This window comes from Arachis stenosperma, unplaced genomic scaffold (genome assembly GCF_014773155.1).
Source record: "Arachis stenosperma cultivar V10309 unplaced genomic scaffold, arast.V10309.gnm1.PFL2 arast.V10309.gnm1.Scaffold_100025, whole genome shotgun sequence".
Taxonomy (NCBI): Eukaryota; Viridiplantae; Streptophyta; class Magnoliopsida; order Fabales; family Fabaceae; genus Arachis; species Arachis stenosperma.
This window is the reverse complement of record NW_026651369.1, coordinates 2,304,944-2,377,032: the sequence shown is the minus strand read 5'-3', so window position 1 is coordinate 2,377,032 and position 72,089 is coordinate 2,304,944. Positions and strand designations below refer to the sequence as shown.

Sequence of the window (72,089 nt, the reverse complement as noted above, 5' to 3'; positions counted from 1 at the left end):
GTTTGGATACAACCTTTGAAGTTGCAGCCCTTTGATTCTTCCTTCTGTTGTGTTTTCTTTGAGTTAGGATGCACAATATCTTCAATTGTTGACTTATGTCCTGCATATGTCTCAAAGTTGCTTGCTTCTCAAGCCCTTAAGTGTATGGTTAGTATGCATAAATAAAGTGTGACTCTTGGATTTGTTTTGGTGTATGAACACCAAACTTAATTGTTTGCCACTGTCTCAGATGCAACAAGTTAACCATATTTGAAACCCCTATGTCCTTGCTAAAGGTTATGGAATCTAAGCTAGAAAGCAGTTAAATAGTTGAATAATTTGTCTGATTGCTTGGAGCTAGCATTATGCAAAAAATGAGAATGTGCTTTTAAGTGAGATTTTTGGTGGAACACCAAACTTAGAATCCTTCATTCTCCCTTAAATTGTTTTGGTGTGCAACACCAAACTTAGCTCCTTGCAATGCATACCAATTATTCAACATTTTTATTGAAAGAGCTATGAAAAGAAAACTACCTCAGGTTGGGTTGCCTCCCAACAAGCGCTCTTTTATTGTCACTAGCTTGACATCTTCTGTTCGTACTTCAAGAAGGATTTAGGTTCTGAACCTCTTTTTCCTTGTTCCATTGTCCTCCTAGGTATGGTTTTGCTCTGTGGCCATTTGCTGTGAACCGACTTTTTGTTGCTTCATCTAGCAATTCAATACTCCCATAAGGAAAGACCTTAGTTACCAAATATGGACCAGTCCATTTAGACTTAAGCTTGCCAGGGAATATCTTGAGTCGTGAGTTGTACAAGAGTACTTGTTGTCCGGGTTTGAATTCTTTCTTCAGAATCTTCCTGTCATGCCATCTCTTTGCTTTGTCCTTGTATATCTTGGTATTTTCATAGGCTTTTAGCCTAAACTCATCCAGCTCATTCAGCTGTAACAACCTTTTCTCTCCTGCTGCTTCAGAATCAAGGTTTAGAAGTTTAGTAGCCCAAAAGGCTTTGTGTTCAAGCTCTACAGGGAGATGACAAGATTTGCCATATAACAGCTGAAAGGGGGACTTCCCAATGGGAGTTTTGAAAGCTGTCCTGTATGCCCAAAGTGCATCTTCCAACTTCCTAGCCCAATCCTTTCTTGTGCTACCTACTGTTTTCTCTAGGATTTTCTTCAATTCTCTGTTTGCTAATTCAGCCTGCCCATTAGTCTGAGGGTGATATGGTGTGGCCACCTTATGGATAACTCCATATTTGTGAAGAAGTTTCTCCATTTGTTTGTTACAAAAATGCCCACCACCATCACTGATGAGACCCTTGGATACTCCATATCTAGTAAAGATGTGCTTCTTTAGGAATTGAAGGACAATTTGTGCATCACAGGTAGTTGTGGCTATGGCTTCCACCCACTTTGAAACATATTCTACTGCTACCAAGATATATCTGAAAGAATGAGAAGGGGGAAAGGGTCCCATGAAATCAATGCCCCATAGATCAAACAATTCTACTTCCAAAATAAAGTTCTGTGGCATTTCATTCCTTCTTGTCAATCCTCCTGCTCTTTGACATTTATTACATTGGTGGACAAATTCTCTGGCATCTTTGAAGATAGTTGGCCAATAGAAACCACTTTGCAATATCTTTGAAGCTGTTCTTTCTGGACCAAAGTGTCCACCATACGCCGAGCCATGGCAATGCCATAATATATCTCGTATTTCACTCTCAGGGACACATCTTCTAATTATTCCATCAGAACATCTTTTGAACAGATAAGGTTCATCCCACAAGAACTTCCTTGCTTCATTGATTAGCTTCTTCACTTGTTGCTTAGTGAATTCTTGAGGTATCTTCCTCCCCACTTTGTAGTTGGCTATATCAGCGAACCATGGTGTTTGTTGGATCAGCAAAAGGTGTTCATCTGGGAAGCTTTCATTCACAGGTTGCGATGCTTCTTGAATTGTTTCTTGTGGCAACCTTGACAAATGGTCAGCAACTCGATTCTCTGTGCCTTTCCTGTCCCTTACCTCAATGTCAAACTCCTGTAGAAGTAGTATCCACCTGATAAGTCTTGGTTTAGCATCCTGCTTTGTCATCAAATACTTGAGGGCAGCATGATCAGTATAAACCACAATTTTAGATCCTATCAAGTATGATCTAAACTTATCAAATGCATAGACTACAGCTAACAATTCCTTCTCTGTTGTGGTGTAATTTTTTTGAGCCTCATTCAATACTTTACTTGCATAATATATGACATGATGCAAGTTTCCCTTCTTTTGTCCAAGTACAGCACCAATTGCAATATCACTTGCATCACACATGAGTTCAAAGGGTAAGTTCCAATCCGGGGGTGTGATAATTGGTGCTGTTGTGAGTTTATGTTTTAAAGTTTCAAAGGCATGCTGGCAATTTTCATCAAAATCAAAAGGTTTATCAATCATTAACAGATTACTTAAAGGTTTGGCTATTTTAGAAAAATCCTTGATAAACCTTCTATAAAATCCTGCATGCCCCCAAGAAACTCCTAACAGATTTCACATTAGTTGGTGGAGGGAGCTTTTCTATTATTTCCACTTTTGCCTTGTCAACCTCTATCCCTTTTCTTGAAACTTTATGACCAAGAACAATCCCCTCAGGCACCATGAAATGGCACTTCTCCCAGTTTAAAACCAAATTAGTTTCTTGGCATCGTTTCAAAATAAGAGTTAGATGGTTCAGGCAAGTATTGAAATTATCACCAAAAACAGAGAAGTCATCCATAAAAACCTCTAAAAATTTTTCAACCATATCTGAGAAAATGGAGAGCATACACCTTTGAAAGGTGGCTGGGGCATTGCATAGTCCGAATGGCATTCTTCTATAAGCAAAAACTCCAACTGGGCATGTGAATGAAGTCTTTTCTTGGTCCTTTGGATCTACCACTATCTGATTGTACCCAGAATAGCCATCCAGGAAGCAATAATAAGCATGGCCAGCCAACCTTTCAAGCATCTGATCAATGAAAGGAGGTGGGAAGTGATCTTTGCGTGTGGCATCATTCAGCCTCCTATAGTCAATACACATCCTCCACCCCGTCACAGTCCATGTGGGAATGAGTTCACTTTTCTCATTAATAATGACTGTCATTCCACCCTTCTTTGGTACCACTTGGACTGGGCTTATCCATGAGCTATCGGAAATAGGATATATTATTCCTGCATTCCACAATTTCATTACTTCCTTCTGGACGACTTCCTTCATTGCAGGATTTAGTCTTCTCTGAGGTTGAATTACTGCTTTGGAATTGTCCTCCAAGAGAATCTTATGCATACACACTGCAGGGCTAATGCCTTTCAGATCATCAATGGTCCATCCTAAAGCATCCTTGTGAGCTCTGAGAACATCAAGAAGCTCTCCTTCTTCTTTCTTTGTCAAGGATGAATTAATTATCACTGGGAAGTTTTCTGAAGTGCCAAGAAATGCATATTTGAGATGAGAAGGTAATGGCTTTAGTTCTTGCTTTTGCGCTTCTTCCTTCTTGCTTGGTTCCACCTCTTTGTCAATGGAGATCTCAGCTGCGTGTTCCTCTGTTTCTTGATTTTCTTTTTCTTGCTCATGCTGATTAGTGTCTAATATTTCCTCCACCAGGCTCTCTATCATATCCACTCTCAAATGATCTTCCTACTCAGGAGGATGTTGCATTGACTTAAAAACATTTATGATCATTTGCTCATTGTGTACTCTGAAAATCATTTCTCCTTTTTCCACATCTATAATAGCTCTTGCAGTTGCTAGAAATGGTCTTCCCAAGATGATTGAATTGTTCCCTTCCTCGTCAGTGTCTAGGATTACAAAGTCCGCAGGGAAGATAAACTCTCCAACCTTCACTAACAAATTTTCCACAATTCCATTGGGTATCTTGATTGATCTGTCGGCCATGACTAGTGACATCCTGGTGGGTTTGAGATCTTCTATAGCAAGCTTCTTCATCATGGACAAAGGCATTAAGTTTATACTAGCTCCAAGATCACAGAGAGCTTTGTCCAAGGCTAGTTTGCCTATGGTGCAAGATACGACAAAACTCCCTGGATCCTTAAGCTTTGGTGGAATTCCTTTTTGGAGCACGGCGCTACATTCCTCACTGAGCATTACCGTTTCCTTCTCATTCCAGTCTCTCTTCTTGTTGATGAGCTCCTTTAAGAACTTGGCATACAGAGGCATTTGCTCCAATGCCTCAGCCAAAGGTATGTTGATTTCCAACTTCTTGAAAGTCTCAAGAAATTTGTGGAAATGCTGATCCTTTGTCTCTTTGTGGAATCTTTGTGGATAAGGTAGTGGTGATGTTAAGCTCTTCTCCCCTTGAAGTTGTCTTGGAATTGGCTCTTCCATGATCTGCTTTCCCTTCTTCAGATTCTGTGGTTGGTTATTTTCCTCTGTGAGTTTTTCTGAGACATCCTTGGTTGTCATGTCCTTGTTGATGGCTTCAGTATTCTTTGTTGGCTCATTGTCATTCTCCATAAGTTTCTTGGTTGCTCCTTGGTTACCATCCATTAACATCTTTCCACTTCTTAGTTGCACGACCTTGCATTCTTCCTTTGGGTTGGGAATGGTGTCACTTGGTAGTGAGCTTGATGGTTTTTCAACAGAAATTTGTTTGGAGATTTGCCCAATCTGCCTCTCTAGGTTCTTCATGGAAGCTTCTTAGTTCTTTGTTGTCAAATCTTGGTTCTTCATTATTTTCTCCATGAGTAGCTCTAGATTAGTGATCCTCTGAGAGTCTTGTGAGATTGGTTGGTTTTGGGGTGTTGATGGATGATGATAGGTGTTTTAGTTAGTTGGGTGGTTATTTGGTAGGTGATGGTTAGAGTTGGGGTAATTATTTTGTGGTTTTCTGTATGTATTTTGGTTAGTGTTTGGCTGGGGGTTGTGGTTTGTGTTTTTCCAATTGTTCTGACTTGAGTTTCTTTGCCATGGTTGTTGGCTTTGATTGTGGTTGTCTCCCCATCTGAGGTTGGGATGGTTCTTCCAAGATGGATTGTAAGTATCACCATAGACTTCATTTGTTCTAGGATTTTGGTTGTGCATGTATTGGACTTGCTCTTGCTGTTGCTCCTCTTGGGTTTCTTCACTTTGCACCCATGTGGTTGATGGTTGACTTGTGGTGCTCACTGCTGCTACTTGCAGGCCATCAATTCTTTTGGCCATTTGCTCAAACTGTTGTTGAATCTGCTGCTGCATCATCTTGTTCTGAGCTAGAATTGAATCAACTCCTTCCAACTCCATTACTCCTCTTCTCTGTGATGGTTGGCGTTGTCTTTGATGAGCAAAGAAATATTGGTTGTTGGCCACCATATCAATGAGGTTTTGAGCTTCCTCTGTAGTTTTCATGAGTTGTAATGAGCCTCCAGCTGAGTGATCAAGTGCTTCTTGAGCCTTTAGAGTAAGTCCTTCATAGAAGTTCTGCAACTTATCCCATTCAGTAAACATCTCTGGTGGACATTTTCTCAATAGAGCTTTATATCTTTCCCATGCTTCATATAAATTCTCAGCCTCCATTTGAGTGAATGTCTGCACCTCAGTCTTCAATCTTATGATTCTTTGAGGGGGTAAAATTTGGCAAGGAACTTGCTCACCAAGTCATCCCAAGTGTTGATGCTTTCCTTTGGGAACGTTTCTAACCATTGAGTGGCTTTGTCTCTGAGAGAGAATGGAAAGAGCAACAACTTGTAACTGTCAGGAGGCACACCATTAAGTGTTGATTTGGGTCCTCCAATGGTCCTCCTCCAAAAGAACAGTTGTTTTGAACCAAAGTGATGAGTTGTGGCTTTAGTTCAAAGTTGTTTGCATTGACATTGGGGGGAAGAATGCTACTCCCACAGTGTCTAGCATTTGCAAATGTGTAGGAAGCCAATACTCTTCTTTGTTGTTGGTTATTATTGGCTCCTCCTTCTGGTTGATTGGGATTTGATGGATCTCCTTCCATTTCTTGGAATTCCTCCTCAGATTCTTCCTCTCCAATAACGTTCTTCCCTCTTTCAGCTCTTCTTATTCTTCGAAGAGTTCTTTGGTCAAGTTCAGAGAGGATAGGGGAAGATCTTCCTGTACCTGACATACAAACACAACAATAAACACACAGATCCAGAAAATTAATAAAACTTCAATCTATAGCTAGAATGAAGTTTTAGTTAGTTTAAGCAAAAATACAAACAGTTAGTGTGTTAGAGAAACAGAAAAGAAAAAGTGCTTGATCTAGACCTCCACTTCACTTAATCATTGTCAATCTATTTCAATCCCCGGCAACGGCGCCAAAAACTTGATGTGCGAAAAACGATCCGACACAAAACTCACCGGCAAGTGTACCGGGTCGCATCAAGTAATAATAACTCACATGAGTGAGGTCGATCCCACAGGGATTGAAGGATTGAGCAATTTTAGTTTAGTGGTTGATTTAGTCAAGCGAATCAAGTATTGGTTGAGTGATTTATGTTTAACAGGAAGTAAATAACAGTAAATGTAAAGGGGGAAGGGTAGAATTTGCAGAAATTAAAAGAAACTGAAAGTAAAAGGACTGAATCTTAAAGAACAAGAAATTAAATGACTGAAACTTAAAGTGCAAGAAATGTAAATTGCAGTAACTTAAATTGCAAGGACTATAAATTGCTTGAATGTAAAAGGGATTTGAGGAATGGGATTTCAGAATCTAAGCAAAGAGAAATTGAATTACAACAATTAATAGAGCAGAAGTTGAAGTAGAAGTAATTAGAACTCAAACAGTAAGGAAATTGAATTGCAGTAGGGGTTCACAGAAGAACCAAAAGGAAATTGGGATCTCAGGTCTCAAGAGACTAGAAAGCAAAGTCTAGATCTCAATTGCCTTCCCATATCCAAGTTCACAAAGCAATTGACAAGAAATAGAAGAAGAAGCAGTAAAGGAAATTGAAGTTGAATTCAATTGTGCAGAAAGGAATTAAAGAGATTTTGAATGGAGATTGAGACAGAATTTCCTCAATTCTTCACACCCAAAACTCAAAACAAGAAAAGTAAAAGTGCCCAAGCAAGAACGAAGAAGAAGAGAGATCAATTCTCCTCTCCAATTCTCTGAAATCTCAGTGAAGTCACCAAGAGAAGTTGCAAAATTCAAAACTCCAAAGAAAGTGCCAAATTCAAAAGTCAAGTAAAAGGTGAAAAGTAAAAGTCTAAAAAGTGTTAATTACATCAAACTAACTCCTATTTATATACTTTCTATTATTGGATCTTGGGATTTGGATGGGCTTTTGATTTGGTGAAGAAATGAATTTTATTGGATTTTTAATCCAATTTTAGCCCATGAAGGATTGCTTCCAGGAGGCTGCCCTGCCCTTGTGGAGGGCAGGGCAGGATTTGGTGCGTGCGGCTATGGTGCGGGCGTGGTGCGTTGGTGTGCGCTGCAGGATGCTGCCCTGCCCTCGCGGAGGGCAGGGCAGAAAAGTTTGGTGCGCCAGATTGGTGCCTTGGTGCGCTGTTGGTGCTGCCGAATGATGCCCTTGGTGCGCCAGGTTGGTGCGCCTGTGTGCCACAACAAAATGCTGCCCTGCCCTCGCGGAGGGCAGGGCAGTGTTTCCAAACTGAAGTCTCGCGTTCGAGACATGGCTGGAACGCACGCTACTCATTTTCCTTGGCTTTCTTGGCACCATAATCAAGCCTAGTTCCTTGCTTCTTCCTTATTCCGTGTTCGATTCTTGTGGCATGCAATGGTGAACTTTTTCTTTGAATTTTTCCTTTTGGAGAGCCCGATACTGCCCTTGTGGAGGGTAGGGCAAGGTTTTTCCTTCCTTTAATCCAAGGCACCATTTTGTGCTCTGCCCTTGTCGTGGGCAGGGCAGAGTTGCCTAGCAAGCTTTGTTCCCTTATGTTGCCCTCCTAGAGGGCAGTGTGCCCTTGTGGAGGGCAATGCTTGCCTTCCTCATTTTGTGGGCCACACTTCTTCTCTCTTTGACCACATTTTCTTCTCCTTGGGCCACACTTCCTTAGGCCACGCTTTTCCTTTTTTTCTTTTCTTCACCTACAATAAACCAAAACAACCACTCAAAGTATCACTAAATTCAAGAGGCTTATAAATCACTTAAAATTCAATTAAATTTAGCTTAAACCTCATGAGTTAACATTAATTTCATGGTGGTTGTTTGATTTAAAGAAGTTATGCATTTTCACTCCAAATCAATTACTTAGGATGCAAGAAAGTGCATAAAGACTATCAAAACAAGTAAAATTAGCTTGAAAAATGGGTATATGATGACTTGTCATCACATGCTTTTTAAGCCTTATTTTGATGAATTCTAATTCCTCTTTGATTCCATAAGATGCCTTGATGTGTTTGCTAGTAATTCCAGGATTGAAATAGGCTAGGCATGGATCAAAGGGAGCAAGGAAGGAAGCATACAAGTGGAGAGAAGCATAAAAAGTCAAAGAAGTGGAATTAGCCATGCACGCGCACGCGCACAAGGCGCTTGATGATTGGATTTTTGATGGTTTAGAATTTCACAAATGAATTCTCGTTGAAGTATAGTCTCTAAACCAACAATAATCCTCTCATGCAAAAATTTGTTTGTCACAAGTACAAACCCCTAAAATCTATAAACCGAAGTATTTAAACCTCGGGTCGTTCTCCCTAGGATTTACAATAAAGTGTCTTGTTATTGGTTAGAAATGTGTTTTGAGGTTTTGGATAAGAAGCATGAAAGTAAATGGCAATGAAAATAAACTAACAACTATAAAAGGCTCTTGGCAAGGTATGAAAATTAGAAGTCCTATCCTAGTTATCCTTCTCAATTGTGATGAGAATTGTTCATTGCTACCACTTAGTTAACCCTTACTAAATAAAGGAAAGTCAAGTGGATGAATTGACTTGAGCCACAAGTCCTAGCCAACTCCCAAGCGAAGACTAGCTTTAGTGCACTCCAAACCAATTAGCAATCTCTCCAATTACCAATCAACAAATGAATTAGATAACTCAAGAGTCACTAATTACTCTACCAAGGCCAAGAGGAACAAAATCTACACTAAAATCCAACCAAGCATTTCATCAAACACTTGGAAGGCACAAAAGAAAAGCATAGTAAATTGACAACAAGAATAAAATCTAACAACAATTATTGAAAGGAATTAACAACAACAATTAAAAGAAACACATTTATTATGAATTACCTTGATTGAATTGAAAGAGAGTAGAAGAAACAAAAGTAGATCTACATCAAAACACAAGAACAACATAAAGGAAATTACAACAAAAGAATAGAAGAAGAGTGAATGTAACTACAAGGAATTAAGAGGATAATCCACTTGACTTTCCTTTATTTAGTAAGGGTTAACTAAGTGGTAGCAATGAACAATTCTCATCACAATTGAGAAGGATAACTAGGATAGGACTTCTAATTTTCATAACTTGCCAAGAGCCTTTTATAGTTGTTAGTTTATTTTCATTGCCATTTACTTTCATGCTTCTTATCCAAAACCCCAAAACACATTTCTAACCAATAACAAGACACTTTATTGTAAATCCTAGGGAGAACGACCCGAGGTTTAAATACTTCGGTTTATAGATTTTAGGGGTTTGTACTTGTGACAAACAAATTTTTGCATGAGAGGATTATTGTTGGTTTAGAGACTATACTTCAACGAGAATTCATTTGTGAAATTCTAAACCATCAAAAATCCAATCATCAAAATGGCGCCGTTGTCGGGGATTTGCAATGGTGTTATGTTATTGGTTATTGTACATATGTGAATAGTGTAAATAGTTTGTCTTTTGCTTGTTTTCTAGATTTTGTTAGTTTTATTTTTGCTTTTCCACCATGAATTCTCACTTTGGCTATGAGTTTGGTTCCAACTATGTTGTAGGAAATGAGAGCTACAATGAGGATGTGTATCAAGGATGGGACAATCAAAGGTGGGAAAGTCTATGCTAATCAAAGATTCAAATCCTAGTCCACTTAACCATAAATGATCCTACCTTGACCCTAACCCCATTACAACCTCAATGAAAGACCTCATGATGAATGTATGCATGCATTAAATAAGTGTTGATTGTTAGAAGAAAATCAAATTTTGGAAAGCATGATTAGAAGAGAATTGAGTGAATTAACCCTTAAACACTTGAGCGAATAGAGCGGATACACATCCGGTGAGGGTTCAAAAGTTCAATCACATGTGTTCACCTATATTATCTATATTCTTGCAAGTTTGAACTCTTTTTGATAATTCAATACAATTGTGGTTTGGACTTAATTCCTATTGCCTAGCTCTTGTGCTTACACATGCTTTCTTGGGAATTGACTTGTTTGAACTAAGCATTTCCATTTGCTTATATAATTGCATTTAGATAGGATTCATATAGTTTAGTTGCATTCAATAAATGTCATAACCCTTAGTTCCTTCTTATTTTAGCATGAGGACATGCTAAGGTTTAAGTGTGGGGAGGTTGATAAACCCCATTTTTAGGGTTTATCTTATATTGAATTTAGGGTATTTTGATAACCTTTTCTTGCATTTAACCTATGAATTGGCATGGTTTTGTAATCTCTCCTGTATTTGTGCCTAAGTGTAAAAACATGCTTTTTAAGCCTTATTTTGATGAATTCTAGTTCTTCTTTGGCTTTTTGTGCTTCTCTCCACTTGCATGCTTTCTTCCTTGCTCCCTTGATCCATGCCTAACTTATTTCATCCTGAGATTACTAGCAAACACATCAAGGCCTCTTATGGAATCAAAGAAGAACTAGAATTCATCAAAATAAGCCTTAAAATGCATGTTTTTACACTTAGGCACAAATACGGGAGAGATTACAAAACCATGCCAATTCATAGGTTAAATGCGAGAAAAGGTTATCAAAATACCCTAAATTCAATACAAGATAAACCCTAAAAATGGGGTTTATCAGCGCTCGCGCGCACAAGGCGCTCGCGCGCACATTGCAGAATCGGCCAGGGACGCGCACGCGTACCGTGCGCGCACGCATCGCAGTCCGCACATGACTTCATTAAAGCAACACGTGCCTGGCGATTTGGAAGGTTTTCTGAACCCATTTTGGCGCCAATTACTGATAGAAAGGAATAAAAGGATCAAGGATTGAGGGGAATAGGGGAATCTATCATCTAGTTACCATTAGTTCATTTCCACTCATTAGGATTAGTTTTAGAAGTAGTTTTTAGAGAGAGAAGCTCTCACTTCTCTCTAGAATTAGGATTAAGTTTAGGTTAATCTCTCTTCTTAGATCTAGGTTTAATTCATGCTTTAATTCACTTCTCGTTTATCAAGTCTTAATCTTCTCCTCTTCCTCTTTCTAGTTATGTGCTTTAATAATTGTAATTCTTCACTTGTTTTGGATAGATTGTTGTTCCTTTGTTTTCTTTTAATAATGCAATTTGAGGTAATTCATGATAATTTTGATTTCCTTGATTGTTGTTGTTAATTTCTTTGCAATAATTGTTGTTAGATTTTATTCTTGTTATCAATTTACTATACTTTCCTTATATGCCTTCCAAGTGTTTGATGAAATGCTTGGTTGGATTTTAGTGTAGGTTTTGTTCCTCTTGGCTTAGGTAGAGTAATTAGTGACTCTTGAGTTATCTAATTCCTTTGTTGATTGATAATTAGAAGTTGCTAATTGATTTGAATGCCTCTAAAGCTAGTCTTTCCTTTAGGAGTTGATTAGGACTTAAGGAATCAAATTGATTCATCCACTTGACTTTCCTCCATGGTTAGAGGTTAACTAAGTGGGAGTAATGGACAATTTGTCATCATAATTGAGGAGGATAACTAGGATAGGACTTCTAGTTCTCATATCTTGCCAAGAGCTTTGTTAGTTGTTAGTTTATTTCCTTTGCCATTTATAATTCTTGTCTATAATCTCAAAAACCCCAAAACAACTCACAACCAATAACAAGACACTTCATTACAATTCCTAGGGAGAACGACCTGAGGTCCAATACTTCGGTTTATAAATTTTAGGGGTTTGTACTAGTGACAAACAACTTTTTGCATGAAAGGATTATTGTAGGTTTAGAGACTATACTTCAACGAGATTTCATTTGTGAAATTCTAAACCGTCAAAAATCCAATCATCAAAATGGCGCCGTTGCCGGGGATTTGCAATGGTGTTATGTTATTGGTTATTGTATATATGTGAATAGTGTGAATATGTTTGCTTTTGTTAGCTCTTACCAGTTTTAGGATTTAATTTTCTTGCTTCTTATTTGATTTTGTTTTCATTTTCCTCTTGCTATCATGAATTCTCACCTTGGCTATGAGTTTGGTTCCCAACATGTTGTAGGAAATGAGAGCTTTAATGAGAATGTGTATCAAGGATGGGATAACCAAAGGTGGGAGGAGCCATATGCATATGATCAATCCTCTTGGCAACAACCTCCACGAATGCACTATGAAGAAGAGCCATTCTATGATGCATATCAATCCAATGGCTATGGTGAATCACCTTGTGACTTTCAAGAACCACCACCATATGCCTATGAGTCATATCCTCAACATGAACCTCAACCACACTCACAAGCCTATTTTCAACAAACACCTCCATATGACCCTAATCCATATCCATCCTACAAACAACCATATGAGCCATATGAACCACATATAGAGCTACCACCATTCCAACATTAATATTTTCAAGAGCCACCCCCTCCATATTATTACCAAGATGAACCACCTCCAATATATGAAAATTTTCAACCACAAGACGAATTCTACCTTCCACCACAACCTCCCATGGAAGAATACTCATATCCATTGAACCAAGAGCCCTATGGTCCTACTCATGATATCTAAGAGGAACAAGAGTCAAGGGATCATCTCAAGGAAGCATTGGATTAATTTCAAGCAACCATGGAGTGTGTTGTGCAACAAGTAGAAAGAATGGAAAACATTGAACCACCACAATTCTACCAAGAAGAACCACTTTCCTATTATGAACCCTTTCCCCAAAATGATGAACTGATGAGCGGATAATTTATACGCTTTTTGACATTATTTTTAGGTAGTTTTTAGTAAGTTCAAGCTACTTTTAGGGATGTTTTCATTAGTTTTTATGTTAAATTCACATTTCTGGACTTTACTATGAGTTTGTGTGTTTTTCTGTGATTTCAGGTAAATTCTGACTGAAATTGAGGGATTTGAGCAAAACTCTGAAAAAGGCTGACAAAAGGACTACTGATGCTGTTGGATTCTAACCTCCCTGCACTCGAAATGGATTTTCTGGAGCTACAGAACTTCAATTGGCGCGCTCTCAACGGCGTTGGAAAGTGGACATCCAGGGCTTTCCAGCAATATATAATAGTCCATACTTTATTCGGAAATTGATGACGTAACTTGGCGTTGAACGCCAAGTACATGCTGCTGTCTGAAGTTAAACGCCAGAAAAACGTCATGATCCGGAGTTGAACGCCCAAAACACGTCATAACTCGGAGTTCAACTCCAAGAGAAGCCTCAGCTCGTGGATTGATCAAGCTCAGCCCAAACATACACCAAGTGGGCCCCGGAAGTGGATTTATGCATCAATTACTTACTCATGTAAACCCTAGGAGCTAGTTTATTATAAATAGAACATTTAACTATTGTATTAAGTATCTTTTTGATCACTTGAGATCTAGAGAGCATCTTGGGACGCATAGTTCTCAGATCATGGGGGCTGGCCATTCGGCCATGCCTGAACCTTTTACTTATGTATTTTCAACGGTGGAGTTTCTGCACACCATAGATTAAGGGTGTGGAGCTCTGCTGTACCTCAAGTTTCAATGCCATTAAGATGATATCCTATTCAATTCCATTTATTCCTATTTCAAGATATCACTACAAGAAAAACACCCATTCAGGTACACTTGAAAAGTGTAGCCAAAAGTGAAAAAAAATGATGCCTTAGGCTACGGCTACGCTTTTTGGGCTACGGCTACGTTTTTTGGAGTGATTCCTATTCGGCCGTTGCCTATTCTCAAAGGCTACGCTTTTCTGCAACAAGGGCTACGCTTTTGGCCTTTGAGAATAGGCTACGCTTTTCAAGTGATGCTATCTAGGACCAAAGGCTATGCTTTTCAGCTTTTATTTTTCCAGAATAGGCTACGCTTTTCAACACTACTGCATCACTTGTAAAGCGTAGCCACATTGTATATCATAGCTACTTTTTATAAGCGTAGCCTTAGGTCCCTCTTTTTTTTATATACTATAGCTACTGTATATAAGTGTAGCCTTAGGTCTCGTTTTTTTTTTTTTTGTATACTATTTTTTCTATATATATATATATATATATATATATATATATATATATATATATATATATATATAAAATAATTATTAATACAACATAATAGTTAATATGATTACATATAATAATTTTGTATTTTTATTTAAATGAGTTGAATATTACAAAATAAAAATAATACATAATTATACTAAATAATTTCTTTATATAATAAAAATTATCTCTAACCAAAATATATTTATAATATTGATCCAAAAGTACAAGAATGAAGTTAACTGTAAAAATTTATACATCTCAAACTAAAGTAAGCATAGCCATATCAAAACCATAATATCACTTAGCCAATAAAGTATCTTCTAATAAAAATCATTAGTCAACCATACATGTAAAGATTCTAAATAGCACTCTATCTTAGCCAATAAACCACAATAATAGTCAACTTAATCTTCATTGTTATCCTGCATAATTATATAGAAAAGTAGTTAAAAAATATTCATAATGACATTCGTAATTATAAAAAGACCACCAAAGAAATCACCTTTTTTTAATCTTAATTTTAACTCGATTTATCACCAAAGAAACACAAGGTTCTCAAAAGCTATAGACACTTAAAAGAGTTGGAGCTAACATTTCAAGAATACATAATAATGAGTAATGACTAACAAATATGATATTACATTTTGCACCTAAATTGTTATAGATATATAAGGTGCCAAAATAGGTCAGAGACTACTTCATAACAAACAAAAATCTGCTGACTTTGGAAATAGACCTCTCAAAATCAAAATGAGCAATTAAATAGATGAGACTAAGATTCTTCAATTCAGAAAATAATGCAATATGTTCACAGAATAATCCTGACTCTTGAATAGACCTTTCTGACAAATAAAGACTTAACTATCGAAACAGAAAAATAAAACTGACAAATCCAAACCATAAACCATTGCATTGAAGTGATGAAATATAATTCATTATATTAGGGAATAATTATAATTTTAATTGAAACGCATATTGCATTGAAGTGATGAAATTAACAGTACTTAATTATGACTTGAGAAGCATTACATACCTTCTATCTAGCAAGTGTGTCCCAATTTATATCCTTAAAGAAAACATGTTCTTTCACCTGGATAATTAAGCATCTATCAATGTGACGTTTGAAGTGCAAGTAAAATGAAATATGATCATAAAAATGGGGAACAAGCATCTGTATGCTAATAAGAAATTAAATCACCTCTGATGCACCTCTAGCTCCAAGTCTTTGGTTAGGATCTTCAGTCAATAATCTGTAAATAAACACATCTCAGGTACTAATCCAAGAAAATATTCATTTTTCTATCCTAATCGTGACTTCAACTTAGCACAATAACGCAGGACAAAAAACCATAATTTATAACAGATCGGCATCCAGCAAAGGGAGCATAAAGAAAAAGCTTTAGATAGAATAAAACTTAGATTTTGTACAAACTATAATTATATTTTCATTTTTACACAAAGCCACAGTTAAGAGGGGGGGTAAAAAACGAATCATGGGCTTGTTATGTAGTTGACAATAGTCAAATAATTCAGAACACCAAATACAATGGGATTGCTGTTCTCATGGTTTAAGGATAATGCCATGTGAAAGGTGAGACAGTAGTGGTCACTGTCACAAGATTATTAACATAAAGTTCATATTTAGCAGATGGCACCAGGATTGCTAAACAATATACATTCACAAATGCTATCTTCGGCTTAAGCAGTTAAGCTAAAATATCCAAATTAATGGAAGCATGCTCAGTATTGGAAACATAAACAAAGCATTGATATTCTAAAATGCTGACCAGAATAAACAGTTTGCAATTGCCAGATACATATAACATGAAGATAACATGATTATTACCGATCAATAAGATCTTGAGCTTCAGGACTCATTTCTTCAGGAACTGCAGGCCAAGGTATCTTACGATTAAGAATATTATCAAATATAGTCTACAAACACCCCCAAAAAGAAATATCTGTCAGTAAGAGCTAAACCATACAGCAAACAAGAACAGAAACGCAAAAATCATGGCAAAAGGTATGCTATTAAACCTGAGGATGCTCTGCATTAAAAGGTGGAAGACCAACAAGCACCGTCTCTCCGGCCTCCGCCACTCTCATTCTCTCTCCGTCTCTCCCTAAACTACAATCACATTTAAGAATCAAAATCGAAACCACCGACAAGGAAGCTTAATCCGTAAGCCAAAACAAAAAGGTAAAGAAAAGAAAAAAAGCGAAGCTAAATTGGGAAAGTTGTATTATAAACTGTAAGCTGTAACTAGAGGCAACCATGGCAAGATTCGTCAACTACCGAGTAGGAAAAATAAAAAAATTGAAGAGAAAAAGGGAATGGGCATAAGAAATTAGGCACCTGAACACCAGGGGTATCAAAGTTTATGACTAGGATCTTGGCACCAACGTCACTCGAAATTCGGAGCTCCACTCGGTCGTTGAGCGAGGCGTCACGCATCAAATTAGCGGAGTAAAAGTGAAGCATAACTATAAAAGTGAAGAATTAGAAACTGCAAAAGTGATCTTAAAACTTGTTTAAGAAAGAATAACAAACTACTATTTAAGATGGAAACAATGAGATAATAGATATGCATGTTCTAATGATGAAACATACTACTTCATTAGCATTTCAGTTTAGAGTTGTATATCAAGTTTTCCATGAACATAAAGACTTGAAATATATAGTTTTTGGGTTAAGCCCACAAAATCTGGTACAAACTTGGTACATATTAATGAAAAGCACCTGTTTGCTTTATTCTCTGAGAGAAAGGAGGCCAAGTTGATACCTTCCTTGTTGTGGCAAGGGATCCAGAGGGCATTGCTGCTACAAAAGATACTATGAACCTAATGAGGGACATCACAGAGTAAATAAGGGATAGTAAATAAGGGATAGTACATAAGTACATAGTAAAAATTGGTGAACCTGGTTCATTAGGATTTTCTCTCTTTCGCTACAATTAAATGGAATAGTGTTCTTAGTTCTTAATCAGTAACATAGGCTTTCTTAGCTGGACTATGTGGAAGACTAGAAACCAGTTCATATTTCAAAATAAAGAAATTAATCCAGCAACAACAATTATCTGAGCAATTAAGCATTGTGAATTAGAAACCTTGCCTTTTGCTCGTTTATGCCTTGAATCAGGTGCACAGCCTTGTGTGATAACATGCCAAATCCACTTGAACAGTTTCAATACTGAAAATTGATTAAAAATGTTAAAATAGACTCAGACTTTGTATTTGGTCCTAGCTCAGTATAATAACAACTATAGTAATTCATATATCAAACGCGTAGTTTACTAATTGTATGCGAAAGTAATTACAATTAAAAAATAAAATCGCTAGTTTATGCATACAGGTTTTCTAAATTTCATGAAACAAAAGCAGAAAAATAAATCAATTACTCTATTGTAAGCAACCTGTAAATGATTCGCAAGCAGATCAATGGTGTCTTGCTTAAGAAACTTCTTTGGTGAATTTCTCTTTCTCCTTATCAAATTGATCCGATTCCTTGATTGTTTGATCAACGATTTGCTAAAAAACAAAAGGAGATAAACTGCAAAATTGAAAATCGAAATCTACATAATTACAATCAATGAAAGGTATTAAGAAGGAAGAAAAGAAGCAGAGAAATCGACACTTTCCTACAGAATGATTTCCCTAGTTTAGCATGCACGTATGAAATTTCCAGCACCTATTGCTTCCGTTTATGCCAAACACAGAAAGGAATAATAACAAATTGAGAATCAAAAGGCGAAACCCCCAAAATTAGAAAACCTAAAATTAGAACCCAAAACACCCCCAAAAATTCACAGAACCAATTGAAAATTGATACATACCTTCTGTATCTCAATTAGCCATTGCAGTTCATCATCACTATCAAAATCATACACACCTTTGAACTACAAAGTGAGAGCGAGTTAGAGAATGAGCAAGAAAGAGAAGATGCAGAACAGAGAATGCTTACCTGGTGACAGAGGATACGACGATGGTGTTGAGCAGTGACAGTGAAGAGATGAGCGGCGACGCAACGGCTTGGAGGTGGTGCAGCAGCTCAGCGGCGAGCTCCAGCTGACGGCAGCGCCGCGACAGAGCACAAAGGCGGCGATACATCCATCCTTCCTCCCTTCGAGCTCCTCGGCGGGGGCACAGAAGCCCGACGGTGGCAGAACGGCGACTGAAACAAGCCCTAGCAGTGGTGGTGGAGTTTCAGCGGCGACGGAGCACCTCCTTTTTCTCTCCTCCATTGCGTTTCCTCTCATCCTCGAGCTCTCTCTCTCACTGGCGCTCGACGACAACGGCGACGGCGGCGGAGCCCTAGACGGCGTCGTCCTCTCTTTCTTTCCTTTCCTTCTCCCTCTGATTTCTTCTCTCTTTCGTGTTTGTGTATGTTGAGTGAGGATGAGAGTGTGTGCTGCACTGCTGCGTGAGTGAGGGGGATTTTAGTAAGTGTTTATTGAGGATCATATTAGGAGACATTTTAAAAGCGCACCTGAAACAGAATAAATAAGCTACTCTTTAAAAGCGTTTCCTTAGATGAGAAAAGTGTATTCATAGATATTTAGATAAGGCTACGCTTTATAAGTGATTTCTAAAATACTTAAGGCTACACTTTTTAAATGATGCCACAATTGTGTATCCTTTTCTCATATAAAAAGGCAACACAGAGAAAAGCGTAGCCTATTCTATGAATAGGCTACGCTTTTCAAATGTAGCTTAAAAAAAGTGTGGCTGAATGGGTATTTTCTTGTAGTGTATACGTTACACTTAACTTTGATGAATGTGATGATCCGTGACACTCATCATCATTCTCACCTATGAACGTGCGTGATTGACAACCACTTCCGTTCTACTTTAGGCCGGGCGCATATCTCTTAGATTCCCCAACAGAATCTTCGTGGTATAAGTTAGATAGATGGCGGCATTCATGAGAATCCGGAAAGTCTAAACCTTGTCTATGGTATTCCGAGTAGGATTCTAGGATTGAATGACTGTGACGAGCTTCAACTCCTGAAGGCTGGGCGTGATGACAAGCGCAAAAGAATCAATGGATTCTATTCCAACCTGATTGAGAACCGACAGATGATTAGCCATGCGAGTGACAGCCGCAGAGGACCATTTTCACTGAGAGGATGGGATGTAGCCATTGACAACGGTGATGCCCTACATACAGCTTGCCATGGAAAGGAGTAAGAAGGATTGGATGAAAGCAATAAGAAAGTAGAGATTCAAGAGGAGCACAGCATCTTCATACACTTATCTGAAATTCCCACTATTAATTTACATAAGTATTTCTATCCCTTTTATTTTCTTTTTATTATTAATATTCGAAAATCTATAAACCAATTTAATCTGCCTAACTGAGATTTACAAGGTGACCATAGCTTGCTTCATACCAACAATCTCTGTGGGATCGACCCTTACTCACGTAAGGTTTATTACTTGGACGACCCAGTACACTTGCTGGTTAGTTGAACGGAGTTGTGGATTCAACCAGTGCCATAATAAAAGACTTCATCTCAAAATAGTTAGAACATGGATCACAATTTCGTCCACCAAGTTTTTGGCGCCGTTGCCGGGGATTGTTCGAGTATGGACAACTGACGGTTCATCTTGTTGCTCAGATTAGGTAATTTTTATTTTATTAAAAAAAAAATTTCAAAATCTTCTCCCTATTTTCGAAAATTATTCAAAAAATTTTTTTACTATGCATTCTGGAGCTTCATGAAGCATGTTGAAGCCTGGCTGGCTGTAAAGCCATGTCTAAATTCTTTTGGACTGAGGCTTCCTCTTCACATGCTTGAATTATGTATTCTAAAGCTTGGCTGGCCATTGGTCATGTCTAGTGTTTTGGACTGGAGCTTTCATTGAAAGCTTGGCTGGCTATTAAGCCATGTCTAATTCCTGGACCGGAGCTTTAGACTAACATTGCATGATTCCTGGAATTCATATTAAAAATTTTGAATTTCTTATTTTTCTTTTCTTATATGTTTTTCGAAAAAATCAAATAAAATACAAAAAAAAATTAGAAAATCATAAAAATAAAAAATATTTTGTGTTTCTTGTTTGAGTCTTGTGTCAAGTCATAAGTTTGGTGTCAATTGCATGTTCATCTTTTTCTTGCATTTTTTTTCGAACATTCCATGCATTCATAGTGTTCTTCATGATCTTCAAATTGTTCTTGATAAGTCCTCTTGTTTGATCTTGATGTTTTCTTGTTTTGTGTCTTTTCTTGTTTTTCATATGCATCTTTGCATTCATATTTTCCAAGCATTAAAAATTTCTAAGTTTGGTGTCCTGCATGTTTTCTTTGCATCAAAGATTTTTCAAAATTATGTTCTTGATGTTCATCATGATCTTCAAAGTGTTCTTGGTGTTCATCTTGACATTCATAGCATTCTTGCATGCATCCATTGTTTTGATCTAAAAATTTCATGCATTGAGTATTTTTGTTGTTTTTCTCTCTCATAATTAAAAATTCAAAAATCAAAAAATATCTTTTCCTTATTTTCCTCCAAATTTTCGAAATTTTGGGTTGACTTGGTCAAATAATTTTAAAATTAGTTGTTTCTTACAAGTCAAGTCAAAATTTCAATTTTAAAAATCTTATCTTTTCAAAATGTTTTTCAAAAATCATATCTTTTCCATTTTTTTTCTTATTTTCGAAATTTTTAAAATTATTTTTTTCAAAAATCTTTTTCTTATCTTTTATATCTAATTTTCAAAAATTAGCTAACAATTAATGTGATTGGTTCAAAAAAAAAAATTTGAAGTTTGTTACTTTCTTGTTAAGAAAGGTTCAATCTTTAAGTTCTAGAATCTTATCTTGTAGTTTCTTGTTAGTTAAGTCATTTTAAAAAAAAAAATTTTAAATCTTTTTCAAAATATCTTTTTCTTAAAAATCTTATCTTTTTATCTTATCTTTTTCAAAATTTTATCTTTTTCAAAATTTGATTTCAAATATCTTATCTAACTTCTTTTCTTCTTATCTTTTTAAAATTTGATTTCAAATCTTTTGCAATCAACTAACTAACTTTTTGTTTGTTTCTTATCTTTTTCAAAACCACCTAACTACTTTTCCCTCTCTAATTTTCGAAAATACCTCCCTCTTTTTCAAAAATTCTTTTTAATTAATTAATTGTTTCAAATTTTAGTTTTAATTTTCAAAAATTACTAACCCATTTTTCAAAATTATTTTCGAATTTCTCTCCCCCCTCATCTCTTTCTATTTATTTTATTTATTTACTAACACTTCTCTTCACCTCTCTTCATCTCCAATCACTGCCTCTATCCTCACCATTGTGATTGGATTCTCCACTTTTATTCCTTTCTTCTTCTACTAATAATAAGGAACCTCTTTACTGTGACATAGAGGATTCCTCTTTCTTTTCTTGTTCTCTTCTTCCCTATATGAGCAGGAGCAAGGACAAGAACATTCTTATTGAAGCAGATCATGAACCTGAAAGGACTCTGAAGAGGAAGTCAAGAGAAACTAAAAAATCAACAATTTAGAGAAACCTCAAAAAAAAAAAGGGAGAAAAGGAAAGACAAAAAGCTTCCACCTCCAAGTCTTGGGAGATGGAAAGACTCATATAAAGCCATCATAGCTCAGTGGTAGAACATGTGGCTGCAAATCAAGAGATCCCTGAGATACCTCAGGGGATAAGTTGTCCTCCACACAAATATTGGAAGCAACTAAGGATAAAAACACCAAAATCACTAGGGATCATGCAACAGAAGCAAGGAAGAGACATAAAGGAGCTCAAAAAAGCACCATTGGATCTTCAAGAAGGCGCCACCCTCACTCAGGTGGACTCATTCCTTGTTCTAATTTTTTTTTTCCTACTTTTCGTTTTTTTTATATGTTTATCTATTACATGATCATTAGTATGTAGTAACTATGTCTTAAAGCTATGAATAAATTCTATAAATCCTTCACCTCTCTTAAAAGAAAAATGTTTTAATTCAAAAGAACAAGAAGTACATGAATTTCGAATTTATCCTTGAATTTAGTTTAATTATATTGATGTGGTGACAATACTTTTTGTTTTCTGAATGAATGCTTAAACAGTGCATATTTTTGATCTTGTTGTTTATGAATGTTAAAATTGTTGGCTCTAAAAAGAATGATGAACAAGGAGAAATGTTATTGACAATCTGAAAAATCATGAATTTGATTCTTGAAGCAAGAAAAAGCAGTGAATGGCGAAAAAAATAAATAAATAAAAAAATAATTGGCGAAAAAAAAAATATTTTGAAAAAAAAAAAGAAAAAGCAAGCAGAAAAAGCCAATAGCCCTTAAAACCAAAAGGCAAGGGTAAAAAGGATCCAAGGCTTTGAGCATCAATGGATAGGAGGGCCCAAGGAAATTAAATCCAGGCCTAAGCGGCTAAATCAAGCTGTCCCTAACCATGTGCTTGTGTCATGATGGTCCAAGTAAAAAGCTTGAGACTGAGTGGTTAAAGTTGTGATCCAAAGCAAAAAAGAGTGTGCTTAAGAGCTCTGGACACCACTAACTGGGGACTCTAGCAAAGCTGAGTCACAATCTGAAAAGGTTCACCCAGTTATGTGTTTGTGGCATTTATGTATCCGGTGGTAATACTGGAAAACAAAGTGCTTAGGGCCACAGCCAAGACTCAAAAGTAGCTGTGTTCAAGAATCAACATGCTTAACTAGGAAAGTCAATAACACTATCCGAAATTCTAAGTTCCTAGAGAAGCCAATCATTCTGAACTTCAAAGGAAAAAGTGAGATGCCAAAACTGTTCAGAAGCAAAAAGCTACAAGTCCCGCTCATCTAATTATAATTAATATTCATTGATATTCTGGAATTTGTAGTATATTCTCTTCTTTTTATCCTAATTGATTTTCAGTTGCTTGGGGACAAGCAACAATTTAAGTTTGGTGTTGTGATGAGCGGATAATTTATACGCTTTTTGGCATTGTTTTTAGGTAGTTTTTAGTAAGTTCAAGCTACTTTTAGGGATGTTTTCATTAGTTTTTATGTTAAATTCACATTTCTGGACTTTACTATGAGTTTGTGTGTTTTTCTGTGATTTCAGGTAAATTCTGACTGAAATTGAGGGATTTGAGCAAAACTCTGAAAATGGCTGACAAAAGGACTACTGATGCTGTTGGATTCTAACCTCCCTGCACTCGAAATAGATTTTCTGGAGCTACAGAACTCCAATTGGCGCGCTCTCAACGGCGTTGGAAAGTAGACATCCAGGGCTTTCCAGCAATATATAATAGCCCATACTTTATTCGGAAATTGATGACGTAACTTGGCGTTGAACGCCAAGTACATGCTGCTGTCTGAAGTTAAACGCCAGAAAAACGTCATGATCCGGAGTTGAACGCCCAAAACACGTCATAACTCGGAGTTCAACTCCAAGAGAAGCCTCAGCTCGTGGATTGATCAAGCTCAGCCCAAACATACACCAAGTGGGCCCCGGAAGTGGATTTATGCATCAATTACTTACTCATGTAAACCCTAGGAGCTAGTTTATTATAAATAGAACATTTAACTATTGTATTAAGTATCTTTTTGATCACTTGAGATCTAGAGAGCATCTTGGGACGCATAGTTCTCAGATCATGGGGGCTGGCCATTCGGCCATGCCTGAACCTTTTACTTATGTATTTTCAACGGTGGAGTTTCTGCACACCATAGATTAAGGGTGTGGAGCTCTGCTGTACCTCAAGTTTCAATGCCATTAAGATGATATCCTATTCAATTCCATTTATTCCTATTTCAAGATATACGTTACACTTAACTTTGATGAATGTGATGATCCGTGACACTCATCATCATTCTCACCTATGAACGTGCGTGATTGACAACCACTTCCGTTCTACTTTAGGCCGGGCGCATATCTCTTAGATTCCCCAACAGAATCTTCGTGGTATAAGTTAGATAGATGGCGGCATTCATGAGAATCCGGAAAGTCTAAACCTTGTCTATGGTATTCCGAGTAGGATTCTAGGATTGAATGACTGTGACGAGCTTCAAACTCCTGAAGGCTGGGCGTGATGACAAGCGCAAAAGAATCAATGGATTCTATTCCAACCTGATTGAGAACCGACAGATGATTAGCCATGCGAGTGACAGCCGCAGAGGACCATTTTCACTGAGAGGATGGGATGTAGCCATTGACAACGGTGATGCCCTACATACAGCTTGCCATGGAAAGGAGTAAGAAGGATTGGATGAAAGCAATAAGAAAGTAGAGATTCAAGAGGAGCACAGCATCTTCATACACTTATCTGAAATTCCCACTATTAATTTACATAAGTATTTCTATCCCTTTTATTTTCTTTTTATTATTAATATTCGAAAATCTATAAACCAATTTAATCTGCCTAACTGAGATTTACAAGGTGACCATAGCCTGCTTCATACCAACAATCTTTGTGGGATCGACCCTTACTCACGTAAGGTTTATTACTTGGACGACCCAGTACACTTGCTGGTTAGTTGAACGGAGTTGTGGATTCAACCAGTGCCATAATAAAAGACTTCATCTCAAAATAGTTAGAACATGGATCACAATTTCGTCCACCATGAACCCTTCCATCCACCCCAATCTCTAATGGATGAGACCCTTGGTGTTCTTATTCAAGGGCAAGAAGAGATGAAAAGGGATGTGCAAAATTTCATGGCCGCCTTGGATGCGGTAACAAATCAATTAGCATCCCAATGCTTGAACACTCAAGGAACTCCCATGGCTACATGTGGAGAATCGAATGAAGAACATAGCATGAAGGAGAGATTGGAAACCCCGGTGAGAAATGAGGGAAGTTACTTTGTATTGGAACAATTGGAGGAAGCTTTAATTGTTGAAGACACGGAAGAAGTGGTAGAAGACTTAGCAGATGCGGAGCCTCCGTGGGAACATAGAGTTGAAGAAAACCCCTCCAAGATGATTGAAATTGATGCTAGGGAGGAAAGTGCACACCTTCCAAGGCATATTCCATATGAAGACTTGGATGGGATAGAGAAAGAATTGAGTTCCCTTGGTGATGACGATCAAGCATCAAGTCTTAGTGGTGAAGCATCCTTTGAGCGTGAAGAACCTTCTCCGGCTGAATTTGAAAGCATTGAGGAGGTAAATTTTTCTCGCCCTCCCTATTATGATTTAAGTAAGGGAAAAGGTTTAGATAAAGTTATTGAACAAAGGATTGAGATTAAGAGATCTTGTAAAGAGGTGGAAGTCCTTAGAAATAGAAGGATGGGAGTGGAATACGGTTTGTCAAGATCGTTGGAAGCATCTTTGCCTAGGTTACCATCTACACCTTCATTTGAGTGGGTAAAATTCGTTTCTATTAGCTTTATTGTCCCACTTGAGTATGGCTTGCTTAAAACGGATGGTCAACTTAGGATGCTTTGTGGGATGAAGCGTAAGCGAAAGATGTTTCGTGGTTGGCGTTGCAAATCAAGGCTCATTTTGGTTGATACTTCAAGAGTTGAATACAAAGGTGGGAATAGTGCTCAAATAGATGGGTCTAGGAGGTTTGTTGGGCACTTCATAGAGAATTCATCTTGTTCACCACCCGGATGGACCAATAATGATGATCAACTTCAAGACGGGTGTGAAGATAAAGTGTGGGATCCCGGATCACAAGAAGAGGATCAACTTAGGGAGCCCCAAGCTCGTGAAGAACTCCATCAACACTTAGCTCAATCCATGAGAAATCTTAGGGCACAATGGAGAACCAAGCATTGGTGGGAGTTCCAAGACGAGTACAAGCACAAGCCACCATGACAATGAGTCTCTCAACATGTCCAACTTAAGGACTTAAAATAAAAGTGCTAGATGGGAGACACCCCACCATGGTAAACTCTTTCCATACTCTTTTAATTTTGCTCAATAAGTGATTTGAGTTGCCATTGTAGGTAGATGTTTCATATAAATTGGTTTGTACAACTGAATTGTTAGCATAGTCACATGTATATTGTGTTTAGTAGTAGATGAATAATATCAAATTGCATTTTTTGTGAATTGTATGATGGTTGATTGAATAAAGAGTTGTGAGCAGTATAGGGAGCACCTGAGCACAATTTTTTCTGCTTAAAGGGCAAAAAAAAACGGGGTTAGACGCGCGCGCACGATGTACGCGCACGCGTCCCTGAGTAGCTGCATCATCACCAAAATTCCAGAGAGTTGGGCCTCTCTTGGGCAAACACTATGCCCTGAGCCCAACACAACCCACGCTGATGCGCACTACGTGTGTGCGCGTCCATACAGCTACAAGGAAGTGCACGCAGACGCACACCTGCCGTGTGCGCGCCCATATGCCAAAAGGAGGAAAGGACGCGAGCGCACTCATCGCGCTTGCGCGCTTTATGTTACACCACCGACGAACACAAACGCGCACTTGCCGCGTGTGCGCCTTAGCTGATGCCGCCATTCCAGGCCTTTGTCCAGAAAGTTGGGCGCGCGCTGAGCCCACTCTAAGCCTCCAGCCCAACTCCATGTACACGTTCGCGCGCTGTACGCGCACGCGCTTCTGCATAGTTTCCCCATCCACGCTTGAGCGCGCTGTACGCGCACGCGTAGGTCCCTAATTTTATCAATGTACGCGGACGCGCACAGTGCGCGCTCGCATCGATTTGAAAAAGGGGATAACCCTAGTGCGCGAAGAGCACTGCGCAGTAGTGCACATCTCTTCTCCTTCCTCCTCGCCTCTTTCTCCTCCCCTTTCCCTTCAGCCACCACCAGCGGCCGCATTCGCCGCCACCACACCACTAACCCCATTCACCTTTATCACTCGCTCGCATTCTCCCACCTCTCTCCATCTCTCATCTCACCTTCTTTACTCACTCTGCCCTCTACTCTCCCGAGCACCACCGCCGTCGCTCCGCCATAACCGCCACCATCCACGGCAGTGCGGCTCTCTGATTCTATTGCTCCCGTTCCAATCCTAATTTCCTTTTCCATTTTTAGTTCTTCTCTACTCCCAGGTTCTTGCTCCAACTCTACTTTCTATTAATTTTTTGTTTCTGTTAGCTACTGTTAGTTTTCTGTTAGTTAGTTAGAATTGAAATTTTGCATGTTAGGTTAGTTAGAAATAACTGCGGTTAGGTAGTGATGAGCGGATAATTTGTACGCTTTTTGGCATTGTTTTTAGTATGTTTTTAGTAGTTTTAGTTGAGTTTTTATTATATTTTTATTAGTTTTTAGCTAAAATTCACTTTTCTGGACTTTACTATGAGTTTGTGTGTTTTTCTGTGATTTCAGATATTTTCTGGCTGAAATTGAGGGATCTGAGCAAAAATCTGATCCAGAGACTCAAAAGGACTGCAGATGCTGTTGGATCCTGACCTCCCTGCACTCGAAGTGGATTTTCTGGAGCTACAGAAGCCCTATTGGCGCGCTCTCAACGGCGTTGGAAAGTAGACATCCTGGGCTTTCCAGCAATATATGATAGTTCATACTTTGCCCAAGATTTGATGGCCCAAACCGGCGTTCAAAGTCACCTCAAGAAATTCCAGCGTTAAACGCCGGAACTGGCACCTAAATGGGAGTTAAACGCCCAAACTGGCATAAAAGCTGGCGTTTAACTCCAAGAAGAGTCTCTACACGAAAATGCTTCATTGCTCAGCCCAAGCACACACCAGTGGGCCCGGAAATGGATTTTTATGTCATTTACTCATCTTTGTAAACCTTAGGCTACTAGTTTTCTATAAGTAGGACCTTTTACTATGGTATTTTCATCTTTTGATCATGTTTTGATGATTAAACCCTCTTTGGGAGGCTGGCCATTCGGCCATGCCTAGACCTTGTTCTTATGTATTTCAACGGTGGAGTTTCTACACACCATAGATTAAGGTGTGGAGCTCTGTTGTACCTCGAGTATTAATGCAATTACTATTGTTCTTCTATTCAATTCCGCTTGTTCTTTGTCCAAGATATCACTTGTTCTTCAACTTGATGAAGGTGATGATTGACACTCATCATCATTCTCACTCATGAACAAAGTGACTGACAACCACTCTTGTTCTACAAGCATACGAGGCTCTAGTGTTTATCTCTTGGATTCTTTAATCGGAATCTTCGTGGTATAGGCGAGAACTGATGGCGGCATTCAAGAGAATCCGGAAGGTCTCACCTTGTCTGTGGTATTCTGAGTAGGATTCAATGATTGAATGACTGTGACGTGCTTCAAACTCCTAGCAGGCTAGGGCGTTAGTGACAGACGCAAAAGTATCAATGGATATTATTCCGGCCTGAACGAGAACCGACAGATGATTAGCCTATGCTGTGACAGAGCATCAGGGACGTATTTTTACTGAGAGGATGGGAGGTAGCTGCTGACAACAGTGAAACCCTACACAAGCTTGCCATGGAAAGGAGTAAGAAGAATTGGATGAAGGCAGTAGGAAAGCAGAGAGACGGAAGGGAAGGCATCTTCATACGCTTGTCTGAAGCTCTTACACCAATGATATACATAAGTATCTCTATCTTTATCTTTATGCTTTATTCGTTTATCACTATACCCATTTGAGTCTGCCTGACTGAGATTTACAAGATGACCATAGCTTGCTTCATACCACCAATCTCCGTGGGATCGACCCTTACTCGCGTAAGGTTTATTACTTGGACGACCCAGTGCACTTGCTGGTTAGTTGTGCGAAGTTGTGTTTATGCCATGGTATTGAGCACCAAGTCTTTGGAGCCATTACTAGGGATTGTTTATGTTTTGAAAAGTATTGATCACAATTTCGTGCACCAAGTTTTTGGCGCCGTTGCCGGGGATTGTTCGAGTATGGACAACTGACGGTTCATCTTGTTGCTTAGATTAGGTATTTTTCTTCAGAGTTCTTAAGAATGAATTCTAGTGTTTCAAGGTGATGTTCTTATCATCACCAAGGCTGATTGATTCTCATCAATTTAGCTCTTGAATGCAGTGTCCTGCTGAAGCTTGGCCGGCCATGTCTAATTCCTTTAGACTAAAGCTTTAGACTAACATTGCATGATTCCTGGAATTCTCATTAAGAATTTTGATACCTTTATTTTCCTTTTCACTTAATTTTCGAAAAAAAAAACCAAAAAAAATTACAAAATCATAAAATCCAAAAATATTTTTTGTTTGAGTCTAGAGTCTCATCTTAAGTTTGGTGTCTTCACTAATCTTCAAGTTGTTCTTGATTTCCTTGTTTTGATCTTTGAATTCTATTGACTTGAGTGTTTTGTTGTTTCTCATATGCATTCTCATCTTGTTAGTGTCAGTAGTATACAAACTGCTAAGTTTGGTGTCTTGCATGCATTGTTATTTAGTTGCATTTTGATTATTCCTTATTATTAAAAATCCAAAATATTTTAATTTGTGTCTTTTCAAGTCAATAATACATAGAATTGAAGATTCAGAACACACTGCAGAGGAATTACACAGAAAAAGCTGGGCATTCAAAAATGCCCAGTGAAGAAGACAGACTGGCGTTTAAACGCCAGCCAAGGTGCCTGGCTGGGCGTTTAACGCCCAAAAGGGTAGTAGTTTGGGCGTTAAACGCCAGAATGTGCACCATTCTGGGCGTTTAACGCCAGGATGGCACAAGGGGGAGAATTTTGTTTTCAAATCAATTTTTTTTCAAGTTTTTCAAAATCAAATCTTTTTCAAATCATATCTTTTCAATCAAATGTTTTCAAAATCAATTTCTTTCCTTTTTCAAAGATACTTACTAACAATTAATGATTTGATTGAACATTTTTTGCCTTTTCTGTTGAGGAAGGTTTTATGTTTGAATCATATCTTTTCTTGTTAGGCAAGTCATAAATTTTTAAAATCATATCTTTTCAAATTGTTTTCAAATCATATCTTTTCAATCACATCTTTTTCAAAATAAGTTTTCAATCAAATCTTTTTAATTTCTAATTTCAAAATCTTTTTCAAAAATCACTTGATTTCTTTTCCACTCTTATTTTCGAAAATCAATTAAGTGTTTTTCAAAATGTTTTCAAAATCTTTTAACTTAATTTTCGAAAATTACTTCCCTTCTTCTCACATCCTTCTATTTCTGAACTAACTCTATTCCTTAATGCAAAATTCGAACTCCATCTTCTTTGATAAAGTTCGAATTTTCTACTTCTGTCTTCTACTTTTCTTTTCCTCTGACACCTCAAGGAATCTCTATACTGTGACATAGAGGATTCCATATTTTCTTGTTCTCTTCTCTTTCATATGAGCAGGAACAAAGACAAAGGCATTCTTGTTGAAGCTGACCCTGAACCTGAGAGGACCTTGAAGAGAAAGCTAAGAGAAGCCAAAGCACAACTCTCTTTAGAGGACCTGACCGAATTCTTCAAAGAAGAAGAACACATGGCAGCCGAAAACAACAACAATGCAAACAATGCAAGGAAGGTGCTGGGTGACTTTACTGCACCTACTCCCAACTTCTATGGGAGAAGCATCTCTATCCCTGCCATTGGAGCAAACAACTTTGAGCTTAAGCCTCAATTAGTTTCTCTAATGCAACAGAATTGCAAGTTCCATGGACTTCCATTGGAAGATCCTCATCAGTTTTTAGCTGAGTTCTTGCAAATCTGTGACACAGTCAAGACTAATGGGGTTGACCCTGAGGTCTACAGACTGATGCTATTCCCTTTTGCTGTAAGAGACAGAGCTAGAATATGGTTGGACTCTCAACCTAAAGAAAGCCTGGACTCTTGGGAAAAGCTAGTCAATGCCTTCTTGGCAAAGTTCTTTCCACCTCAAAAATGGAGTAAGCTTAGAGTGGAGGTCCAAACCTTCAGACAGAAGGATGGAGAATCCCTCTATGAAGCTTGGGAAAGATACAAACAATTAATCAGAAAATGTCCCTCTGACATGCTTTCTGAATGGAGCATCATAGGTATTTTCTATGATGGTCTCTCTGAACTATCTAAGATGTCCTTGGATAGCTCTGCTGGAGGATCTCTTCATCTGAAGAAGACGCCTACAGAGGCTCAAGAGCTAATTGAAATGGTTGCAAATAACCAATTCATGTACACTTCTGAAAGGAATCCTGTGAACAATGGGACTAGTCAGAAGAGAGGAGTTCTTGAGATTGACACTCTGAATGCCATACTGGCTCAGAACAAGATATTGACTCAGCAAGTCAATTTGATTTCTCAAAGTCTGTCTGGAATGCAAAATGCACCTGGCAGTACTAAGGAAGCTTCATCTGAGGAAGAAGCTTATGATCCTGAAAACCCTTCAATGGAAGAGGTGAATTACCTAGGAGAACTCTATGGAAACACCTATAATTCTTCATGGAGAAATCACCCAAATTTCTCATGGAAGAATCAAGAGAGACCTCAACAAGGTTTCAATAACAATAATGGTGGAAGAAACAGGCTTGGCAATAACAAGCCTTTTCCATCATCTTCTCAGCAACAGACAGAGAGTTCTAAGCAGAATACCTCTGACTTAGCAACAATGGTCTCTGATCTAATCAAAACCACTCAAAGTTTCATGAATGAAACAAGGTCCTCCATCAGAAATTTGAAAGGACAAGTGGGACAGCTGAGCAAGAAAATTACTGAACTCCCTCCTAGTACTCTCCCAAGTAATACAGAAGAAAATCCAAAAGGAGAGTGCAAAGCCATAACCATGGCCGAATATGGAGAGGAAAGAGAGGAGGTGGACGCCACTGAGGAAGACTTCAATGGGCGTGCACCAATCTCCTCTGAGTTCCCCAATAAGGAACCATGGGAATCTGAGGCTCAAAATGAGACCATAGTGATTCCATTGGACTTACTTCTGCCTTTCATGAGCTCTGATGAGTATTCTTCCTCTGAAGAGGATGAGTATGTCACTGAAGAGCAAGTTGCTAAATACCTTGGAGCAATCATGAAGCTAAATGACAAGTTATTTGGAAATGAGACTTGGGAGGATGAACCTCCTTTGCTCACCAAAGAACTGGATGACTTGTCTAGGCAGAAATTACCTCAAAAGAGACAAGATCCTGGGAAGTTTTCCCTACCTTGTACCATAGGCACCATGACCTTCAAGAAGGCTCTGTGTGACTTAGGGTCAAGTGTGAACCTCATGCCTCTCTCTGTAATGGAGAAGCTAGGGATCTTTGAGGTACAAGCTGCAAGAATCTCACTAGAGATGGCAGACAACTCAAGAAAACAAGCTTATGGACTTGTAGAGAATGTTTTGGTTAAGATTGAAGACCACTACATCCCTACTGATTTCATAGTCCTAGAGACTGGGAAGTGCATGGATGAATCTATCATCCTTGGCAGACCCTTCCTAGCCACAACAAAGGCTGTGATTGATGTAGATGGAGGTGAACTGATCATTCAAGTGAATGAAGAATCCTATGTGTTTAAGGCTCAAGGATATCCCTCTGTCACCATGGAGAAGAAGCATGAAGAGCTTCTCTCAAATCAGAGACAAACAGAGCCCCCACAGTCAAACTCTAAGTTTGGTGTTGGGAGGCCACAACCAAACTCTAAGTTTGGTGTTGAACCCCCACATTCAAACTCTAAGTTTGGTGGTGGGAGGTTCCCACATTGCTCTGAGCATTTGTGAGGCTCCATGAGAGCCCTCTATCAAGCTACTGACATTAAAGAAGCGCTTGTTGGGAGGCAACCCAATGATTATATTTTATCTATTTCCCTTTGTTATTTTATGTTTTTTGTAGGTTGATGATCATAAGAAGTCACAAAATCCATTGAAAAAGCAAAAACAGAATGAAAAACAGGAAGAAAAACAGCACACCCTGGAGGAAGAACTCACTGGCGTTTAAACGCCAGTGAGGCTAGCAGTTGGGCGTTTAACGCCCAGTCTGGCACCATTCTGGGCGTTTAACGCCAGAAAGGGGCACCAGACTGGCGTTAAACGCCAGGAAAGGGCTAGAACCTGGCGTTAAACGCCAGAAATGGGCACCAGCCCGGCGTTTAACGCCAGAAATGGCTCAAAACGTGATTTTTGATGCCATTTGGTGCAGGGATGACTTTTTCTTGACACCTAAGGATCTGTGGACCCACAGGATCCCCACAAACCCCTCACCTATCAAATTCCATCTCTCTCTTCACCACTCACATCCACCCTTCATTTTCACACAACCTAAACACCACTTCTCCCCCTCTTTGGCCAAACACAAAAGCCATTCCCCTCTCCTCCATTTCTTCTTCTTCTACTCTCTTTTTTCTTCTTTTGCTCGAGGACGAGCAAACCTTTTAAGTTTGGTGTGGTAAAAGCATTGCTTTTTGTTTTTCCATAACCATTTATGGCATCCAAAGCCGGTTCAACTGAGAAGGCATGACCTCAAGCCCATCACTAAGAAGAAGATGGAGCAAACAAGAGACCCCTCTTATCATGAGATCCCTGAGATATCTCAAGGGATGCACTTTCCTCCACAAGACTATTGGGAGCAACTGAACACCTCCCTAGGAGAATTAAGTTCCAACATGGGACAACTAAGGGTGGAGCACCAAGAACACTCCATTCTCCTCCATTAGAGAAGATCAAAGAATCATGAGAGAGGAGCAACAAAGACAAGGAAGAGACATTGAGGAGCTCAAGCACTCCATAAGACCTTCAAGAGGAAGCCGCCATCACTAAGGTGGACCCGTTCTTTAATCTCCTTGTTCTTTAATTTTCTGTTTCTAGTGCTTTATGTTTATCCATGTTTGTGTCTTATGATCATTAGTGTCTTAGTGTCTATGCCTTAAAGCTATGAATATGAATCCATCACCTTTCTTAAATGAAAACTGTTTTTATCACAAAAGAACAAGAAGTACAGGATTTCAAATTCATCTTTAAAACTAGCTTAATTAGTTTGATGTGGTGACAATACTTGTTGTTTTCTGAATGTATGCTTAAACAGTGCATATGTCTTTTGAATTTGTGGTTCATGAATGTTAAAATTGTTGGCTCTTGAAAGAATGATGAAAAAGGAGACATGTTACTGAGGATCTGAAAAATCATAAAAATGATTCTTGAAGCAAGAAAAAGCAGTGAATACGAAAGAAAAAAAAAAAGGGGGAGAAAGAGAAAAAGAAAAAATAAAGTTGTGATCCAAGGCAAAAAGAGTGTGCTTAAGAACCCTGGACACCTCTAATTGGGGACTTTAGCAAAGCTGAGTCACAATCTGAAAAGGTTCACCCAATTATGTGTCTGTGGCATGTATGTATCCGGTGGTAATACTGGAAGACAGAGTGCTTTGGGCCACGGCCAAGACTCAATAAGTAGCTGTGTTCAAGAATCATCATACTTAACTAGGAGAATCAATAACACTATCTGGATTCGGAGTTCCTAAAGAAGCCAATCATTCTGAATTTCAAAAGGATAAAGTGAGATGCCAAAACTGTTCGGAGGCAAAAAGCTACTAGTCCCGCTCATCTAATTTGGAGCTTAGTTTCATTGATAATTTGGAGTCTATAGTATATTCTCTTCTTTTTATCTTATTTGATTTTCAGGTGCTTGGGGACAAGCAACAATTTAAGTTTGGTGTTGTGATGAGCGGATAATTTGTACGCTTTTTGGCATTATTTTTAGTAGTTTTAGTTGAGTTTTTATTATATTTTTATTAGTTTTTAGCTAAAATTCACTTTTCTGGACTTTACTATGAGTTTGTGTGTTTTTCTGTGATTTCAGGTATTTTCTGGCTAAAATTGAGGGATCTGAGCAAAAATCTGATCCAGAGACTCAAAAGGACTGCAGATGCTGTTGGATCCTGACCTCCCTGCACTCGAAGTGGATTTTCTGGAGCTACAGAAGCCCAATTGGCGCGCTCTCAACGGCGTTGGAAAGTAGACATTCTGGGCTTTCCAGCAATATATGATAGTCCATACTTTGCTCAAGATTTGATGGCCCAAACCGGCGTTCAAAGTCACCTCAAGAAATTCCAGCGTTAAACGCCGGAACTGGCACCTAAATGGGAGTTAAACGCCCAAACTGGCATAAAAGCTGGCGTTTAACTCCAAGAAGAGTCTCTACACGAAAATGCTTCATTGCTCAGCCCAAGCACACACCAAGTGGGCCCGGAAATGGATTTTTATGTCATTTACTCATCTTTGTAAACCTTAGGCTACTAGTTTTCTATAAGTAGGACCTTTTACTATGGTATTTTCATCTTTTGATCATGTTTTGATGATTAAACCCTCTTTGGGAGGCTGGCCATTCGGCCATGCCTAGACCTTGTTCTTATGTATTTTCAACGGTGGAGTTTCTACACACCATAGATTAAGGTGTGGAGCTCTGCTGTACCTCGAGTATTAATGCAATTACTATTGTTCTTCTATTCAGTTCCGCTTGTTCTTTGTCCAAGATATCACTTGTTCTTCAACTTGATGAAGGTGATGATTGACACTCATCATCATTCTCACTCATGAACAAAGTGACTGACAACCACTCTTGTTCTACAAGCATACGAGGCTCTAGTGTTTATCTCTTGGATTCTTTAATCGGAATCTTCGTGGTATAGGCGAGAACTGATGGCGGCATTCAAGAGAATCCGGAAGGTCTCACCTTGTCTGTGGTATTCTGAGTAGGATTCAATGATTGAATGACTGTGACGTGCTTCAAACTCCTAGCAGGCTAGGGCGTTAGTGACAGACGCAAAAGTATCAATGGATATTATTCCGGCCTGAACGAGAACCGACAGATGATTAGCCTATGCTGTGACAGAGCATCAGGGACGTATTTTCACTGAGAGGATGGGAGGTAGCTGCTGACAACAGTGAAACCCTACACAAGCTTGCCATGGAAAGGAGTAAGAAGAATTGGATGAAGGCAGTAGGAAAGCAGAGAGACGGAAGGGAAGGCATCTTCATACGCTTGTCTGAAGCTCTTACACCAATGATATACATAAGTATCTCTATCTTTATCTTTATGCTTTATTCGTTTATCACTATACCCATTTGAGTCTGCCTGACTGAGATTTACAAGATGACCATAGCTTGCTTCATACCACCAATCTCCGTGGGATCGACCCTTACTCGCGTAAGGTTTATTACTTGGACGACCCAGTGCACTTGCTGGTTAGTTGTGCGAAGTTGTGTTTATGCCATGGTATTGAGCACCAAGTCTTTGGAGCCATTACTAGGGATTGTTTATGTTTTGAAAAGTATTGATCACAATTTCGTGCACCAGGTAGCTAGGTCTGGCTAGAGGATTCTAGGCCTGATAAGTGCTCCGTTTGTGCATATCCGCTGTTTGTTTACTTGGGTGTTGTATGCTAATTTTGGACTGCTTTTTATGCAATTTGTGTTGCCTGAATGCTGTACCACTGCTGCTGTGCTTAATTGATGTTGCCTTCTTGCTGTTTGTGCTACTTTGCTATCTGAGAACGTCCAATTTTAAGCCGGGATGCTACCCAATTTTCAAGAAATCTATTTTCATTTTAGTCTCTATTGCAAATTTGGGCTAATTTCCGTTTCCTCTTGACTTCCGGGATTTGCACCAATCATTGTGAACATGATTTCTATGTCTAGCCACAACTCCTCTTTTATGGACCCTAAATATCATCATACCACTAATCCACCTTTCTAACTCACTAATTTCTTTAACCATTTAACTTCTACTCACATTTAACCCTCTTTAACCATTCTTTCAAAAGTATGATGATTTTATGGCTTAATGAGTAAGAGTTGTTGACTTTCGTGAACATTGCATTCTTGGTTTACTTGTTCACTTATGCTTACTTGTTTACCAATTTTTTTCAAAGTTCAGTTCACATCGTGATTGTTCATTAGCCAATTGATATCCTGAACATGCTTTCTTTGCTTCGTGCTAAGTGCTTCACTGCTTATATTCTATCATACTTTTCAGGATGTCGGATAAAGGAAAAGCTATAGCCACTACCTCCAGGAAAAGAAAACATTCTACACCCTCTATTCCCTCCATTTACAAGAATTATGCTAAGAATCCATTGAATGACGAGGTAAAGGAAAATCAGTTGCTACCTTCTACCGATCCAACCAAGTTTCCTAATCTTTACTGTGAGCTTCACCTTTCCAAGTATCGGATGACGAAACTGAATACTGAGAAGAAGCTTGTCCTTCCCATTGATGTGAGACGAGCAATTACTAGTCGCATCCTAGAGTTGGGTATGGACTTTGTTGATAGAGATTTGGGAGATATCAACATTTCTTGGGTTAAGGAATTCTATTGCAACTTCTTCTGTCCTACTTTAGATTCAGTTCAATTGAGGGGTAGAGAGGTTATGATCACTGAGTCAGCCATAGAGGAGGCATTGCAGTGCCGACATCTTACTGATGGCACCTGCGCTCATCAGCAGGCTGAGATAGCTATTCACAGCATGACCTTTGACTATGAGGCGCTTAGGCGCGTGATTGGTTTACCAGATGCCACTTGGGTCATGGATGCGAACAACACTAAGCCTAATGGGATGCTATTTGCTCATTTGACTAGAGAGGCCAAGACTTGGCAGATGATATTTTCCCACTATGTCTTACCCACCACTCACTTTTTTGAGATCCCTATGGAGATGCTACTTTTGATTGGTTGTGTTATAGAGGGAAAGGAGGTTTATTTTCCTCGATTGATCCGGCAGTGTATGTGGCGAGCATATATTCGTGGTCTACTTCCGTTTCCCACCTTGGTTACCAGTATAGCCGCCTTAGCTGAGGTCCCCTGGTTGGATGATGATGTGACACCACCACCCCCAGATGACGATGACAAGGAGGTTACTATTCCTTGGGGTGGTTGGGTGCACGGGAAGCCCCCGGCTAGACGCCGATCTAGGGCTAGAGCAGTGGTAGGGACAGCTGGACATTCTGCAGCCCCGTCCTCTTCTTCAGCAGCAGCCCCATCTTCTTCGACAGCCCCTTCTTCAGCACCTGAGCCGACTTACCTACTGGTTCAGCGTCTGTTTCGGTTTTTGGAGCGCGAAAAGCGCCAGATCATGCGCCGACTGGATCGGATGGATCAGGCACTCATCTCCCTGGGTGCTGAGTTACCTCCGCTCCCAGACTCTCCGGTCTCCGATGAGCAGGATCATCAGGAGGAGGATGTTGATGAGCCGACTCAGCAGGATGCACCTTCAACTACACCTGACGCCACAGAGACTTCACAGCCACATGGGGAGCCGGTCCGACAGCCTCATACAGAGTCAGCACCTACAGTTGTACCTTCCCCTGATCCTCCGATTTAGCATCGAGGACGATGCTCGATCTTAAGTGTGGGAAGGTCACCGGTAGCATCATTAGAGGACTGGTGAACATTTTGGCCACTTTCCTAGTTATCTTACCTTGCATACCTTTGTATATATTTGATGCATTTTGAGTTTATTTTGGATATTCTTACTATTTTGGTTCGTTTTGGATACCTTTACTGTTTATTTTGGATTTTAGATGTTTTGGATGCTCTTGGATATTTTAGATACTTTAGATGCTAGACTCCATACTTTTAGTTGGATTTTTCTTTATATACTTTTGCATATCCTTCTTTTTAGCTTCTAGTGTGATTAGAAATCATGTTTGAATTGCAAAAACTTAGTCACCCTTTTTGCATAAGAAATTGTTTTAAGTGAAAAAGGAAAGGGTAAACTAAGGAATTTTTGAATCTTTCGATCACAACAATGCTTAGTCAAATATTGAGATTTTCCAAGAAATTTAATTATAGGGCATAGGGCACCAACCCAATTGATTGAAGAAAATTTTTGGTGAAACTTGCTTGAATTTTTACTTTATGAAGCATGTATTGAACTAAGAACACAAGCTTGTGAGACTTGAGCCTATTGATGTGGTTACATTTTATAACCACTTATTTTCCATTCTTGTGTGCAATTGTTCTCTTTCTATGATTGTGATCCTTGATTTGCTTAATTCTATATATCCATTTATTTCTTGTATTCATGCATTTGTATGATTGAGGCCATTATTTCATTAGCCCACGTACCCAAACAGCGTACTTTTTACTCTCCATTGTTATCCAATTTTGAGCCTATGCTTAACTAACTTGTTCTTATTTTAGCACATTACAAGCCCAAGGCGGAAAACCAATGAAAGTCCCTTGCTTGGATCTTTGATTAGCCTAGGCTAGTGAGAGTGTTTATTATTCAAAGTTGGTGAGGCTTGGGAACATTGGATGGGATAAAAAAAAGGGTAGTACACTTTCATATTTGGGAATTGGGAATATATTCATGTATCGATTGAATGTATAAGAACTTATGCAATTGACGTCCTTGTGCAAAGTATAAAAAGAAAAAAAAAAAAAGGAATAAAATGAAAATGAAAAGAAAAAAAAAAGAGAAGAAAAAGAAGAAAGAAAATGAAAAGAAAGCAACCAAAGGGGACAAATGCCCCAAGGTGAAGTTCAATGAAAAGGAATCAATGCATAAGTGTTATGAATCAAGGAATAGAATGCATGAATTTGTAAGAAAAAGTGAAGAATGGGTAGTTAGAGTAGTTTGAATTTGTATAGGTCATTATATAGGTTAGGTGGGAAAGTCTATGCTAATCCAAGATCTAAACTCTAGTCCACTTAACCATAAATAATCCTACCTTGACCCTAACCCCATTACAACCTAAATGAAAGACCTCATGATGAATGTATGCATGCATTGAATAAGTGTTGATTGTTAGAAGAAAATCAAATTTTGGAAGGCATGATTAGAAGAGAATTGAGTGAATTAACCCTTAAACACTTGAGTGAATAGAGCGCATTGATGAGCGGATAATTTATACGCTTTTTGGCATTGTTTTAGTATGCTTTTAGTATATTTAGTTAAGTTTTTAGTATATTTTTATTAGTTTTTAGTTAAAATTCACTTTTCTGGACTTTACTATGAGTTTGTGTGTTTTTCTGTGATTTCAGGTATTTTCTGGCTGAAATTGAGGGTCCTGAGCAAAAATCTGATTCAGAGACTGAAAAGGACTGCAGATGCTGTTGGATTCTGACCTCCCTGCACTCGAAGTGGATTTTCTGTCATTTACTCATTTCTGTAAAACCTTAGGTTACTAGTTCACTATTAAATAGGATCTTTTGACATTGTATCTGGACCTCATGACACTTTACACGTTTCGTTGTATACTTTCCACGACATGAGTCTCTAAACCCCATGGTTGGGGGTGAGGAGCTCTGCTGTGTCTTGATGGATTAATGCAATTACTACTGTTTCTCATTCAATCATGCTTGCTTCCATTCTAAGATATTACTTGTTCTTAAACCGGATGAATGTGATGATCCGTGACACTCATCATCATTCTCAACTATGAACGTGTGCCTGACAACCACCTCCGTTCTACCTTAGATTAAGTAGATATCTCTTGGATTCTTTAACCAGAATCTTCGTGGTATAAGCTAGAACTGATGGCGGCATTCAAGAGAATCCGGAAGGTCTAAACCTTGTCTGTGGTATTCTGAGTAGGATTCAATGATTGAATGACTGTGACGAGCTTCAAACTCCTGAAGGCGGGGCGTTAGTGACAGACGCAAAAGAATCACTGGATTCTATTCTGGCCTGATCGAGAACCGACAGATGGATAGCCGTGCCGTGACAGGGTGCGTTGAACATTTCCACTGAGAGGATGGGAGGTAGCCACTGACAACGGTGAAACCCTACATACAGCTTGCCATGGAAGGAGCCTTGGGTGTTTGATGAAGAAGACAGTAGGAAAGCAGAGATTCAGAAGATGGAGCATCTCCAAAACCTCAACCTATTCTCCATTATTGCATAACAAGTACTTATTTCATGTTCTTTTGCTTTTCACAATCAATCCTGATAATTTCTGATATCCTGACTAAGATTTACAAGATAACCATAGCTTGCTTCAAGCCGACAATCTCCGTGGGATCGACCCTTACTCACGTAAGGTATTACTTGGACGACCCAGTGCACTTGCTGGTTAGTTGTGCGGGGTTGCAAAAGTGTGATTGCAATTTCGTGCACCAAGTTTTTGGCGCCATTGCCGGGGATTGTTCGAGTTTGGACAACTGACGGCTTATCTTGTTGCTTAGATTAGGACTGTTTTATTTTTGTTGGTTTAGAGTCTTTTAGTTGAGTCTAGTTTCATATTCTAAGTTTGGTGTCAATTGCATGCTTTTGTTTTTCTTTTAATTTTCGATTTTTGCATGTCCTTAGTCCCTTTTTGATCCATAAAAGTTCTAAGTTTGGTGTCCTCTTTGTGTTTTTCCTTTAAAAATTTTCGAAAATTAGTGTTTGATTTTCTAAAAATTTCAAGTTTGGTGTCATTTTGTTGTTTTTCTCTTTCCTCTTTTCAAAAAATCAAATCTTTATCATAAAATTTTTTTTTCAATCATATCTTTTTTAATTGCTATTTCCAAAATCTTTTTAATTAACTAATTGATTCAGTTTCCAATTTGCTTTGATCTTATTTTCTTTTTGATTTTCGAATTTTTATTTTATTTTACTTTTGTTTTATTTTAATTTATTTTTTTTCGGTTAATTCAAAAAAAAAAAAACAAAATTATCTATTTGCAATCCATATCATTTCCCTTTATCCATTATGGACCTAAGTGGGATTGATCAGTCCAGAAGGACTCTGGGGTCATATGCCAACCCCATTACAGCTGCATATGGGAGTAGCATCTGTACACCTCCCATCAAAGCAAGCAGCTTTGAGCTAAATCCTCAACTCATTATCATAGTGCAGCAAAATTGCCAGTATTCCGGTCTTCCACAGGAAGAACCTACTGAGTTTCTGGCACAGTTCTTACAAATTGCTGACACAGTACATGATAAAGAGGTGGATCAGGATGTCTACAGACTATTACTGTTTCCATTTGCTGTAAAAGATCAAGCTAAAAGGTGGTTGAATAACCAACCTACAGCAAGCATAAAGACATGGAAACAGTTATCAGACAAATTCCTGAATCATTTTTACCCTCCAAAGAGGATGACACAACTAAGGCTGGACATCCAAGGCTTTAAACAAGAGGATAATGAATCCCTTTATAATGCCTGGGAGAGGTATAGAGGTATGCTAAGAAAATGCCCCTCTGAAATGTTTTCAGAGTGGGTACAGTTAGACATCTTCTACTATGGGCGTACAGAAAAAGCTCAGATGTCTTTAGACCACTCAGCTAGTGGATCTATACACATGAGGAAGACAATTGAAGAGGCTCAAGAGCTTATAGACACTGTTGCTAGAAACCAATATTTATACTCTAGCAATGAGTTCTCTCCAAAAGAGGAAGTCATGACAGTAGTCACTGATCCTAATCCTCAAGAACAGATGATTAAGCTTAATCAACAATTGCTCCTGATGACAGAACAGTTAGCAAAATTTAAAGAAATGCTCCATGAAACTAAAGTTGCTAACAAGAACATGGAACTGCAGTTGAATCAAGCAAAACAGCAGATATCTAAACAGATAATAGGAGAGTGTCAAGCAGTTCAACTGAGGAGTGGGAAGGCACTGAACAACATCACTCCAAAGAGTAAAAAGTCAAACAAGGAACAATTGACAGAGGATAACCAAACCACTGTTCAAAATCCCTCTGAGGACAGTAAGAGCCCAGAGAGGAATGCTAGTGGCGTTCAAACGCCAGAAAGGGAGGGAAAGCTGGCGTTAAACGCCCATTCCCTGCCCAGTTCTGGCGTTCAAACGCCAGAAAAGGGAGAGAAGTTGGCGTTTAATGCCCAATCTTCACCCATTCCTGGCGTTCATACGCCAAGGGAGGATCAGACACCTGAGAGTGCTGACAGTAATCCCTCTAACAAGGCTTCTTCAACCACTTCTGTAAGGAACAAACCTGCAGCAACTAAGGTTGAAGAATATAAAGCCAAGATGCCTTATCCTCAGAAACTCCGCCAAGCGGAGCAGGATAAGCAATTTGCCCGCTTTGCAGACTATCTAAGGACTCTTGAAATAAAGATTCCGTTTGCAGAGGCACTTGAGCAAATACCTTCTTATGCTAAGTTCATGAAAGAGATCTTAAGTCATAAGAAGGATTGGAGAGAAACTGAAAAAGTGTTTCTCACTGAAGAATGCAGTGCAGTCATTCTGAAAAGCTTACCAGAAAAGCTTCAAGATCCTGGAAGCTTTATGATACCCTGCACATTAGAAGGCGCCTGCACCAAGACAGCCCTATGTGATCTTGGAGCAAGCATCAATCTAATACCTGCATCCACTATCAGAAAGCTTGGGTTGACTGGAGAAGTCAAACCAACCAGGATATGCCTCCAACTTGCTGATGGCTCCATTAAACATCCATCAGGCATAATAGAGGATATGATTGTCAAGGTTGGGCCATTTGCCTTTCCAACTGACTTTGTGGTGCTGGAAATAGAGGAGCACAAAAGTGCAACTCTCATTCTAGGAAGACCCTTCCTAGCAACTGGACGGACTCTCATTGATGTACAAAAAGGGGAAGTAACCCTGAGAGTCAATGAGGATGAGTTCAAGTTGAATGCTGTGAAAGCTATGCAGCATCCAGACACACCAAATGACTGCATGGGCGCTGACATTATTGACTCTTTGGTGGAAGAGATCAATATGACTGAAAGCCTAGAATCAGAGCTTGAAGACATCTTCAAGGATGCTCAACCTGATCAAGAAGAACCACAGGAAACAAAGGAATTTTCGAAAATTCCTCAGGAGGAGGATAAGCCTCCCAAACATGAACTCAAACCACTACCACCATCCCTAAAGTATGCATTTCTGGGAGAGGGTGACACTTTTCTAGTGATTATAAGCTCTGCTTTGAATCCACAGGAAGAGGAAGCACTGATTCAAGTGCTAAGGACACACAAGACAGCTCTTGGGTGGTCCATAAGTGATCTTAAGGGCATTAGCCCAGCTAGATGCATGCACAAGATCCTGTTGGAGGATAATGCCAAACCAGTGGTTCAACCACAAAGGAGGCTAAATCCATCCATGAAGGAGGTGGTGCAGAAAGAGGTCACTAAATTACTAGAGGCTGGGATTATTTATCCTATTTCTGATAGCCCCTGGGTGAGCCCTGTCCAAGTTGTCCCCAAAAAGGGAGGCATGACAGTGGTCCATAATGAAAAAAATGAACTGGTTCCTACAAGAACAGTCACAGGGTGGCGTATGTGTATTGACTACAGAAGGCTCAATACAGCCACCAGAAAGGATCATTTTCCTTTACCATTCATAGACCAAATGCTAGAAAGACTAGCTGGTCATGATTATTACTGCTTTTTGGATGGCTATTCAGGTTACAACCAAATTGCAGTAGATCCTCAGGACCAAGAGAAAACAGCATTTACTTGCCCTTCTGGCGTGTTTGCCTACAGAAGGATGCCTTTTGGTTTGTGCAATGCACCTGCAACCTTTCAGAGGTGCATGCTCTCTATCTTCTCAGATATGGTAGAGAAATTTCTTGAAGTCTTCATGGATGACTTCTCAGTATATGGAGACTCATTCAGCTCCTGTCTTAACCACTTATCACTTGTCCTGAAAAGGTGCCAAGAGACTAACCTGGTTTTAAACTGGGAGAAATGTCACTTTATGGTGACGAAGGAATTGTCCTTGGGCACAAAATTTCAAGCAGGGGAATAGAGGTGGATAAGGCAAAGGTAGAGGTAATTGAAAAATTACCACCACCTGCCAATGTTAAGGCAATCAGAAGCTTTCTGGGACATGCAGGATTCTATAGAAGGTTTATAAAAGATTTTTCAAAAATTGCAAAACCTTTGAGTAACCTACTAGCTGCTGACACACCATTTGTGTTTGACACACAGTGTCAGCAGGCGTTTGAGACCCTGAAAGCTAAGCTGGTCACAGCACCAGTCATCTCTGCACCAGATTGGACATTGCCATTTGAATTAATGTGTGATGCCAGTGATCATGCCATTGGTGCAGTGTTGGGACAGAGGCATAACAAACTTCTGCACGTCATTTATTATGCTAGCCGTGTTCTAAATGATGCACAGAAGAATTACACAACCACAGAAAAAGAATTACTTGCAGTGGTTTATGCCATTGACAAGTTTAGATCTTATCTAGTAGGATCCAAAGTGATTGTGTACACTGACCATGCTGCTCTTAAATACTTACTCACAAAGCAGATTCAAAACCCAGGCTAATAAGATGGGTGCTTGATGAGCGGATAATTTGTATACTTTTGGCATTGTTTTTAGTATGTTTTGATATGATATAGTTAGTTTTTAGTATGTTTTTTAGTTTTTAATTAAAATTCACTTTTCTGGACTTTACTATGAGTTTGTGTGTTTTTCTGTGATTTCAGGTATTTTCTGGCTGAAATTGAGGGACCTGAGCAAAAATCTGATTCAGAGACTCAAAAGGACTGCAGATGCTGTTGGATTCTGACCTCCCTGCACTCGAAGTGGATTTTCTGGAGCTACAGAAGCCCAATTGGCGCGCTCTCAACGGCGTTGGAAAGTAGACATCCTGGGCTTTCCAGCAATATATAATAGTCCATACTTTGCCCAAGATTTGATGGCCCAAACCGGCGTTCAAAGTCATCTCAAGGAATCCCAGCGTTAAACGCCGGAACTGGCATAAAATTTGGAGTTAAACGCCCAAACTGGCATGAGAGCTAGCGTTTAACTCCAGAAAAGGTCTCTACACGAAATTCCTTCACTGCTCAGCCCAAGCACACACCAAGTGGGCCCGGAAGTGGATTTTTATGTCATTTACTCATTTCTGTACACCCTAGGCTACTAGTTTCTTATAAGTAGGACCTTTTACTATTGTATAGAAATCTTTTGATCACTTTTAGATCTCTAGATCATCTTTGGACATTTTAGTTCTTAGATCATTGGGAGGCTGGCCATTCGGCCATGCCTAGACCTTATGCTTATGTATTTTCAACGGTGGAGTTTCTACACACCATAGATTAAGGTGTGGAGCTCTACTGTACCTCGAGTATTAATGCAATTACTATTGTTCTTTCATTCAAATTCCGCTTGTTCTTTATCCAAGATATCACTTGTTCTTCAACATGATGAAGGTGATGATTGACGCCCATCATCCTTCTCACTCATGAACAAGGTGACTGACAACCATTCTTGTTCTACAAGCATCTAAGGCTTAGTGAATATCTCTTGGATTTCCGATTGCACGATGCATGGTTGATCGCCTGACAACCGAGTGCTCGCCTGACAAACGAGCCAACCATTCCGTGAGATCAGAGTCTTCGTGGTATAGGCAAGAACTGATGGCAGCATTCAAGAGAATCCGGAAGGTCTAACCTTGTCTGTGGTGTTCTGAGTAGGATTCAATGATTGAATGACTGTGACGTGCTTCAAACCTGTAACCTACTGGGCGTTAGTGACAGACGCAAAAGAGTTATTCTATTCCGGTAGGGGAGGGAACCAAACGGTGATTGGCCGTACTGTGACAGAGTATTGAGCATTAGCTTTCACTGCGAGGATGGGAGGTAGCTGCTGACAACAGTGAGACCCTATACGAGCTTGCCATGGAAAGGAGTAAGAAGGGTTGGATGAAGACAGTAGGAAAGCAGAGAGACGGAAGGGAAGGCATCTTCATGCGCTTATCTGAAGTTCCTACCAATGAATTACATAAGTATCTCTATCTTTATCTTATGTTATTTTCGTTCATCACCATCATATATCTGAGTTTGCCTGACTAAGATTTACAAGATGACCATAGCTTGCTTCAATACTAACAATCTTCGTGGGATCGACCCTTACTCACGTAAGGTTTATTACTTGGACGACCCAGTGCACTTGCTGGTTAGTTGTGCGAAGTTGTGTAATGCCATGGTATTGAGCGCACCAAGTTTTTGGAGCCATTACCAGGGATTATGAGAGTTGTGAAAAAGTATAGTTCACAATTTCGCGCACAAGTTTTGGCGCCGTTGCCGGGGATTGTTCTAGTTTTGAGCAAGCCTTTGGTAACATCAGTGCCAAGATCCGGCAACACATCAAATTTTTGGTGTTATTGCCCGGGATTGTTTAGGCTGGACAACTGACGGTTCATCTTGTTGCTTAGATTAGGTATTTTTTTTCGAAATTCTTGAAGGTGAATTCTAGAGTTTCATGATGATTTGTTGAAATCTGGCTGGCTGAGAAGCCATGTCTAATCTGATTGGACCGAGGTTTCAACTTATCACCACAAGAGCTTGTTGATTTCGTATCAATCTTGCTTTTGGAGCAGTGATTTGCTAAGGCTTGGCTGACCTTTGGTCATGTCTAGTGTTTTGGACCGAAGCTTTCTTGGAAGCTTGGCTGGCTGTGAAGCCATGTCTAATTCCTGGACCGGAGTCTTAGACTAGCATTGCACTGATTCCTGGAATTCTCATTAAGAATTTTGATACCTTCCTTTTCCACTTAATTTTCGAAAAACACAAAAAAATTTGCAAAATCATAAAATCCAAAAATATTTCTTGTTTGAGTCTAGAGTCTCATCTTAAGTTTGGTGTCAAATGCATGTTTTTGTTACATTTTTCGAATCCATGCATATATTTCTTGTTTTGATCTTTGAATTCTATTGACTTGAGTATTTTGTGTGTCTCATATGCATTTTCAGTTCATTAGTGTCAGTAGTATACAAACTGCTAAGTTTGGTGTCTTGCATGCATTGTTATTTGATTCTTGTTGCATTTTAATTATTAAAAATCCAAAAATATTTTTAATTTGTGTCTTTTCAAGTCAATGATACAAGGGATTGAAGATTCAGAACACACTGCGGAGGAATTATACAGAAAAAGCTGAGCATTCAAAAATGCCCAGTGAAGAAGGCAGACTGGCGTTTAAACGCCAGCCAGGGCACCTGGTTGGGCGTTTAACGCCCAAAAAGGTAGCATTTTGGGCGTTAAACGCCAGAATGTATACCATTCTGGGCGTTTAACGCCAGGATAGTGCTAGGGGAAGATTTTGTTTTCAAATCAATTTTTTTTCAAGTTTTCAAAGTTTTTCAAAACCAAATCTTTTTCAAATCATATCTTCTCAATCAAATGTTTTCAAAATCAATTTCTTTCCTTTTTCAAAGATACTTACTAACAATTAATGATTTGATTGAACATTTTTTGCCTTTTCTATTAAGGAAGGTTTTATGTTTGAATCATATCTTTTCTTGTTAGGCAAGTCATCAATTTTTTTAAAAAAAATCACATCTTTTCAAATTGTTTTCAAATCATATCCTTTAAAATTGTTTTCAAATCATATCTTCTCAATCACATCTTTTTAAAACCATGACTTTTCAATCAAATCTTTTTAACCTCATCTTTTTCAAATTAGTTTTCAATCAAATCTTTTTAGTTTCTAATTTCAAAATCTTTTCAAAAATCACTTGATTTCTCTTCCACTTTCAATTTTCGAAAATTATCAATCAAATTTTCAAAATGTTTTCAAAATCTTTTAATTGAATTTTCGAAAATCCTCTTCCCTCCTTCTCACATCCTTCTATTTGTGGAGTACCACTCCTTCTAAATGCACAATTCGAACCTTATCTAATTAAAGTTCGAATTCTTCTTCTCCTTCTTCTTTCTATTTCTCTTTTCCTCTGACATTTCAAGGAATCTCTATACTGTGACATAGAGGATTCCACATTTTCTTTTTCTCTTCTCTTTCATATGAGCAGGAGCAGAGACAAAGGCATTCTTGTTGAAGCTGATCCTGAACCCGAAAGGACCTTGAAGAGAAAGCTAAGAGAAGCCAAAGCACAACTCTCTTTAGAGGACCTGAACGAATTCTTCAAGGAAGAAGAACCCATGGCAGCCGAAAACAACAACAATGCCAACAATGCAAGGAAGGTGCTGGGTGACTTTACTGCACCTACTCCCGATTTTTATGGGAGAAGCATCTCTATCCCTGCCATTGGAGCAAACAACTTTGAGCTTAAGCCTCAATTAGTTTCTCTAATGCAACAGAATTGCAAGTTCCATGGACTTCCAATGGAAGATCCTCATCAGTTTTTAGCTGAATTCTTGCAAATCTGTGACACAGTCAAGACTAATGGGGTTAACCCTGAGGTCTATAGACTGATGCTATTCCCTTTTGCTGTAAGAGACAGAGCTAGAATATGGTTGGATTCTCAACCTAAAGAAAGCCTGGACTCTTGGGAAAAGCTAGTCAATGCCTTCTTGACAAAGTTCTTTCCACCACAAAGATGGAGTAAGCTTAGAGTGGAAGTCCAAACCTTCAGACAGAAGGATGGAGAATCCCTCTATGAAGCTTGGGAAAGATACAAACAATTAATCAGAAGATGTCCTTCAGACATGCTTTCTGAATGGAGCATCATAGGTATTTTCTATGATGGTCTCTCTGAACTATCTAAGATGTCCTTGGATAGCTCTGCTGGAGGATCTCTTCATCTGAAGAAGACGCCTACAGAAGCTCAAGAATTGATTGAAATGGTTGCAAATAACCAATTCATGTACACTTCTGAAAGGAATCCTGTGAACAATGGGACTAATCAGAAGAAAGGAGTTCTTGAGATTGATGCTCTGAATGCCATACTGGCTCAGAACAAGATGTTGACTCAACAAGTCAATTTGATTTCTCAAAGTCTGTCTGGAATGCAAAATGCACCAAACAGTACTAAGGATGCTTCATCTGAGGAAGAAGCTTATGATCCTGAGAACCCTTCCATGGAAGAGGTGAATTACCTAGGAGAACCCTATGGAAACACCTATAATTCTTCATGGAGAAATCACCCAAATCTCTCATGGAAGAATCAAGAGAGACCTCAACAAGGTTTCAATAACAATAATGGTGGAAGAAACAGGTTTAGCAATAGCAAGCCTTTTCCATCATCTTCTCAGCAACAGACAGAGAGTTCTAAGCAGAATACTTCTGACTTAGCAACAATGGTCTCTGATCTAATAAAGACCACTCAAAGTTTCATGAATGAAACAAGGTCCTCCATCAGAAATTTGGAAGGACAAGTGGGTCAGTGATGAGCGGATAATTTGTACGCTTTTTGGCATTGTTTTTAGTATGTTTTTGGTAGTTTTAGTTGAGTTTTTATTATATTTTTATTAGTTTTTATTTAAAATTCACTTTTCTGGACTTTACTATGAGTTTGTGTGTTTTTCTGTGATTTCAGGTATTTTCTGGCTGAAATTGAGGGATCTGAGCAAAAATCTGATCCAGAGACTCAAAAGGACTGCAGATGCTGTTGGATTCTGACCTCCCTGCACTCGAAGTGGATTTTCTGGAGCTACAGAAGCCCAATTGGCGCGCTCTCAACGGCGTTGGAAAGTAGACATCCTGGGCTTTCCAGCAATATATGATAGTCCATACTTTGCCCAAGATTTGATGGCCCAAACCGGCATTCAAAGTCACCTCAAGAAATTCCAGCGTTAAACGCCGGAACTAGCACCTAATTGGGAGTTAAACGCCCAAACTGGCATAAAAGCTGGCGTTTAACTCCAAGGAGAGTCTCTACACGAAAATGCTTCATTGCTCAGCCCAAGCACACACCAAGTGGGCCCGGAAGTGGATTTTTATGTCATTTACTCATCTCTGTACACCTTAGGCTACTAGTTTTCTATATATAGGACCTTTTACTATTGTATTTTCATCTTTTGATCACTTTTAGATCTCTAGATCATCTGGGGACATCTAGTTCTTAGATCATTTGAGGGCTGGCCTCACGGCCATGCCTAGACCTCGTTCTTATGTATTTTCAACGGTGGAGTTTCTACACACCATAGATTAAGGTGTGGAGCTCTGCTGTACCTCGAGTATTAATGCAATTACTATTGTTCTTCCATTCAATTCCGCTTGTTCTTTATCCAAGATATCACTTGTTCTTCAACTTGATGAATGTGATGATCCGTGACACTCATCATCATTCTCACCCATGAACAAGGGTGACTGACAACCACTCTGTTCTACAAGCATTCGAGGCTTAGTGAATATCTCTTGGATTCTTTAGTCGGAATCCTCGTGGTATAGGCAGGACCTGATGGCAGCATTCAAGAGAATCCGGAAGGTCTAAACCTTGTCTGTGGTATTCTGAGTAGGATTCAATGATTGAATGACTGTGACGTGCTTCAAACTCCTGAGGGTGGGGCGTTAGTGACAGACGCCAAAAGAATCAATGGATTCTATTCCGATCTGATTGAGAACCGACATATGGATTCCGCTATGCTGTGACCAGAGCATATGCAATCGTTTCCAATGAGAGGATGGGAGGTAGCTGCTGACAACAGTGAAACCCTACACGAGCTTGCCATGGAAAGGAGTAAGAAGGATTGGATGAAGACAGTAGGAAAGCAGAGAGACGGAAGGGAAGGCATCTTCATACACTTGTCTGAAGCTCTTACACCAATGATATACATAAGTATCACTATCTTTATCTTTATGTTATTTTCGTTCATCACCATTATACATTTGAGTTTGCCTGACTGAGATTTACAAGGTGACCATAGCTTGCTTCATACCAACAATCTCCGTGGGATCGACCCTTACTCGCGTAAGGTATTACTTGGACGACCCAGTGCACTTGCTGGTTAGTTGTGCGAAGTTGTAGTGATCACAATTTCGCGCACCAAGTTTTTGGCGCCGTTGCCGGGGATTGTTCTTGTGTATGGACAACTGACGGTTCATCTTGTTGCTTAGATTAGGTATTTTTCTTCAGAGTTCTTAAGAATGAATTCTAGTGTTTCAAGGTGATGTTCTTATCATCACCAAAGCTGATTGATCATCATCAATTTAGCTCTTGAATGCAATGTCCTGCTGAAGCTTAGCCGGCCATGTCTAATTCCTTTAGACTAAAGCTTTAGACTAACATTGCATGATTCCTGGAATTCTCATTAAGAATTTTGATACCTTTATTTTCCTTTTCACTTAATTTTCGAAAAAAAATTTATAAAATCATAAAATCCAAAAATATTTCTTGTTTAAGTCTAGTGTCTCATTTTAAGTTTGGTGTCAATTGCATGTTTCTGTTCTTCTTGCATTTTTCGAATTTATGCATGTGTCTTCACTAATCTTCAAGTTGTTCTTGATGATTTCCTTGTTTTGATCTTTGAATTCTATTGACTTGAGTGTTTTGTTGTTTCTCATATGCATTCTCATTTTGTTAGTATCAGTAGTGTACAAACTGCTAAGTTTGGTGTCTTGCATGCATTGTTATTTGATTTTATTTGCATTTTGATTATTCCTTATTATTAAAAATCCAAAAATATTTTTAATTTGTGTCTTTTCAAGTCAATAATACAGAGAATTGAAGATTCAGAACATACTGCAGAGGAATCACACAGAAAAAGCTGGGCATCCAAAAATGCCCAGTGAAGAAGACAGACTGGCGTTTAAACGCCAGCCAGGGTGCCTGGTTGGGCGTTTAACGCCCAAAAAGGTATAGGGGCGTTAAACGCCAGAATGTGCACCATTCTGGGCGTTTAACGCCAGGATGGCAAAGGGGGAAGATTTTGTTTTCAAAATCAATTTTTTTTCAAGTTTTCAAAGTTTTTCAAAACCAAATCTTTTTCAAATCATATCTTTTCAATCAAATGTTTTCAAAATCAATTTCTTTCCTTTTTCAAAAGATACTTACTAACAATTAATGATTTGATTGAACATTTTTTGCCTTTTCTGTTGAGAAAGGTTTTATGTTTGAATCATATCTTTTCTTGTTAGGCAAGTCATTAATTTTTAAAATCAAATTTTTTAAAATTGTTTTCAAATCATATCTTTTTAAAATTGTTTTCAAATCATATCTTCTCAATCACATCTTTTTAAAACCAATCATATCTTCTTAACCACATCTTTTTCAAAATAGTTTTCAATCAAATCTTTTTGATTTCTAATTTAAAAATCTTTTTCAAAAAATCACTTGATTTCTTTTCCACTCTTATTTTCGAAAATCAATTAAGTGTTTTTCAAAATGTTTTCAAAATCTTTTACTTAATTTTCGAAAATTACTTCCCTTCTTCTCACATCCTTCTATTTATGGACTAACACTATTCCTTAATGCAAAATTCGAACTCCATCTTCTTTGATAAGTTCGAATTTTCTACTTCTGTCTTCTACTCTTCTTTTCTTCTGACACCTAAAGGAATCTCTATACTGTTACATAGAGGATTCCATATTTTCTTGTTCTCTTCTCTTTCATATGAGCAGAACAAAGACAAAGGCATTCTTGTTGAAGCTGACCCTGAACCTGAAAGGACCTTGAAGCAAAAGCTAAGAGAAGCTAAGGCTCAACTCTCTGTTGAGGACCTGACCGAATTCTTCAAGGAGGAAGAACCCATGGCAGCCGAAAACAACAACAATGCCAACAATGCAAGGAAGGTGCTGGGTGACTTTACTGCACCCACTCCCAATTTCTATGGGAGAAGCATCTCTATCCCTGCCATTGGAGCAAACAACTTTGAGCTAAAGCCTCAATTAGTTTCTCTAATGCAACAGAATTGCAAGTTCCATGGACTTCCAATGGAAGATCCTCATCAGTTCTTAGCTGAGTTCTTGCAAATCTGTGACACAGTCAAGACTAATGGGGTTGACCCTGAGGTCTACAGACTGATGCTATTCCCTTTTGCTGTAAGAGACAGAGCTAGGACATGGTTGGACTCTCAACCTAAAGAAAGCCTGGACTCTTGGGAAAAGCTAGTCAATGCCTTCTTGGCAAAGTTCTTTCCACCACAAAGATGGAGTAAGCTTAGAGTGGAAGTCCAAACCTTCAGACAGAAGGATGGAGAATCCCTCTATGAAGCTTGGGAAAGATACAAACAATTAATCAGAAGATGTCCCTCAGACATGCTTTCTGAATGGAGCATCATAGGTATTTTCTATGATGGTCTCTCTGAACTATCCAAGATGTCTTTGGATAACTCTGCTGGAGGATCTCTTCATCTGAAGAAGACGCCTGCAGAGGCTCAAGAGCTAATTGAAATGGTTGCAAATAACCAATTCATGTACACTTCTGAAAGGAATCCTGTGAATAATGGGACTAATCAGAAGAAAGGAGTTCTTGAGATTGACACTCTGAATGCCATACTGGCTCAGAATAAGATATTGACTCAACAAGTCAATTTAATTTCTCAAAGTCTGTCTGGAATGCAAATGCACCTGGCAGTACTAAAGAGGCTTCATCTGAGGAAGAAGCTTATGCTCCTGAGAACCCTTCAATGGAAGAGGTGAATTACCTAGGAGAACCCTATGGAAACACCTATAATTCTTCATGGAGAAATCACCCAAATTTCTCATGGAAGAATCAAGAGAGACCTCAACAAGGTTTCAATAATAATGGTGGAAGAAACAGGCTTGGCAATAACAAGCCTTTTCCATCATCTTCTCAGCAACAGACAGAGAGTTCTAAGCAGAGTACTTCTGACTTAGCAACAATGGTCTCTGATCTAATAAAGACCACTCAAAGTTTCATGAATGAAACAGGTCCTCCATTAGGAATTTGGAAGGACAAATGGGTCAGCTGAGTAAGAAAGTTACTGAACTCCCTCCTAGTACTCTCCCAAGTAATACAGAAGAAAATCCAAAAGGAGAGTGCAAAGCCATAACAATGGCCGAATATGGAGAGGAAAGAGAGGAGGTGGACGCCACTGAGGAAGACCTCAATGGGCGTGCACCAATCTCCTCTGAGTTCTCCAATGAGGAACCATGGGAATCTGAGGCTCAAGATGAGACCATAGAGATTCCATTGGACTTACTTCTGCCATTCATGAGCTCTGATGAGTATTCTTCCTCTGAAGAGGATGAGTATATCACTGAAGAGCAAGTTGCTAAATACCTTGGAGCAATCATGAAGCTAAATGACAAGTTGTTTGGAAATGAGACTTGGGAGGATAAACCCCCTTTGCTCACCAAAGAACTGGATGACTTGTCTAGGCAGAATTTACCTCAAAAGAGGCAGGATCCTGGGAAGTTTTCTATACCTTGTACCATAGGCACCATGACCTTCAAGAAGGCCTTGTGTGACTTAGGGTCAAGTGTAAACCTCATGCCCCTCTCTGTAATGGAGAAATTAGGGATCTTTGAGGTGCAAGCTGCAAAAATCTCACTAGAGATGGCAGACAACTCAAGAAAACAAGCCCATGGACTTGTAGAGGAGGTTTTGGTAAAAGTTGAAGACCATTACATCCCTACTGATTTCATAGTCCTAGAGACTGGGAAATGCATGGATGAATCTATCATCCTTGGCAGACCCTTCCTAGCCACAGCAAAGCTGTGATTGATGTTGATAGAGGTGAAATGATCATTCAAGTGAATGAAGAATCCTTGGTGTTTAAGGCCCAAGGGCATCCCTCTATCATCATGGAGAGGAAGCATGAAGAGCTTCTCTCAAAACAGAGCCAAGCAGAGCCCCCACAGTCAAACTCTAAGTTTGGTGTTGGGAGGCCACAACCAAACTCTAAGTTTGGTGTTGAACCCCCACATTCAAACTCTAAGTTTGGTGTTGGGAGGTTCCAACACGGTTCTGAGTATTTCTGAGGCTCCATGAGAGTCCTCTCTCAAGCTAATGACATTAAAGAAGCGCTTGTTGGGAGGCAACCCAATGTTTTATAGTTAACTATTTCCTTTTGTTATTTTATCTTTTTTGTAGGTTGATGATCATGAGAAGTCACTAAATCAATGAAAAAAGCAAAAACAAAATGAAAAACAGGAAGAAAAACAGCACACCCTGGAGGAAGAAGCTGCTGGCGTTTAAACGCCAGTAAGCCTAGCATTGGGCGTTTAACGCCCAGTCTGGCACCATTCTGGGCGTTTAACGCCAGAAAGGGGCACCAGACTGGCGTTAAACGCCAGAAAAGGGCTAGAACCTGGCGTTAAACGCAAGAAATGGGCACCAGCCCAGCGTTTAACGCCAGAATTGGCTCAAAACGTGATTTTTGATGCCATTTGGTGCAGGGATGACTTTTTCTTGACACCTAAGGATCTGTGGACCCCACAGGATCCCCAAACAACCCCACCACTCTCTCTTCTTCTTCACCCATTCACCAATCACCTCAACATCTCTTTCTCTTCAACACTCACATCCATCCTTCATAAAACACCACTTCTTCCCCTCTTTTGGCCGAACCACAAGCCATCTCCCTCTCCTCCATTTCTTCTTCTTCTACTCTCTTCTTTCTTCTTTTGCTCGAGGACGAGCAAACCTTTTAAGTTTGGTGTGGTAAAAGCATTGCTTTTTGTTTTTCCATAACCATTTATGGCATCCAAAGCCGGTTCAACTGAGAAGGCATGACCTCAAGCCCATCACTAAGAAGAAGATGGAGCAAACAAGAGACCCCTCTCATCAAGAGATCCCTGAGATACCTCAAGGGATGCACTTTCCTCCACAAGACTATTGGGAGCAAATTAACACCTCCCTAGGAAAATTAAGTTCCAACATGGGACAACTAAGGGTGGAGCACCAAGAACATGCCATCCTCCTCCATGAAATTGGAGAAGATCAAAGGATCATGAGAGAGGAGCAACAAAGACAAGGAAGAGACATTGAGGAGCTCAAGCACTCCATAGGATCTTCAAGAGAAAGAAAGAGCCGCCATCACTAAGGTGGACCCGTTCTTTAATCTCCTTGTTCTTTATTCTTCTGTTTTTCGAAAATTATGCTTTATGTTTATCCATGTTTGTGTCTTATGATCATTAGTGTCTTAGTGTCTATGCCTTAAAGCTATGAATATGAATCCATCACCTTTCTTAAATGAAAAACTGTTTTTATCACAAAAGAACAAGAAGTACAGGATTTCAAATGCATCTTTAAAACTAGCTTATTTAGTTTGATGTGGTGGCAATACTTTTGTTTTCTGAATGTATGCTTAAACAGTGCATATGTCTTTTGAATTTGTGGTTCATGAATGTTAAAATTGTTGGCTCTTGAAAGAATGATGAAAAAGGAGACATGTTACTGAGGATCTGAAAAATCATAAAAATGATTCTTGAAGCAAGAAAAAGCAGTGAATACAAAAAAAAAAAAAGAGAAAAGAAGGAGAAAAACGAAAAAAAAGGGAGAAAGAAAAAGAAAAGAAAAAGAAAGAAATAAAGTTGTGATCCAAGGCAAAAAGAGTGTGCTTAAGAACCCTGGACACCTCTAATTGGGGACTTTAGCAAAGCTGAGTCACAATCTGAAAAGGTTCACCCAATTATGTGTCTGTGGCATGTATGTATCCGGTGGTAATACTGGAAGACAGAGTGCTTTGGGCCACAGCCAAGACTCAATAAGTAGCTGTGTTCAAGAATCATCATACTTAACTAGGAGAATCAATAACACTATCTGGATTCTAAGTTCCTAAAGAAGCCAATCATTCTGAACCTCAGAGGATAAGTGAGATGCCAAAACTGTTTGGAGGCAAAAAGCTACTAGTCCCGCTCATCTAATTTGGAGCTATGTTTCATTGATAATTTGGAGTCTATAGTATATTCTCTTCTTTTTATCTTATTTGATTTTCAGTTGCTTGAGGACAAGCAACAATTTAAGTTTGGTGTTGTGATGAGCGGATAATTTGTACGCTTTTTGGCATTGTTTTTAGTATGTTTTTGGTAGTTTTAGTTGAGTTTTTATTATATTTTTATTAGTTTTTATTTAAAATTCACTTTTCTGGACTTTACTATGAGTTTGTGTGTTTTTCTGTGATTTCAGGTATTTTCTGGCTGAAATTGAGGGATCTGAGCAAAAATCTGATCCAGAGACTCAAAAGGACTGCAGATGCTGTTGGATTCTGACCTCCCTGCACTCGAAGTGGATTTTCTGGAGCTACAGAAGCCCAATTGGCGCGCTCTCAACGGCGTTGGAAAGTAGACATCCTGGGCTTTCCAGCAATATATGATAGTCCATACTTTGCCCAAGATTTGATGGCCCAAACCGGCGTTCAAAGTCACCTCAAGAAATTCCAGCGTTAAACGCCGGAACTAGCACCTAATTGGGAGTTAAACGCCCAAACTGGCATAAAAGCTGGCGTTTAACTCCAAGGAGAGTCTCTACACGAAATGCTTCATTGCTCAGCCCAAGCACACACCAAGTGGGCCCGGAAGTGGATTTTTATGTCATTTACTCATCTCTGTACACCTTAGGCTACTAGTTTTCTATATATAGGACCTTTTACTATTGTATTTTCATCTTTTGATCACTTTTAGATCTCTAGATCATCTGGGGACATCTAGTTCTTAGATCATTTGAGGGCTGGCCTCACGGCCATGCCTAGACCTCGTTCTTATGTATTTTCAACGGTGGAGTTTCTACACACCATAGATTAAGGTGTGGAGCTCTGCTGTACCTCGAGTATTAATGCAATTACTATTGTTCTTCCATTCAATTCCGCTTGTTCTTTATCCAAGATATCACTTGTTCTTCAACTTGATGAATGTGATGATCCGTGACACTCATCATCATTCTCACCCATGAACAAGGGTGACTGACAACCACTCTGTTCTACAAGCATTCGAGGCTTAGTGAATATCTCTTGGATTCTTTAGTCGGAATCCTCGTGGTATAGGCAGGACCTGATGGCAGCATTCAAGAGAATCCGGAAGGTCTAAATCTTGTCTGTGGTATTCTGAGTAGGATTCAATGATTGAATGACTGTGACGTGCTTCAAACTCCTGAGGGTGGGGCGTTAGTGACAGACGCCAAAAGAATCAATGGATTCTATTCCGATCTGATTGAGAACCGACATATGGATTCCGCTATGCTGTGACCAGAGCATATGCAATCGTTTCCAATGAGAGGATGGGAGGTAGCTGCTGACAACAGTAAAACCCTACACGAGCTTGCCATGGAAAGGAGTAAGAAGGATTGGATGAAGACAGTAGGAAAGCAGAGAGACGGAAGGGAAGGCATCTTCATACACTTGTCTGAAGCTCTTACACCAATGATATACATAAGTATCACTATCTTTATCTTTATGTTATTTTCGTTCATCACCATTATACATATGAGTTTGCCTGACTGAGATTTACAAGGTGACCATAGCTTGCTTCATACCAACAATCTCCGTGGGATCGACCCTTACTCGCGTAAGGTATTACTTGGACGACCCAGTGCACTTGCTGGTTAGTTGTGCGAAGTTGTAGTGATCACAATTTCGCGCACCAGTCAGCTGAGCAAGAAAGTTACTGAACTCCCTCCTAGCACTCTCCCAAGTAATACAGAAGAAAATCCAAAAGGAGAGTGCAAAGCCATAGACATGGCCGAATATGGAGAGGAAAGAGAGGAGGAGGACGCCACTGAGGAAGACCTCAGTGGGCGTGTACCAATCTCCTCTGAGTTCCAATGGGAATCTGAGGCTCAAAATGAGACCATAGAGATTCCATTGGACTTACTTCTGCCATTCATGAGCTCTGATGAGTATTCTTCCTCTGAAGAGGATGAGTATGTCACTGAAGAGCAAGTTGCTAAATACCTTGGAGCAATCATGAAACTAAATGACAAGTTATTTGGAAATGAGACTTGGGAGGATGAACCTCCCTTGCTCACCAAAGAACTGGATGACTTGTCTAGGCAGACACTGCCTCAAAAGAGGCAGGATCCTGGGAAGTTTTCTATACCTTGTACCATAGGCACCATGACCTTCAAGAAGGCCTTGTGTGACTTAGGGTCAAGTGTGAACCTCATGCCCCTCTCTGTAATGGAGAAATTAGGGATCTTAGAGGTGCAAGCTGCAAGAATCTCATTAGAGATGGCAGACAACTCAAGAAAACAAGCCCATGGACTTGTAGAGGATGTTCTGGTTAAAGTTGAAGACCAGTACATTCCTACTGATTTCATAATCCTAGAGACTGGGAAGTGCATGGATGAATCCATCATCCTTGGCAGACCCTTCCTAGCCACAGCAAAGGCTGTGATTGATGTTGACAGAGGAGAGTTTATCATTCAAGTGAATGAAAAATCCTTGGTGTTTAAGGCCCAAGGATATCCCTCTGTCATCATGGAAAGGAAGCATGAAGAGCTCCTCTCAAAACAGAGCCAAACAGAGCCCCCACAGTCAAACTCTAAGTTTGGTGTTGGGAGGCTACAGTCAAACTCTAAGTTTGGTGTTGGGAGGCTACAACCAAACTCTAAGTTTGGTGTTGAAACCCCACATTCAAACTCTAAGTTTGGTGTTGGGAGGTTTCAACACGGTTCTGAGCATTTCTGAGGCTCCATGAGAGCCCTCTGTCAAGCTAATGACATTAAAGAAGCGCTTGTTGGGAGGCAACCCAATGTTTTATAATTAATTATTTTATTTTGTTATTTTATCTTTTTTGTAGGTTGATGATCATAAGAAGTCACAAAATCCATTGAAAAAGCAAAAACAGAATGAAAAAACAGGAAGAAAAACAGCACACCCTGGAGGAAGAACTCACTGGCGTTTAAACGCCAGTGAGGCTAGCAGTTGGGCGTTTAACGCCCAGTCTGGCACCATTCTGGGCGTTTAACGCCAGAAAGGGGCACCAGACTGGCGTTAAACGCCAGGAAAGGGCAAGAACCTGGCGTTAAACGCCAGGAATGGGCACCAGCCCGGCGTTTAACGCCAGAAATGGCTCAAAACGTGGATTTTGATGCTATTTGGTGCAGGGATGACTTTTCCTTGACACCTAAGGATCTGTGGACCCCACAGGATCCCCACCAACCCCACCACCCTCTCTTCTTCTTCACCCATTCACGAATCACCTCAATACCTCTTCACCACTCACATCCATCTCCTCCATTTCTTCTTCTTCTACTCCCTTCTTTCTTCTTTTGCTCGAGGACGAGCAAACCTTTTAAGTTTGGTGTGGTAAAAGCATTGCTCTTTGTTTTTCCATAACCATTTATGGCATCCAAAGCCGGTTCAACTGAGAAGGCATGACCTCAAGCCCATCACTAAGAAGAAGATGGAGCAAACAAGAGACCCCTCTCATCAAGAAATCCCTGAGATACCTCAAGGGATGCACTTTCCTCCACAAGACTATTGGGAGCAATCAACACCTCCCTAGGAGAATTGAGTTCCAACATGGGACAACTAAGGGTGGAGCACCAAGAACACTCCATTCTCCTCCATGAAATTGGAGAAGATCAAAGGATCATGAGAGAGGAGCAACAAAGACAAGGAAGAGACATTGAGGAGCTCAAGCACTCCATAGGATCTTCAAGAGCAAGAAAGAGCCGCCATCACTAAGGTGGACCCATTCCTTGATTTCCTTGTTCTTTATTCTTCTGTTTTTCGAAAATTATGCTTTATGTTTATCCATGTTTGTGTCTTATGATCATTAGTGTCTTAGTGTCTATGCCTTAAAGTTATGAATGTCCTATGAATCCATCACCTTTCTTCAATAAAAACGTGCCTAATTGATAAAAGAAAGAATTGCATGAATTTTGAATTTTATAATAGTTTAATTATTTTGATGTGGTGGCAAATTTTTGTTCTCTGAATGTATGCTTAAACAGTGCATATGTCTTTTGAATTTGTGGTTCATGAATGTTGGCTCTTGAAAGAATGATGAAAAAGGAGACATGTTACTGAGGATCTGAAAAATCAATAAAATGATTCTTGAAGCAAGAAAAAGCATTTCAAAAAAAAAAAACGAAAAAAAAAATCGAAAAAAAAAAGAAAGAGAAAAAGAAAGAATAAAGTTGTGATCCAAGGCAAATAAGAGTGTGCTTAAGAACCCTGGACACCTCTAATTGGGGGCTTTAGCAAAGCTGAGTCACAATCTGAAAAGGTTCACCCAATTATGTGTCTGTGGCATGTATGTATCCGGTGGTAATACTGGAAGACAGAGTGCTTTGGGCCACGGCCAAGACTCAAGAAATAGCTATGTTCAAGAATCATCATACTTAACTAGGAGAATCATTAACACTATCTGGATTCTAAGTTCCTAAAGAAGCCAATCATTCTGAATTACAAGGGATAGAGTGAGATGCCAAACTATTCAGAGGCAAAAGTAAAAGCCCCGCTCATCTAATTAATACTGATCTTCATAGATGTTTTTGGAGTTCATTGCATATTCTCTTCTTTTTATCTTATTTGATTTTCAGTTGCTTGGGGACAAGCAACAATTTAAGTTTGGTGTTGTGATGAGCGGATAATTTGTATACTTTTTGGCATTGTTTTTAGTATGTTTTTGATATGATATAGTTAGTTTTTAGTATGTTTTTATTAGTTTTTAATTAAAATTCACTTTTCTGGACTTTACTATGAGTTTGTGTGTTTTTCTGTGATTTCAGGTATTTTCTGGCTGAAATTGAGGGACCTGAGCAAAAATCTGATTCAGAGACTCAAAAGGACTGCAGATGCTGTTGGATTCTGACCTCCCTGCACTCGAAGTGGATTTTCTGGAGCTACAGAAGCCCAATTGGCGCGCTCTCAACGGCGTTGGAAAGTAGACATCCTGGGCTTTCCAGCAATATATAATAGTCCATACTTTGCCCAAGATTTGATGGCCCAAACCGGCGTTCAAAGTCACCTCAAGGAATCCCAGCGTTAAACGCCGGAACTGGCATAAAATTTGGAGTTAAACGCCCAAACTGGCATGAGAGCTAGCGTTTAACTCCAGAAAAGGTCTCTACACGAAATTCCTTCACTGCTCAGCCCAAGCACACACCAAGTGGGCCCGGAAGTGGATTTTTATGTCATTTACTCATTTCTGTACACCCTGGGCTACTAGTTTCTTATAAGTAGGACCTTTTACTATTGTATAGAAATCTTTTGATCACTTTTAGATCTCTAGATCATCTTTGGACATTTTAGTTCTTAGATCATTGGGAGGCTGGCCATTCGGCCATGCCTAGACCTTATGCTTATGTATTTTCAACGGTGGAGTTTCTACACACCATAGATTAAGGTGTGGAGCTCTGCTGTACCTCGAGTATTAATGCAATTACTATTGTTCTTTCATTCAAATTCCGCTTGTTCTTTATCCAAGATATCACTTGTTCTTCAACATGATGAAGGTGATGATTGACGCCCATCATCCTTCTCACTCATGAACAAGGTGACTGACAACCATTCTTGTTCTACAAGCATCTGAGGCTTAGTGAATATCTCTTGGATTTCCGATTGCACGATGCATGGTTGATCGCCTGACAACCGAGTGCTCGCCTGACAAACGAGCCAACCATTCTGTGAGATCAGAGTCTTCGTGGTATAGGCAAGAACTGATGGCAGCATTCAAGAGAATCCGGAAGGTCTAACCTTGTCTGTGGTGTTCTGAGTAGGATTCAATGATTGAATGATTGTGACGTGCTTCAAACCTGTAACCTACTGGGCGTTAGTGACAGACGCAAAAGAGTTATTCTATTCCGGTAGGGGAGGGAACCAAACCGGTGATTGGCCGTACTGTGACAGAGTATTGAGCATTAGCTTTCACTGCGAGGATGGGAGGTAGCTGCTGACAACAGTGAGACCCTATACGAGCTTGCCATGGAAAGGAGTAAGAAGGGTTGGATGAAGACAGTAGGAAAGCAGAGAGACGGAAGGGAAGGCATCTTCATGCGCTTATCTGAAGTTCCTACCAATGAATTACATAAGTATCTCTATCTTTATCTTTATGTTATTTTCGTTCATCACCATCATATATCTGAGTTTGCCTGACTAAGATTTACAAGATGACCATAGCTTGCTTCAATACTAACAATCTCCGTGGGATCGACCCTTACTCACGTAAGGTTTATTACTTGGACGACCTAGTGCACTTGCTGGTTAGTTGTGCGAAGTTGTGTAATGCCATGGTATTGAGCGCACCAAGTTTTTGGAGCCATTACCAGGGATTATGAGAGTTGTGAAAAAGTATAGTTCACAATTTCGCGCACCAGTGCTGCTCCTGCAAGAGTTTGATATAGAAATAAGAGACAGAAAAGGGACAGAGAACCAAGTAGCTGATCATCTGTCCCGAATAGAACCAGTAGCTGGGGCGTCCCTCCCTTCTACTGAGATTTCTGAGACTTTCCCAGATGAGCAACTCTTTGCCATTCAGGAAGCTCCATGGTTTGCAGACATTGCAAACTATAAAGCTGTGAGGTTCATACCCCAAGAGTACAGCAGAGTGCAAAGGAAGAAATTAATTTCAGATGCCAAGTACTACCTATGGGATGAGCCGTATCTCTTTAAGAGATGTGCAGATGGAATGATCCGCAGATGTGTACCCAGAGAAGAAGCACAAAGGATCCTATGGCATTGCCATGGATCACAGTATGGAGGACATTTTGGAAGTGAGCGAACAGCCACTAAAGTCCTCCAATGTGGCTTCTACTGGCCTACTCTCTATAAAGATTCCCGAGAGTTTGTGCGTAAATGTGACAGTTGCCAAAGAGCTGGTAACTTGCCTCACGGATATGCCATGCCTCAACAAGGGATATTAGAGATAGAATTGTTTGATGTATGGGGAATTGACTTCATGGGTCCATTCCCACCATCATACTCAAACACTTACATTCTGGTGGCAGTGGACTATGTATCTAAGTGGGTAGAAGCAATTGCTACACCCACCAATGATACCAAGACCGTGCTGAAATTCCTCCAGAAACACATCTTCAGCAGGTTTGGTGTTCCCAGAGTACTAATCAGTGACGGGGGCACTCATTTCTGCAATAGACAGCTATACTCTGCTATGGTCAGATATGGAATTAGCCACAAAGTGGCAACTCCGTATCATCCACAGACAAATGGGCAAGCTGAAGTCTCTAACAGAGAGCTAAAAAGAATCCTAGAACGGACTGTGATAGCCCGAAGAAAGGATTGGGCAAAGAGCTTGGATGATGCTCTGTGGGCATACAGAACAGCATTCAAGACTCCTATAGGAACCTCTCCATACCAAGTCGCAACAATCACCACCTCATCATCAGCTCAAGAAGGATTAAATAGAGAGGAAGAAGGTGACTGGGTACAGGCCAACTATGTTGGAAACTCACCCAAGGAATCCCATGATCCATACTCTAAAACATACAACCCTGGTTGGGAAAACCATCCAAACTTTGAGTGAGAAAACCAACAAGATCAAGGCCAAGATTAGAGACGCCACAACCCCAACAACAATGCAGCCTACCAACATTCCACACAGAGATCATATCAAAACCAAAATGGCCATTCTCAACACTCTAACCCCAACTCACCACCACCATCTGAAGATAGACTCTCCAAATTGAGGTGTTGCTTGAAGATATATGGAAGGAAGTTCAAGACAATAGAGTATTCAAGGATGAAGGACGGGCTAATATGAAGAATCGGGGGGACACCATCAAGAGGCTCGAATCTCAAGTAGGATATCTCTCTCAGCAGATCCCTAAGCCCACGGATAGCTTCCCGAGTGACAGTGAGAAAAATTCGAAAGGAGAAGCAAATAAGGTGAGATGGGAAGAATGTAAGATGGTCACTATAAGTGATGAGGAGAATTTGGAAGAAATGAACAATCCATCAGGGCACCTCCAAGGTGGTTCAAGAGCGCATCCAGATGAGAAAGACCAAAGAAGTGAGCTGACACAAAGAAAACAGCCAGAGGAGAAGGAAGTCTTGAACCCTTATGCACCCAGGGCACCATTTCCCCAAAGACTCAAAGGGGGTGGAGAAGGGAAAGTATACTCAAGATTCCTAGATATGTTTTCATCTCTCCATGTTAACATACCATTCATCAAGGCTCTCCAACAAATTCCCTCATACATTAAGTGTATGAAGGAGTTGCTAACCAAGAAGAATTCACTGAAGGGTGGGCAAACGATAGTGATGAATAAGGAGTGCAGTGCCCTCATTCAAACAGAGTTGCTTACGAAAAGGAAGGACCTAGGGAGTTTTCATATTCCCTACGCTATAGGGGAAACAAGGATTGATAGAGGACTCTGTGACCTAGGAGAAAACATCAACTTAATGCCCTTATCCCTCATGAAGAAGCTCCAAATCAATGAACTGACACCCACATATGTAATCATACAATTGGCTGACAAAACTCAAAGGCAAGCAATGGGAGTGATTGAAAACGTGTTGGTGAAGGTTGGGAACTACTTCCTTCCCAAAGATTTTATTGTCCTAGAGATGGAAAAGAGTCACATCCATCCAATCATCATGGGGAGACCGTTCCTAGCCACAACTAGAGCACTTGTAGATGTGGAGCGAGGGGAGCTAATATTGAGGATACATGATGAACAACTTACCTTCAATGTCTTTAAACCCTCACAAGTAATAGAGCAAGAAAACCCTAAACTAAAGGATGATCATAACAAGACACCTCTGAAAGAAACAAGCAAGGAAACACAAATAGGGCATCTGAAAACCCCAAGGGTTGAAAAACAAGATAGTCAGATGCTACAACAGCCAAGGAAAACCCATGGGGAGCTGAACCCACAGTAGCTATCTGAGACCAGCAACGAGGTGTTCCTTAGAAGAGAAGTAACCAGAAGTAAGGAATCACCAGAGGAAGGAAAAAAAAAGATGCCAAGAGGATGGAGGAACAAAAGATCCCTACAGAGAACTTCTCTCCAGGAGATAAAGTGATATCTGCCCATCATCCAATAATCCCACCTCATCTCCCCACCATTCCATCTTAGCTACCTCAGGTGTATACCATCAGTAAGATCCTCTCCTTAGAACATGTGGAGATTCTTAAGGAAGCAACTGGATATATATTCACTGCGAGAGAGAAAGACTTGAGGCACTACCAACCTCCCTGACAAAGGCCAATCGTCAAGCTAATGATGCTAAAGAAGCGCTTCTTGGGAGGCAACCCATGTTTTATATCCTTTCTTTTAAGTCTTTAATAGTAGTTAATAAAGCAAGGGTCATGAATTCCAAATCCACTTTGACAGACACTTAGGTGAATCTTTGTATGCAACATATAGTGAACAACAAGTTTGGTATTCTGGGCACACTAAGAGGGGCATATACACTAATCATATTGGTGCGCGAAATTGTGAACAATACTTTTCACAACTCTCATAACCCCCGGTCATGAACTCCAAAAACTTGGTAGCTCAATTCCATGGCATTACACAACTTCGCACAACTAACCAGCAAGTGCACTGGGTCGTCCAAGTAATACCTTACGCGAGTAAGGGTCGATCCCACGGAGATTGTTAGTATGAAGCAAGCTATGGTCATCTTGCAAATCTTAGTCAGGCAGACTCAAATGGATATGGTGATGAACGAAAATAACATAAAAGATAAAGATAGAGATACTTATGTAATTCATTGGTAGGAACTTCAGATAAGCGCATGAAGATGCCTTCCCTTCCGTCTCTCTGTTTTCCTACTGCCTTCATCCAATCCTTCTTATTCCTTTCCATGGCAAGCTTGTGTAGGGTTTCACCGTTGTCAATGGCTACCTCCCATCCTCTCAGTGAAAACGATTGCATATGCTCTGTCACAGCACGCGGAATTCAGCTGTCGGTTCTCGGTCAGGCCGGAATAGAATCCATTGATTCTTTTGCGTCTGTCACTAACGCCCCGCCTGCTAGGAGTTTGAAGCACGTCACCGTCATTTAATCATTGAATCCTACTCAGAATACCACAGACAAGGTTTAGACCTTCCGGATTCTCTTGAATGCTGCCATCAGTTCTCGCCTATACCACGAAGACTCTGATCTCACGGAATGGTTGGCTCGTTTGTCAGGCGAGCACTCGGTTGTCAGGCGATCAACCATGCATCGTGCAATCAGGAATCCAAGAGATATTCACTAGAGCCTTGGTTGCTTGTAGAACAAAAGTGGTTGTCAGTCACCTTGTTCATAAGTGAGAATGATGATGAGTGTCACGGATCATCACATTCATCAAGTTGAAGAACAAGTGATATCTTAGAACAAGAACAAGCGGAATTGAATGGAAGAACAATAGTAATTGCATTAATACTCAAGGTACAGCAGAGCTCCACACCTTAATCTATGGTGTGTAAAAACTCCACCGTTGAAAATACATAAGCATAAGGTCTAGGCATGGCCGAATGGCCAGCCTCCCAATTTGAGTTCAATCATAAAACATGATCAAAAGCTCTCTAATACAATAGTAAAAGGTCCTACATATAGAAAACTAGTAGCCTAGGGTGTACAGAGATGAGTAAATGACATAAAAATCCACTTCCGGGCCCACTTGGTGTGTGCTTGGGCTGAGCAATGAAGCAATTTCGTGTAGAGACTCTTCTTGGAGTTAAACGCCAGTTTTTATTCCAGTTTGGGCGTTTAACTCCCATTTGGGTGCCAGTTCCAGCGTTTAACGCTGGGATTCCTGAGGGTGACTTTGAACGCCGGTTTGGGCCATCAAATCTTGGGCAAAGTATGGACTATCATATATTGCTGGAAAGCCCAGGATGTCTACTTTCCACCGCCGTTGAGAGCGCGCCAATTGGGCTTCTGTAGCTCCAGAAAATCCACTTCGAGTGCAGGGAGGTCAGAATCCAACAGCATCTGCAGTCCTTTTTAGTCTCTGAATCAGATTTTTTCTCAGGTCCCTCAATTTCAGCCAGAAAATACCTGAAATCACAGAAAAACACACAGACTCATAGTAAAGTCCAGAAAAGTGATTTTTAACTAAAAACTAATAAAAATATACTAAAAACTAACTAGATCATACCAAAACATACTAAAAACAATGCCAAAAATTGTATAAATTATCCGCTCATCACAACACCAAACTTAAATTGTTGCTTGTCCTCAAGCAACTGAAAATCAAATAAGATAAAAAGAAGAGAATATGCAATGAATTTCAAAAACATCTATGAAGATCAGTATTAATTAGATGAGCGGGGCTTTTAGCTTTTTGCCTCTGAACAGTTTTGGCATCTCACTCTATCCTTTGAAATTCAGAATGGTTGGCTTCTTTAGGAACTCAGAATCCAGATAGTGTTATTGATTCTCCTAGTAGAGTATGATGATTCTTGAACACAGCTACTTTATGAGTCTTGGCCGTGGCCCAAAGCACTCTGTCTTCCAGTATTACCACCGGATACATACATGCCACAGACACATAATTGGGTGAACCTTTTTAGATTGTGACTCAGCTTTGCTAAAGTCCCCAATTAGAGGTGTCCAGGGTTCTTAAGCACACTCTTTTTGCCTTGGATCACAACTTTATTCTTTCTTTTTCTTTCTTTTTCTCTTTCTTTTTTTTCTTTTTTTTTTGGTTTTTTTTCGCTTGCTTTCTCTCTTTTTTTTTGTATTCACTGCTTTTTCTTGCTTCAAGAATCATTTTTAATGATTTTTCAGATCCTCAGTAACATGTCTCCTTTTTCATCATTCTTTCAAGAGCCAACCTTCATGAACCACAAATTCAAGATACATATGCACTGTTTAAGCATACATTCAGAGAACAAGAGTATTGCCACCACATCAAACTAATTAAACTATTATAAAATTCAAAATTCATGCAATTCTTTCTTTTTTTTCTCAATTAAGCACGTTTTTATTCAAGAAAGGTGATGGATTCATAGGACATTCATAACTTTAAGGCATAGACACTAAGACACTAATGATCACAAGACACAAACATGGATAAACATAAGCACTAAAATTCGAAAAACAGAAAATAAAGAACAAGGAGATTAAAGAACGGGTCCACCTTAGTGATGGCGGCTCTTTCTTCCTCTTGAAGATCCTATGGAGTGCTTGAGCTCCTCAATGTCTCTTCCTTGTCTTTGTTGCTCCTCTCTCATGATTCTTTGATCTTCTCTAATTTCATGGAGGATGATGGAGTGTTCTTGATGCTCCACCCTTAGTTGTCCCATGTTGGAACTCAATTCTCCTAGGGAGGTGTTCAGTTGCTCCCAATAGTTTTGTGGAGGAAAGTGCATCCCTTGGGCATCTCAGGGATCTCATGATGAGTGGGGTCTCTTGTGTGCTCCATCCTTTTCTTAGTGATGGGCTTATCCTCATCAATAGGGATGTCTCCCTCTATGTCAACTCCCACTGAATAACAGAGGTGACAAATGAGATGAGGAAAGGCTAACCTTGCTAAGGTAGAGGACTTGTCCGCCACCTTATAGAGTTCTTGGGCTATAACCTCATGAACTTCCACTTCTTCTCCAATCATGATGCTATGAATCATGATGGCCCGGTCTAGAGTAACTTCGGACCGGTTGCTAGTGGGAATGATTGAGCGTTGAATGAACTCCAACCATCCTCTAGCCACGGGTTTGAGGTCATGCCTTCTCAATTGAACCGGCTTACCTCTTGAATCTCTCTTCCATTGTGCGCCCTCTTCACATATGACTGTGAGGACTTGGTCCAACCTTTGATCAAAGTTGACCCTTCTAGTGTAAGGATGTTCATCTCCTTGCATCATGGGCAAATTGAATGCCAACCTTACACTTTCCGGACTAAAATCCAAGTAATTCCCCCGAACCATAGTAAAATAATTCTTTGGATTCGGGTTCACACTTTGATCATGGTTCTTGGTGATCCATGCATTGGCATAGAACTCTTGAACCATCAAGATTCTGACTTGTTGAATGGGGTTGGTAAGAACTTCCCAACCTCTTCTTCGGATCTCATGTCGGATCTCCGGATATTCACCCTTTTTGAGTGAAAAGGGGACCTCGGGGATCACCTTCTTCAAGGCCACAACTTCATAGAAGTGGTCTTGATGCACCCTTGAGATGAATCTCTCCATCTCCCATGACTCGGAGGTGGAAGCTTTTGCTTTCCCTTTCCTCTTTTTAGAGGTTTCTCCGGCCTTGGATGCCATAAATGGTTATGGAAAAACAAAAAGCAATGCTTTTACCACACCAAACTTAAAATGTTTGCTCGTCCTCGAGCAAAAGAAGAAAGAAGAGAGTAGAAGAAGAAGAAATGAGGAGAAAGGGAATGGCTTTGTATTCGGCCAAAGGGGAGAGAGATGGTGTTTAAGGTGTGTGAAAATGAAGGAGTGAAGGAGGGTTTATATAGGAGAGGGGGAGAGGGTTGTTCGGCCATTTGAGGGTGGGTTTGGGTGGGAAAGTGGTTTGAATTTGAATGGAGGGGTAGGTAGGGTTTTATGAAGGATGGATGTGAGTGGTGAAGAGAAAGAAGAGATTTGATAGGTGAGGGGTTTTTGGGGAAGAGGTGTTGAGGTGATTGGTGAAGAAGGGAGAGAGAGTGGTAGGGTAGGTGGGGATCCTGTGGGGTCCACAGATCCTGAGGTGTCAAGGAAAAGTCATCCCTGCACCAAATGGCATGCAAAATCACGTTTTGTGCCATTTCTGGCGTTAAACGCCGGGCTGGTGCCCATTCCTGGCGTTTAACGCCAGGTTCTTGCCCTTTTCTGGCGTTTAACGCCAGTCTGGTGCCCCTTTCTGGCGTTAAACGCCCAGAATGGTGCCAGACTGGGCGTTAAACGCCCAACAGCTAACCTTACTGGCGTTTAAACGCCAGTAAGTGCGTCCTCCAGGGTGTGCTATTTTTCTTCCTGTTTTTCATTCTATTTTTGCTTTTTTCATTGATTTTGTGACTTCTTATGATCATCAACCTACAAAAAGGTAAAATAACAAAAGAAAATAGTTAATTATAAACATTGGGTTGCCTCCCAACAAGCGCTTCTGATCTTTAATGTCATTAGCTTGACAGAGGACTCTCATGGAGCCTCACAGATACTCAGAGCCATGTTGGAACCTCCCAACACCAAACTTAGAGTTTGAATGTGGGGGTTCAACACTAAACTTAGAGTTTGGTTGTGGCCTCCCAACACCAAACTTAGAGTTTGACTGTGGGGGCTCTGTTTGGCTCTGTTTTGAGAGAAGCTCTTCATGCTTCTTCTCCATGGTGATAGAGGGATATCCTTGGGCCTTAAACACCAAGGATTCTTCATTCACTTGAATGATCAGTTCGCCTCTATCAACATCAATCACAGCCTTTGCTGTGGCTAGGAAGGGTCTGCCAAGGATGATGGTTTCATCCATGCACTTCCCAGTCTCTAGGACTATGAAATCAGCAGGGATGTAATGGTTTTCAATTTTCACCAAAACATCCTCTACAAGTCCATGAGCTTGTTTTCTTGAGTTGTCTGCCATCTCTAGTGAGATTTTTGCAGCTTGCACCTCAAAGATCCCTAGCTTCTCCATTACAGAGAGGGGCATGAGGTTTACACTTGACCCTAAGTCACACAAGGCCTTCTTGAAGGTCATGGTGCCTATGGCACAAGGTATTGAAAACTTCCCAGGATCCTGCCTCTTTT

At 39.7% G+C, this 72,089-nt stretch overlaps 2 protein-coding genes, 1 long non-coding RNA gene and 3 other non-coding genes across 7 annotated transcripts; 1 reads left to right on the top strand and 5 right to left on the bottom strand.

Annotated features, from left to right (window-relative positions):
• Positions 1-14,552: 14,552 nt before the first annotated feature.
• On the bottom strand, positions 14,553-16,359 carry LOC130959876 (probable serine/threonine protein kinase IREH1). Its single transcript, XM_057885339.1, has 5 exons — positions 16,273-16,359; positions 16,082-16,170; positions 15,434-15,485; positions 15,269-15,325; positions 14,553-14,657 (listed from the first exon to the last, which is right to left on the bottom strand). Exons 1-4 carry the CDS (start codon positions 16,339-16,341, stop codon positions 15,272-15,274), a joined length of 264 nt encoding a protein of 87 aa, XP_057741322.1. The 5' UTR covers positions 16,342-16,359; the 3' UTR covers positions 14,553-14,657; positions 15,269-15,271.
• Positions 16,360-17,351: 992 nt separating this feature from the next.
• On the bottom strand, positions 17,352-18,466 carry LOC130959858 (uncharacterized). Of its 2 annotated transcripts, none has more exons than XR_009078867.1 (4): positions 18,197-18,466; positions 18,069-18,131; positions 17,649-17,929; positions 17,352-17,425 (listed from the first exon to the last, which is right to left on the bottom strand). It is a non-coding gene; the product is annotated as an uncharacterized LOC130959858 (long non-coding RNA). The 2 variants fall into 2 exon arrangements; XR_009078868.1 differs by having other exon boundaries at positions 17,649-17,923.
• Positions 18,467-30,953: 12,487 nt separating this feature from the next.
• On the bottom strand, positions 30,954-31,061 carry LOC130959904 (small nucleolar RNA R71). Its single transcript, XR_009078894.1, has one exon. It is a non-coding gene; the product is annotated as a small nucleolar RNA R71 (small nucleolar RNA).
• Positions 31,062-49,220: 18,159 nt separating this feature from the next.
• On the bottom strand, positions 49,221-49,328 carry LOC130959938 (small nucleolar RNA R71). Its single transcript, XR_009078926.1, has one exon. It is a non-coding gene; the product is annotated as a small nucleolar RNA R71 (small nucleolar RNA).
• A 4,381-nt stretch (positions 49,329-53,709) lies between these two features.
• On the bottom strand, positions 53,710-53,817 carry LOC130959946 (small nucleolar RNA R71). Its single transcript, XR_009078933.1, has one exon. It is a non-coding gene; the product is annotated as a small nucleolar RNA R71 (small nucleolar RNA).
• Positions 53,818-65,180: 11,363 nt separating this feature from the next.
• On the top strand, positions 65,181-66,305 carry LOC130959871 (uncharacterized). The gene has a single exon (XM_057885335.1). It carries the CDS (start codon positions 65,181-65,183, stop codon positions 66,303-66,305), a length of 1,125 nt encoding a protein of 374 aa, XP_057741318.1.
• Positions 66,306-72,089: the final 5,784 nt, after the last annotated feature.

Coding starts and splice junctions, on each gene's coding strand:
- LOC130959876 (XM_057885339.1), bottom strand. CDS start 16,341: ATGAGAGTGGCGGAGGCCGGAGAGACGGTGCTTGTTGGTCTTCCACCT. Junction 16,171..16,272: donor TTAATGCAGAGCATCCTCAG/GTTTAATAGCAT, acceptor GGGTGTTTGTAG/ACTATATTTGATAATATTCT. Junction 15,486..16,081: donor GCTCAAGATCTTATTGATCG/GTAATAATCATG, acceptor GTTTATTTACAG/ATTATTGACTGAAGATCCTA.
- LOC130959871 (XM_057885335.1), top strand. CDS start 65,181: ATGAAGAATCGGGGGGACACCATCAAGAGGCTCGAATCTCAAGTAGGA.